The sequence below is a fragment of the Anabrus simplex genome, chromosome 3 (assembly GCF_040414725.1).
Source record: "Anabrus simplex isolate iqAnaSimp1 chromosome 3, ASM4041472v1, whole genome shotgun sequence".
NCBI classification, from domain to species: Eukaryota; Metazoa; Arthropoda; class Insecta; order Orthoptera; family Tettigoniidae; genus Anabrus; species Anabrus simplex.
The window spans coordinates 165889093-165961181 of NC_090267.1; positions in this window are offsets into that span (position 1 = coordinate 165889093).

The window sequence follows — 72089 nt, forward strand, 5'->3', positions numbered from 1 at the left end:
ACGTGATTTTTATAGTTATGTCATATCAATTTTTGCTTGATTTTGTTGCTATTCTGCTGTAAGCAATCATATTCATATGAATTTTTTTTAAACGGCGGATTCGTTAATATTAATAATAGTAATAACAATAATAGTATTAATAATAAACTTAATATTTGGACCTGATGTCCACAATATCTGTCAACCCCATTTTGTATAGCAACAAACACAACGTTGTGTATGTAATTCGATTGCGCAATTTTTCACAAATTATGGGAGGATAAAATCACTTTGTGATAAAATTATAATATTGTTTAAGTATGTTGTCCGAAATCTCATGATTTATAAAAACACTTCGCTGTGCGATAGACCTACTTCTGGGGAAGATTAATATTGAATATTTGCAGCAAAATATATGGTATAACTGAATGTGCGAATTTTAGATTGTAAAGCTGTGAAGAGTTAAATATGGTGTAAGAACACCTTGAAGCTGAATCTTAACACGAATGCGTTTCTACCTCGCTTTTCCACTCCGGACTTAACATTAAAATTGCTTAGAGATCTTTGTATGAAATCCCTGGTATTCCAGAACAATGGCGCACACTCAGCAGTAATTCCGAGTCTTCTTTCCTTGCTATTACAACGTTCACAATTGTTTTTAGCAAAAGATTTTGGACCGGAGCTGTAAGCCACGTTTAATATCCCATCTCAGTTCTGGCGTGGCTTACAGCCGGGAGTACAATTGGCACGTGGGGCTTGCAAGAGCGGTCTGACTAACAAGAATATTGTAGAAGTAATCTGCAAGACTCGATGTCTTTCCTGTCTCAGAAAATGAGCATTTTCTAGAACAAGCAGATAGAAAGGAGATGACCTCTTCAGAGTACTAATACCGCGTGTACACTCGCTACAGATAACAATGTAACACTGCAATGTCACCGTAAACAGGAGTATCCACACCATTTCTATGTATGTTCAGTCCGTCAGCGATGGCGCTGGGGGATCCTCAACAGCTCTACCATCAGCTGTCATAGATGGCCTAGGCATCGCTGAAGAGGCGTACTACGGAAATGAGGAGTGAGGTAGTTTCCCGTTGCTTTCCACACCGAGCCAGAGTTGCTATTACATATCAGTCTGCCAAGCCCACTGAAATGCATACACCAACTGACCCTATGAGCAACACTTTCACACCATTCATAGCAGGGACTGGCTGCATAAGGATTGGCATTACTAGCATCGCTCATACCTCAGTCACTTTCATATTGTCAAAACCAAGGATAAGACAGAGACAGATCTATGAAAGTAACAAAATTGCTCTAGCCTATACCAGAAGACATAGTGCATTGTAAACACCAGGTCCTGCCAGCAAAGGCATAAAACATTTCTGCTGACACGGTAATAAACCAGTAGTAATTTGACTCCTGGACTAAAAAGCTTAAAATACTGTGTTATTCAATGTTAACATTATTCTAATAATATTAAATGTATGCTCTTAACCAAACTTTAAATTATTTGGTGTCAGATTAATTATTAACCCATTTGTTCCCAGAATTTGTTTTTCCGAAGGATTGCCTTGATTTTCACAAAAGTTATTTAATAGGGGGTGTGGAACTGTAAGAAAAAATGGATTTTGAATTAACATCATTTTCAGGGTTATTTTTAGCCTGGCAGGATTTCCTGCCACTGGGATTAATCATCATCTGTTTCAACTTGTCACTTTGAACTTATTGTCAAAGTACTACAAAATAATGCTCAACAGGTTAAACATTTACAACTATGTGACAAAATATATCAACAATGATGACCGAGTCCACATTCTTACATAACTATAAAAACGTTTTGAAACAAACTTGTTAGAAAAACTTGCACTGTGTGGTTTTTTTACAGAGGTCTCACATGGTAGTGCTTGTGACATTCAGGATGAAGAGGTGTGTTACATTTTTCACACTTGTACGTTGTTCTACCTTTGCACTGCTTGCATCTCGAATTAGGTTGCTCACTTTTTATTATCCAATGATTTATTTCATCAAACCATGTTGCATTATAGGCGATGCCACTGGTTTGAAATCTTGGACCGGAGCATTTCGTTTCACTTCCATACTGTAGGAGCAGTTGCTGACTAATATCCTGCTGGAACATTACCAATGTTATATTATTACCAAGACTTTGGAAAAGGCGCCAAGCGTTCATAACAGCTGTGTTCAGCCTCCAAACAAACAATGGCCACCACCATTTTTTGGACCTGATATGAATCCTGTATGTAGCCACATATTGGTCATGTGAATCAATTCCTCCCGTGTATTTATTATAGACTGCTATTAGTTTAGGTTGAGGCACTTGGATAGATTTCTTCAGTTTGGCAGACCGTCTTTTAGCAGATGTAAGTGGATTGGATTTTACAGCATTACTAGCAACTGTTACAACACTATTGTGAAACCACCTTTCTAACATTATTATATCATCAGCAACTGTTTGGTCCATAGCTCCCCTTCCTTTCTTTTCTAAAGATTTCTTGTCAATGAGGGGTGCATCTTCAATCCTATTTTCTCTGATAGTCCCCGTAGCAGCTATTCCTTTTTGTGACAAATCTTCCAGAAGAGGAATGGAGGTGAAAAGATTGTCAAAAAATATATATGAACCAGCTTCAATGTTCCCTTTTTTGGCAAGTGTTGTAACAGAATCATATCCTTGGCATGATTCTGAAGGTGGAATACGAGTGCTGCTTCCGCAATATGGTTCGACATCAAGCATGTAGCCATCTGCTGAACAAATGGTCCAAAGTTTAAAACCAAACCTGATGGGTTTGCCACGAATGAACTGTTGTGTACTGGAACCTTTCCCACCGTCCCCCATGACTCATGGGACCATGTGACAACAAACCAACCCTTTCGGGTCACGAACACATGGGACCATGCGCCACGGAAGTCGATAGTCATGGGGGACGGTGGGAAAGGTTCCATATGGCGCCCTCCGTGTTGGCATTTTCGGCATTTTCGGCATTTTCGGCATTTGCGTGTAGGCATTTTCGGCATTTTTCGGTTGGTATTTTCGGATTTTAATGTTTTCTTTTATTGGGCGCATGGCACATATGCCTAAGTTAAAATGGATAGGAATGGCCAATTATGACAAGGAACTGATTTAGTTCATACTTGGATGCACGTAATTGGACCAGTAGTAAAATCTGAATGACTAAGTAAATAATAAATGTTTATTTGAGGAATTTTTTCGGTATGTCGTGGTTATTATTATTATTATTATCATGGCAATAACCATGACGGTCATTCAAAGCAATGGACGTACCCGGAAGGTAAATAAGGATTCAATCGAGTCCAGGAAACAATGAAATGATTTTCCAGAATCTGGGGAAAAATGAATATCGATACCCTTCAGGTAATCGTATTCGCGGGTATGAGTCGGAAGGTACTGTTTGATGTAGGCCTCATTGCTAGTAGGGAAGGTTATTTACGTATTAAGGTAGATTTCTCGTGATTTAGCAAGGGTAACCTCAGGCCCTTGAGCTGATTATGAAATGGCAATAAATTAGGTTTCAGACGGAAAGTCTTGGGACGGTATGACCTATTGTATCGGGTGTATCTGCCTCAATGCTTGACGGATGACCTGTTTCATTGGCATATACCACCTGTGTTGGTAATTTAATGCGCGCGTGATTAATTTATTCAAAATTGATTATTGATGAAAAGGGCTATGTTTTTAAAACTTGTTTATGCACTCGGTGAAATAGGGGTGTACATGTTAGGCAACTTCGAGTTAGCCGTATTTGAGGCTGTGTTTTGGAATTAATGTTTTGATTTTGAAAATTTTTCGAAGTTGAACGGGGGGAACACATTCTTGAATGAACATTGTTTTGTGTGTCTATCAACCCGAGGTCCAAGGTCCGAAGGTGAAGGGGGTCTCATTTTTAATGAAAACAGTGTATTACGATGGATATGGAAGTAGTCAGGGAACTCTTACGGGAGTTGCGCGAGGACATGCAGGGTATGAAGGAGATGCAGGAAAAATTGAATCAAAATAGTGAGGAGATGCAGGCAAAATTGAATCAAAATAGCGAGGAGATGCAGGCGAAATTGAATCAAAATAGCGAGGACATGCAGGCAAAATTGATTCAAACGAGTGAAAATATTCAGGGTAATTTAACGGAAAAACTGAATCAAACTAGTGAAGATATGCAGGAAAAACTGAATAAGAATAGTGAGGATATTCAGGAAAAGATGACGGAAAAACTGAGTCAGGCTATTGGAAACGTTCAGGAAAACATCAAAGAAATGATAGACCAGGTACAGACAGAGTGTAAGGTAGGAAGGGAGGAAATAAATAAGCGATTAGAGCGGATCGATGAGCGGCAGGACGAATTGGTCGAACAATTGAGAGTCGATCGGGAACGCTGCATTAAGATAACCGAACGTTTAGAAGAGCGAGTAGGGAGCGTTGAGGCAAAGCAGGAGGAGATCAGTAAGACCATGGATACGGCAATTGAACGCATTGACTGTGTTGAGGCTCAAAGCACAAGTGTCGCGGAGCAGTTAGACAAACATATGAAGGCGACAGTTGAATACCAAGAAAATCAGCGTAGGGAAACTGAGGCAATAACTCGGGAAATATCCCAAACCCAGATGAAGCTGAATGACGTACGCCATAAAGCCGAAGCGTTACGACAGGAGTTTACCGACGCGATCGAACAGCGTGTAGCAGAAGAAAGAGAGATAACGTCCGTAAACATTACCGCGATCCGGGAAGAAATCGAAAAGAGGGACGATAAACTTTCAGACAGGATCGAGGATTGGTCACATAGAACTCAGAAGGTCAAGCTCAAAGTAGACACCCACGACGCCATAATTCAGGAATTAAAGGAAGAGTTTGGGAAAATTAAAGTCGGGAAGAGTTTTCAGGAAGTTGGGAAGGAATTTAGCCCAATGAAACCAAGTCAATTTAATCCGTTCGATACAAAGCCCGAATCCGAAAGATCAGGACTCTTCCAGAACATGAATATGAGTCAAGACCAGATAGCGGGGACATCAGGGCATAACTCAACACTCCTTCCTGTCGAACCGATCCCCATCTATAACATGGTGAAGATGGCGGACGACAAACCAAAACGTTTCAAACCTGGCGGGAATATGACGCCAAAGAAATTTTTAATTGAAATGGACGGTTACATGAGCGATAACCGGATCTCGTCTGAACGAAAGTTACGGGTTGTCGAGAAATTTTTAGAGGACCAGGCCCTTGTGTGGTTCCAAGCATTTCGATACTGCTTCGACGGGTACGAAAGCTTTAAGAGGGCATTTCTCGACAAATATTGGGGAATGCAAACGCAGCAGGGTTTGCGCCTCGAACTGTACTCACGTCGGTATTCGATGACGGGACCGACGCGCTTCTGCGAGTACTTCACAGGACAGCTAGTGAAGATGAGGGAGTTGGACAACCCTCCGGCAGAAGGCGAACTATTGGCAGCGCTCACAAAACAATTTCCCGCTGACGTGCAGCGTATTTTGATAGCGGCAGATGTAAAAACAGCTGTTGAGATGGAGCAAGTGTTACGGCACCTAGACCAGACGTCAGGTGGCCAACACATGCGGACCAGGCAGACTGAGATGGTAAACATTGTGAACTGCCAAGGAAATCCTAATTCGGTCGGTCAAAAGGACCAAGGGACAAGTACGCGGGAGTTGTACGCTACAAATAACCATTCAAGGGATAGTAGTTGGAATCCTCGTCCGTGGAAGGAGGATAGGCGGAGTTACGGTCGGCAATCCTATACGAGAGATAATTACCGTAAGGACCGGCGACCCTATCCGAAATGGCAACCTAGAAACGATAGGAATCCGCAACCACGGGGAGATTATCGTCAGGGAGACCAGAACGACCGCAAGAAAGAATCTCAACGGTACGTTAAAGAACTGCGCGAGGCGCGAAGTAATGGAGACATATGGGAGCAGCCCATAAGGCAACTCTCCCAAACAAATGAGTGTCAAGGGGCAGAGAGTCTTGCGTTACAGCAGCATAACGCGAATCAAGGGAGGTTGAACCCCTGTGCGCCAGAGTATGAGGCCACAGAGGGGAATCGCCTTAAAAAAAGCCCAACTACTAAGCGGGGAGATAGCCGGATTTTCGGAAGCTATCGATCCTCAGGAGACGTCATGGACGGTCATTACGATAGACACCTGGGTGGTGCAAGCTGATGATTTACTGGAGGAACAGTTGAAAACAGACATTAAGGTCATAAGAGAACTACCCGTTATTTACATCAGGGTTAACGGGGTTCGAGTTCGTTGTCTTGTGGACACGGGAGCCAGCGTGAGCGTTGTCTCTAGAATTCTATTACAAGAACTTCAATCCGAAAATGATATCCCGGTCATCCCAATATCAAATGTCAAGGTTCGTGGAGTAATTCCGGACAGGACCACAATCTGCAATAGCCAAGCGTATCTGGACCTGGAGATTGGGAAGGACATTGTTTCCCATCCATTTATCGTTTTATCCAAAATTGAATATAATATTATCATCGGTTCAGATTTCCTAAGGGAATATAAAGCCCATATTAATATGGAAACAAACGAAATTTGTTTAAAATTTGATTCGGCCCAAACCGAGATGAAGTTAAATGATTTTGAGGACTTAGAAACTGAGGAGAGAATTTGGACGACACAGATCTGCTCAGGAAACCCGGAGGGAGAAGAAAGCGGGATAGGATTGGACGGAATCTGCCACAAAGTCTTTGAGGAATCTGGAATGACAATAGCAGCATTGGAGACAGAAGAGGAACCATCGTTGGATTCAACCATTCAAGGGAAAATTCATGAAGCCAAAATTGGGGAAAATGAAAAGGACCAATTACTCAAAATTTTAGAACAATGTAAAGAAGTTTTCGGTTCACGACCGGGGAAGATCCCAAACTTTCAATATACCTTGGTAGTCAACAGTTGGGAACCTTTTAGGCAACGCCCGTATCCGGTACCAGAAAAGTATCATGACAAAGTCAGTAAAATCATTGGCGAGATGGAGGCTAGTGGTTTAATTATGAAGTCCCCAACACCTTTCCTGAACCCACTCGTAATTGTTGAAAAAGCGAATGGGTCTCTTCGCGTTTGCCTTGACGCGAGGGCTATTAATAAACGCTTAGTCCCCGAGTATGATCAAGCCCCTTGTATCAAGGACATCCTGAAGAAATTTCGGCATATGAAGTTGTTTTCTGGGGTCGACTTAACTTCCTCCTTTCATCACGTAGAGTTAGACCCGAAGACCAAAATTTTGACTGGGTTTATGTTTGACCAGACGACATACGTCTTCAATCGGCTTCCGTTCGGCATTATGAACGCGGGATCTGCTCTTATCCGAGCTCTCGATAGAAACCTTAGTGACGAGGTAAAGGCATTTACGGTAAGGTACATCGATGACATTTTGGTGGCTTCTGAGACAGTCGAGGACCATCTCGAAAAGATCAAGAAGCTCTTGCTCGATCTGGATCGAAACAACTTTAAAGTCAACCTTCCAAAGTCACAGTTCTGTCAAAGGAGTATTTTGTTTTTGGGACACATGATTGACTCCGATGGCGTGATCCCAAACCCCGTCAAAATTCAAGCAATTCAAAACTTTCCAAGACCAACTAGGGTCAAGCACGTTCGGCAATTTTTAGGGATCTGTAATTTCTTCTCTGATCACTGTCCTGGGTATACCGAAGTCGTAGCACCCCTCCAAAATTTGCTAAAGAAAAATAACCGTTGGAAGTGGGACGAGGAATGCGAAGCCGCTTTCAATAAGACGAAGGAACTCCTCGCCAACAGCATCAAATTAGGTTACCCAGATTACTCTAAGAAATTCATTGTGCAGACCGACGCATCGAAAATTGGGGTCGGTGCTGTATTGTACCAAGAAGACCCGGAGGCACAACCAAAAATCACATATCTGGCATTTATGAGCCGCAAATTGAGAACTCACGAGCTCAAATACACAGTGACTGAACTCGAGATGTTGGCTATCGTCACAGCCCTAGGTCACTGGCGGAAGTATATCTATGGCTTCCCCATTGTCCTTCGGACAGACCATAAGGCCTTAACTTTCATGCTCAAGTCGACAATGACGAGCGAAGGGGTCAATCGTTGGTGTCTTTTCGTCCAACAATTTGCCTTAACGGTTGAGCATTGTGCTGGAAAACACAACATTATTGCAGATGCACTAAGTCGAAACCCGAATCCCAGCGAAACTTCTGTTTTTCACATCCAACTGGAAGACGAAGACCATGCCACTCTAGAGAAGTTGAAAACTATAGGGGAGGAGCAGGAAAGATATCCGGAAACAGGGAAATTGATCGAGTTCTTCAAGCGGAAATTACAACCGGGTACCGCCGAGCACTCAGAAATAGAGAAAAAGGCAGAACGGTACAATTACTTCAACGGGATTCTCCATAAGTTTGTCGATGATAATCACACTCGATACAGGATTGTAGTGCCGCCCGTTTTACAAGAGGACTTAATCTGGTTGGCACACCGAGCCATTGGTCACGCCGGGATCGACAAGGTTGTATCAACGTTAAAGGAAACCTTCATTTGGCCAAATATGAGGAAGATTGTCCGCCGTGTACTGATGACATGCGATATATGCCAGCGGGTGAAGCACAACACCTTTTTGCTTAAACAACTGCCGCGACCTTTGTTGCCGAAGCAGCCCAAAGAGCTCTTCGCGCTAGATTTTTACGGTCCCTTACCCAAGGCACGACGCGGGATGCAGCATATTTTGGTTTGCGTCGATGTCTTTTCGAAGTTTATCCAACTTTGCCCCGTACAAAAAGCGAATACCAGAGCTGTCATCAATCAGATAAAAAATAAAATCATTCCGAGGATGGGTAAACCGGAGTGTATTTTGACAGATCACGGTTCTCAATTCACGTCCGGAGCTTTTAAAAGGGATATTGAACGATTAGGGGTGAAGCATCACCTGAGTTCGATTCGCCACCCCGAATCAAATCCAGCCGAGCGAATCATGCGGGAGATAGGCAAATTTTGCCGGATCTACTGTTCCCGTCAACATTGGCGATGGGTGGACGTCCTTCCTATTATTGAGGAATGTGTGAATGGGACGGTCCACGAGTCGACAGGGATGATCCCAAGCGTCGTTCACTTCGACGAAATTCCAAAAAGACCCTGGGTGAATGCAATCCAATGCCCTCAAGACCCCCGCTTATCCGTGGAACTCTGCATACAGACAACGGCGGAATATTTGAAAGGACAGGCAGAGAAGCGATTACGGCGATTGCGAGGAAAAAGGTACCATCGTCCGCTGCGAGTTGGAGAACTTGTTCTTGTCAAACGACCAGCGATCTCCGACCCCGCAAATAAAATTTATCATAAGTTTGCGGAGTTATACATTGGGCCGTATCGGATCATCGAAAATTTGGATAATAATTCCTACAAGGTCCAGAGCATGGACGGCACGACTGAGACAGTGTACAATGCCGCCAATTTGAAATTGTACCATCCTCCAGGAAGCAGCAGAATAGACGCCAATCAGGTGGACGAGAACGCCGAAGAAGAGGAAGAGGATCTGGAGAGAGACGAAGATGAGGATCCAGGGGACGAAGAAGAAGATGGTGAAGAAGATCCAGCAGTCCATGTAATGACGGTGGAGGAACGAGATGATTTGAGTGACCAGAGTTGTGAGGAGTGCATAGAGCTGTACCAGAGACGCGACATTATGGCACGAGTATGTTTCTTGCTCCAGAGAGAAAATGCCCAGTTGAGGTTGGAATCACAGAAACTTAGAGCAGCTAAAGAAGATTGATCGTAGGACGGATTGAGTAGTAATTCTTCAAGAAATTCGCAACTCCGTTTCAAATTTCTTGAAACCAACGGAGGGGCAGATGTGACCGTACCGGCACAATTAGTATTTATTTCAAATGATATGCTTGGTAAGGAAGCTGGCAGCAAGCTTTCTTTGTGTGGATGCTGGGGGTATCGTCAGGTTGTGCAATACGAAGCCCGCCAGAGAGGCGCCTTCACCCGCCCACTGGGTGGCTTAAGGAATCCCCGAGCTAGGCACACGTCATAGAAGAAGCAGGAGAAGAACACTATTTAGCGACTCCATATTGGAAAACATCTGCAAGCGTACAGCGATGCCAGAGCGATCGGGCTAAATTTAATGCATTTTTGGCGTAAATAAGGCTTGATTAACAAAACTGCACCTGTTAGAGGAGTGTGCTGAATTTTGGTGGAATTATAAAGTCAAGAGTTCTGATAGAAAATACTCTCCAAGCGAAAGGCGTTGGTAAACAAGTTACATAAGACCCGTAGCGTACGGACGCCATGGCTGAAACCAGATGCTTTTGGGGATTCCCTATTTCCCCTCCAAGCTGATTAATTAATTACTGCAGATCCGCTGAACATATTCAACTCCGCATATCATACCGTCCTTGTGCATATCCAAGTCACACAGTCTAGCGTATTGCTAATTTCGACAGGCTGGTTTATCCAGGAAAGGCCAGAATCAGAGTGGGGAGAACACACGCTAGCCACCCCTATTCCCGGTTTGGCTATATAGTTGTTGCAGTTTCTCGGGGGAGGAGTAGTCGAGAACGAGCTTCAGAAGGTGGAACTACGTGCGGTCCGCGAGCGAGGTCCACCTCTTCTTTGTTGAATAACTGACACAAAGAAACGGGAGTGACGTTTTAAAAGTGTTTTCCAGTGTGCAGTGATAGTAGAAAATGTAACTATATGACAGAGGTATTTGTGCGACATCCGATCGCGAAGTAAACTCTGGATATTTGTCATTATGTCTTAGGTAGTGACTGTAAAAGGCTAATGTCTGTAGCAGTAAGGGAGCTCAGCTTCGAGGAGTCTAACTTTGGGAGTTGGTAAACTTTGTTTCAAAGAAAATCAGATCGTGTGAAGAAATACTATCAGTTAAATCCATGTAACATTGAGAGCAGGATTTCCGGAACAGATTATAACACCAAGTAAAGGGGAATGATAAGTACAGGATCTGATTTAATCGAGATAAGAAAGTAAGAAAAGGACGGTTGATATAAGTCACGGACGTAGGAGGCGATAGACTTGGGAAGGAGGAAACCACGAATCACAGCTTGCCTGATTTAACTAAATAGACTAGCTGAGATATCCATAATAATTAGCATCACGTAACTAGTATCGCTCTGGAACGATAGAGGGGAAGTTGGATGGTGTCGAGTGATCAACAAGTGTGCAAGATTGTGTGAATATAATTGCAGTGATTTGTTCACCAGGAAGATGGATTACTCCAGCAAGGTCATCACACGCTTAGAACCAAGGACTGCACGAGCCAGCGAAATGGAGTGAGCACCGATGGCAGGCCCCTGAAAACTTCGGACGGGGGCCAGAAAAACATCATAAACTGTTGAGTATTGAGCTAATTTCTTCCAATGTTAGTATTTCCCCTTGTAAATAAAGTTACTGTAAAGATAGGGTTAATGATGAGGTAATTGATAGGTTAATTACCTGGAGTGGTCGGATGACCCTTGTTTAATTTGTTTCTTGTAAGTAGATATGGGAAGGAAGTGAACCAGAAAGGATGTATAGAGTTTGGGACCCCTTTTAGAAGCCGCATGCTATCCTATATTTTTTTTTTTGTTGTTATGAGTGCTGAGAAGGATTTAAGGGGGAAAAATGAATAGAAATTTGGCCAGGTTAATGCCATATTTTCATCTGCGTGACTGCATAATGCGAGCATGGATTAGTCGGTGTCAGTATCATTAACATGTACCTATACAGAAGTTAATGTGGGATAGTGACAGCACTCAAGTCATAAAAGTAGAAACAGTAGTTAGTTTCTGCATGCTAGTGTATAAGTTTGGCTGTAACTGAAGACGTTCGAGAAAAGACGTGCGGAGGTTCAAACCTGGCCCACCCTACACATTAGCTAGGCTAATAAAGTAGAGATTTTCTAGTTGAGTTTGATCATGTCTGGATATTACTATTATTATTATTATTATTATTATTATTATTATTATTATTATTATTATTATTATTATTATTATTATTATTACTATTATCATTATTATTATTTTCTTAATGTAACTTGATCAGTGTTTTATACTGATACATTTCAAGCAACAGGTTAGTGGATTATTATTATTATTATTATTATTATTATTATTATTATATGTATTTTCTTAAAGTAATGTGATCGGTGATTTTTATATACCGATATATCTCGAGTAGAAGGGTAGTATATGACAGGTACACAATCTCGCCTCAAGGTGGAGAGATTAGGGGACATTGTTCTTTGGGTTAAAGGCTGACGTAACTGTGGTAAAAACGTACGACGGAAGAAACGTATGGTTGAACCCCAGACTCCTGGAGAGTTGACGGGATTTTTGGTATAAGATAGCGACTTAATTTGAGAAATGATTCAAGGACATAATGATAGTATGAGCTGGTTCGAGCAGGTGTACCCTGCATTAGCTCGATTATATGATTTTGATGACTCGGTGATTGCCGATATTAAGTGCGGTAAATGCTCTCTCGCCGCTGTGCAAAGGGAATGTTCACGATGAGTGATTTATGGCCCCAGAAAGGGAAGGTCCTTGTGAGAGGGCAGATGAGGGTAGTCGCTTGGCCGAGAAGTGTTTTTCTTTAAGACGGTGCAGTCTTCTGTGAGAATAAAGACAGAATATTTACGTAATTACCACACACGATCCACCAGCCATAATCTAAAGGCAATGTAGGAATTTATGACTGTTCTTGACATGATTAGGTTAATTAGGGTTTTTATTTCAGTGTCCCTGATGGAGACGACCAGAGTCTCAGGTTCGAACCTCAATAGAGCACAGAAGAGACCGATAGCTCGCTCAAGTAGCGGGTGCTACGAGATGATATACAGCCATTTATATTTTGTGTTGGTGTATAATATGTGTTTCTTTTTCAGAGTGTGATCTTGTTTTATGTTGTGTACTGTTCTGGGCGAATTTAGACTTCGTGAATTTTTCACTGGTAGTTGTTGAAGTGACGGGTTCGTTGTCGATGTTCGTGTGATTTTTATTTCATTTGTCTTCCAATTGGTGGAGACGCGCAATATTATTTCCTTTTCCATGGTTTACGTAAACATATGATTATTTCTGCAGTATATTTCTTTTTATTCACGTACAGATATTTGGTGGCGGTAGATATAAGATAGAATGACCACTCCGGGGTAGTTGAATTAGTGTAAGTAAATGTTTAACCTCATGACATGGGATTCGGTCCCAGGGAATACTGATATTTGGAGGAAAACGGTTCGAATTGTAACTGTAAATAGGTAATCTGTGTTATATTTTATTTGTGTATCACTCAACAGTTTTTGATATCCAACGGGAGATAGACAGACAAAACAAAATGATATGGACGTCGTATGTCAACGAGATTGGACATCCCTCGGGGATGTATATTTTTCTGGGTATGTCAAATCAGGTATCCATCAGCTTGTTTCGTTAGTTCGGATGGAAGTCTTCTTTCATTTGAAATATCCTTAGGAACTGTGGTCATCCACATAAATATTCTTATGGAATGTGGATGAAGTTTAACTGATGGATGGTAGCACGGATTTTACCGTTGCTAAATATTTGTATTCAACTTGTCAATTTATATTAATTTTCCAAGGATGTCATAGTGTATGTGTATATTTCAACGAGCGCCTTAGTAAATTTGGAAAACTTATTTGTGCTTATTCTTTGCCGAAAAACAAGCATCCAAAATCCTCTTCCGTTCATTGTAGGCCTTTAAGGTAGTTGATGTTTTATAGCCTTTATTTGCCGCGAACGTTCTTCGGCCCTGAGGAGTCCGTGTTCAGACCTCAGGAACGGGAGAGTAGCTCTGATCTAGCTAGGTCGAATGGTCGATAACCCTTCATGTGAGTGGATTAAGTATACAATCCCAATGAGGAGAAATCGGCACAGACCGAAAAGATCCCTTGACTATCGACTTCCGTGGCGCATGGTCCCATGTGTTCGTGACCCGAAAGGGTTGGTTTGTTGTCACATGGTCCCATGAGTCATGGGGGACGGTGGGAAAGGTTCCAGTACGGTGTCTTCCATAATAAGGTACTATAGTTTCATCAGTGCTTAGAAACTCTGGATTATCTATAACTTTGAGCGCTTCATTGAGCATGTCAAACATGGGCCTAACTTTGTAATAACAGTCTCCATCAATAGCTGTGTTATCTGCTAAGTGAATCCGTCTCATTATATCATCAAACGTATTTCTGCACATGGATTTACTTACAAGTTCGTTATGTGTGTCAGAGGACAAACTCCAGAGTATACGTCTGGTAGGCAAAGGTATGTAACCAGAAAGGAGTAATATTCCTAAGAAAACTAGAATATTTTCTATAGTCAAGCACTCTACTGAAAGATTCTTTTGTTCACTGTATATTTCACTTTGTTCTAAAATGTGATGAATGAGTTCATTTTGATAAAGTACCTGAAAGGCGTTCATAGGAGATTTCAAATGTTCCCTCCAATAATCTGTCAGATTTGGATGGTAAGGCTCTTTGTACGATGGTATGTTTAGTCCAACTCTTTTGTCACAAGCACCAAAACTTATTTTCTGATTTTTCTTCTTTCTTGGTGGCATTTGAGCTTCATCTGTTGTAACAGCTGATCCGGCTAATAATGTAACCGAAGTATGGCGCGCAGATCTCTGATGCAGGACATTGGAGGTCTCTCTGGACATAGGAGATTTAGGTGACATATTGGGTGCAAGGAAAGCCATTTTCTCTAGACCGCTTTCTTTGACTGGGACAATGGGTATTACTGCTGAGGATGGTGGTGAGCATAAAGTGTTAGAATTACTAAATACTGGCTGATCTTCGTCCGTTTCTATAAGTAGTTCAGCAGAACTTTTGAGTATTCGCCTAGATAAATTATGCAACTGAAAATCTACTTCATCACTTTTGTCGGAGTCAGCATCTGTCTCTGTGTCTGCATTTTCAACTGGCGGGAGTACAGAAATTCCAGTCACATTGACATCATCCAGGGCATCACATTCTAACAAGTCACATATTTCATTGACGCACAGCCTAAAATAAAAAGAACACGCATTTTAGGACTATAAGTATTATGGCTAACAATGATAGTGTTATATCCCAATGGCAGGAAATCCTGCCAGAGGATTTAAATGGTTCATTGTTGCCCTTTCAAGAATAATGAGCAAAATTCCAGTAGCAACACAGTCTTCCTGACTGTCTTGAGAACTTAAATACATAATACTACTCAAATTCAAGGTTAAGTAAAGGAATACTTACGATGTATGTCTGTTGCTGTATGCCATTTCATTCCACTCGATCTTTTGTTTAAACTAATACACCTGTGGTGATTAATAGCACAAAATTATGGTATGGATCCTTAAAACTGGCTTCTCTATGAAGGTCAGGGAATATGCTAACACAGCGAATAAACAAATTAACTTAATGCACTGCCATCTAGATAGAGAAAACTACACCGGTAGGAAATCCTGCCAGTGGGATGAAATGGGTTAATACCGGTACTAAGACTATCGCACATTTAAATCGCGTAAAATACCCAGGATGTCAAGATTACTATGCTATGTACTCATTATTTCTATGTTTTCGTATATTTAATTTCTTATGTAACAAATTAAGGATAGGTAGCTGTTAATCAAGCTTTACTTTAGATTGCAGGATTCTATCCCTGTATCGCAAATGATTTCCTTTTCTAACCATATCTCGCCTTGTAATTATTTTTTCAGTAAAATAATATTACTAGGAAATCTCGCGATTTTAATTTTGTTTTGGATTAATACAACTCTTTGTGTAGATGAACGAAAAAACCTTGGAGCTAAAATTGAAGAGGAGAAATTTGAAAACAACGGATTATACAGGAATATGAAAGCACTGGAGTGAAAATGTAAAACGAACAGTGCAGTAATTAAAAATTAAGATGCGAATATATTGCTAGGCAGTAACGACAGCAGAAAACGTTGAAATGAATGTGTGGAAGAACTTCCTCTAGGAGAATGAATAATCGATGAAATGAAATATATGTAACTCGTAAGTAATATAGATGATGATCATGATGATAATCATGATGACGATGATGATAATAACGATGATGACGAGCGAATCTGTATTCAATACTTGATATGAAAGGAAAGCTGCTGGACCTGATAAGATTCAAACAGAACTAGATATGAAGGAAGATATAACATAACAATCTCTACCTCGTAATATATAACTGTTTGATATTCATGTAACTTTATTAAGAGTAGGACTGCAGTGATACCAAAGACAATAATTATTTCGGGATAACTTAAGAATTCCCATGGTATAAAACAACAACAACTTTTGTAATTCAGCACCATCAAATAACTTAGAACTGAGCCGGTTTTGACTCAGAAGACCAGTGTACTACTGTCTGAGCAACACAGCCCAGACTGAAGAGAACATGAGTAAATTTTAACGAAACATCCCATGTTATCACCATTGCCTTCCAGAGCACATTATAGGTACGATACCTACTGATGTTTAAATGTCGAACCACTTGGTGGCAAACATCGTGTTCAAGTCACACCATGGGTTCAATGCTACAATAAATATGGCAGGATCATACTGGTATCAATGACTCTAACTTCAAAAACTCATTGTTTAGCGAAATATTATTCTCACACTTGACAAGTATGCCTCCGTAGCTCAGGCGGCAGCGCGCCGGACTCTCACTGCTGTAATCCATGTTTCAAATCCCGGTCACTCCATGTAAGATTTGTGCTGGACAAATCAGAGGCGGGACAGGTTTTTCTCCGGGTACTCCGGTTTTCCCTGTCATATTTCATTCCAGCATCAGTCTCTAATATCATTTCATTTCATCTGTCATTCATTAATCATTGCCCCAGAGGAATGCGACAGGCTTCGACAGTCGGCAGAATTCCTGTCCTCGCCGTTGGATGAGGCTTCATTCCATTCCTGACCCGGTCGAATGACTGAAAACAGGCTGTGGATTTTCATTTTCATTTCACAAATATAATATTTAGTATAGAAACTATCGTCGCCATAAGACATATCTGTGTCGGTGCGACGTAAAGCAAATGCCAAAAAAAAGTATAGAAACGTAACTTGTATTATTATTTGAGACACAGCGGTGCAGAAAAGGAAATCAAATAGGTAAATGTACAGAGAATATTTTATAATTCCGCAGTTTCTGATGTAATCGAATCAGGGTTTTTAAAACCTAATGGAATGTCTCGGCAAGTATTTTTGACTAAACTTGATTGTATGTGCAAATAATTGTTCAAGCTATATTAATGTTTAACCTGGTTTAACCAAAATATATCTGACCTTCTATATAAGCCAATTGATGTGCACAATTATAGAAATTGAATATTGTGAGGAAAAATGATTTGTAAATTTAGTTGTTGTTGTTGATGATGATGATGATGATGCTTGTTGTTTAAAGGGGCCTAACGTCGAAGGTCATCGGTCCTGTAAATTTAGTGGAGTTCTTTCGTATGTATAACGATGATAGCATTTTACGAGTACAGAGTACTCGCAATGAACATAATAATGCATATAATAAAAAATAGTAACAACCATGTGTTTGTACATTGACTATGTTGGCGACATTTTCTTACAGTTATCCGTTTCAGGTGTAATAATATCCATGTGCATTATTTTTAGCGTTGATATCTATTTGTCAGTCTGAGTTCTTACAACTTGCAAACTACTGGATATACAGGGTGTTAGGTGTATACGTGCAGATATTAAGCTAGTCGGCTAAGAAAAATACATCTCATAATATATGCTATGTACTGCACGTATACACCTAACACCCTGTATATCTACCAAACTTGATAATTAGAATCCACCTGTCCTTGGGTAGGTTTTAGGGCTAACATTATTTCTGAATACCTAAACTGACTGCGGATTTATACTAAACCGTGATCGTGATTTTTTGCACTTCCACAAAATATACACAAACATACTTCATGGAAATCTATGTGCCGTAAAGCAAATTAATGTCTAAAACTTTCCTCACGAGCAGGATTTTGATAGGAGGAATAATAAGGGAGATATTACTAACGGGCGGATTTTCGGTAGAAGTCCCAGCGGACTTGGCTCAAAAGCGGGTGCGTGTAAAGCATATTTCATATAAGTGGAAAACTACGGGAGATATGTTAACAATACTTCGTATTTAGCATCCAACTGTCCATGGGTAGGTGTTCTATAACATTTTAAATTCCAGGAACTGAATGGAGTTTTTACGAATCTGAAACCGTGACTTTGCGCTCCCACAAAATATACACACCCAAATTTAATGGAAATCTACCTTCCTTAATGGAAATCAATTTCTAAAACTTTTTTCTCAGGTGCTTTATTTCGGTAGGAGGATTAATAAGGAAGATACAATTAACGGACGGTTTTTCAGTACAAGTCACAGCGAACTTAACTGAAAAGCGGGTGCGTGTAAAACGTATTTATCATTTCTTGAAAACTACTTGAGAAATTTCAACTAAACTTCATATTTAGCATCCACCTGTCCAAAGGTATGTTTGAAGGTACATAGCAATTCAAATTCCCGGAAATGACTGGGGGTTTTACAGGGAAACGAAACCGTTATATTACTCTCCCACAAAATACACAAGGCAAATCTGAATGGAAATCTACGAACCTTAATGGAAATAATTTTCTAAGACCTTTTTCTCATGTGGACCTATTCAATAGGAGGATTACTGAGGAAGATATCATTAACGGACTGTTCTACAGGCTAAGTCAGAGTGGATATTGCCCGAAAGATGTTGCACGTTGAGTAGATTTCTTATCTATATAAATAAATCTTAACGAACGTGTATCTGTACATGGACTATGTTAGCGAAATTTTCGTACGTTTTTCCGTTTCATGTGTAATCATGTCCATCTGCATATGTTTTAGCTTTGGTGTATGTTTGTTTGTCTGTTTGTTTGTCTGAGTTCTTATAACTTGAAAACTACTGGATATTTTCGTAACAAACCTGATATTTAGAATCCACTTCTCCTTGGGCACCTTTCAGTGCCAACATTATTTCTGAATCTCTAAATTGACTGGTGGATCATACGAAATGAAACATCAATTTTGTACTCCAACAAACAAACTATACAATATCTACCTGCCTTAATGAAAATCAGTTTCTAAAACATTGTTCTCATGCGCATCATACTGGGAGCATTAATAAGGGAGATATCATTAACGGACAGTTCTGTAGTCTAAGTCCCAAAAGCGGGTGCAATTTGCAGTCTACTCACTCAGGATTGTGTTATCAGGTGCATATGAAGTCAAGTTATCACTTCGAGTTACCTTTTATAAAAAGATTTTTCCCAGTATATATTCGTTAAGTTACGTTTAAAAATATGTTAATCCCGTTGTTTTATATCGTATACGTATTTATTGTACGACGGTAAATAACGAAGATGTTTACGAAAAATGAATTTCTAGTCCAAGTCCCGTAGAATCCTTGGCGCACTTCACTTCAAGGTGGGTTAACGGGATGAACTAAAGAGCTATTCTACTCTTTTCGATAGAACGGATAACAAGGGAGGTTATAATCAACGGTGTGTTTCATGATTCTTCAGCCTCAGCACCTCTCCAGCGGTCAGAGAAACAACAATATCTATCCGAGAAGCAAAGAGATTGTCGCACAATTTTGCACCTGGAAATATACCGCACAATAAACTCTCTGAAAATGAAAACCTACAACCTGTTTTCCAGTCATTGACCGGGTCAGGGATGGAATGAATGAAGCAGATATAGGGTGTTAGTACTATGGGGTCGCCACTCCCAAAGTTATTTATTAATGAGTGATAGATGCTATGAAATGAGAATGGAGAGTGTTGCTGGAATGAAATATGACAGGGAAAACTGGAGTACCCGGAGAAAAACCTGTCCCGCCTCCGCTTTGTCCAGCACAAATCTCACATGGAGCGACCGGAATTTGAACCACGGTATCCAGAGGTGAGAGGCCGACGCGCTGCCGTCTGAGCCAAGGAGGCTCCTACAATAAACTCTCTAACCGTCCTAATTCGAACCTGACTTTGTTGATCTTTACTCCCACGTGCATTCGTAGAAAAATATATGAGTTAACATGCCGTATTGAACGTTTGAATACAGGCATGTACATTCGCTTATATTAATGAAGGAAATATGTAATCTATTACAAATTCCCGTGCGAATAACGGGTACATATGCTAGTTAAATATAAAATTAGCATGTGTTTCTCTTACATTTTGTTCGCTCACTCGGGATTGTAAACGAATAGTTTTCAGTGAGATGTAATTTACTCTGCGAAGCCTGTATTCAAAGATGAGACGATGAAACAGTGGATCTCAATGTCTTGGTAGTGTATTCTCACGTAAAATATAAGACGATTGCCATGTCGCTCAGAAAGTCTATCAAAATATCTGATACCTCCGAGGTAAGTATTTTATTCAGAAATCTATATATAAAATGCGTATTCTGTCCGTCATTCACAGCGATACTGAGAAATCAAGAAAGTTTCAGCAACTGAATTTTGTACCAGTTAACGATTTTATCTCTCCTTTACAAGAAAAAACAATGAATCTCTCACGATCACTAATTTTGTACTTAAAAAATACGTTTCTTTCAGCGAAGTGATTGTGTCATATTCACCATGATGACGCACACAGCTATATCTACCGGTATGACCAAAGGGGATATATAGGTATGACTTCGAATTTTGTATATTCTGAGTTATTTTGCCTTCCACAGCAGAAACGTGAACTTCTGGAAAGCTGAAATTGGCACAAGATATAGGTTACTAGAACAATGCAATTATCATCATCATACTTGAACTGTTTAATGAAGAATACCACATATCAGTGAAGAGATTCAATCATCTTCACTATTCTGGCTTATGCAACGACATTATCTTTATCTGCAACCACGACATAGAACACCTGTCACTGAGTCTGGGGAGTGACATTTAAGAAAATTTGTTCTAGGTGTATCCATGTTAGAGATAAAATTCGTGTGGGATGGAATTTCACATGCTTGGTCTATTCTCGACAAATTGCCTCTCATTTAGGAAGTTGTCATTTAGTTGTACGTAGCAACGATAACGTCATCTACTGGCATATGACTCAACCAAGTCCTGCAGCTAGCTTTGATGTTTTTTGCGTATATTACAACAAACAACCCTCTAATTCAGTGCAGCGAGGTTGTCGTTTTGTAGCAAGTAGTAACGTTTACATTATTTATTGGCATAAAACTGAACCAAGTTCTGCAAATCGTTAATGCCTGTTATTCAGTGCAGAGAGGTTGATATTTTGGAGCAAGTAGCAACATTAACATTATCTAATGGAATAAGACAGACCCAACTCTTACTGCTTCCTTTACAGTGTTCGCTTACAGAAAGAAATAGTAACAAATGAGTATCATTCCATATTCAATACATTCATATTTTTATTTTGAATACATGAAGAATTCAATGAAACTCCCACAACCGCGAATTGTGTACATTTTAATGAAAATTACATTTCACTGAGTGAAATGATTGGGCCATATTAACCATGTTGAAGTGCACATCGTCGCCTGTTGGACAATGTCTATTACCAGGTAGGTACGTGGCCTTCTCTTTGGTGCTCGTCGGACCTCATTTAAATGGACAAAGAGAGATGGCGATACATACTGAAGACGAGTTTTGTTGGCGTCACACACACATCACCGATGTGCTGCGAGAAGAAAACGGACACGCGTGGCCGCCATATTGCTTGAGCCAAAATATTATAATCGTTTGTTCTCTACCAATGATCAATTTACAACGTTCAAAGTAAATGATGCAGAAGTTGCGTATTACGACTTGAGTTTATGGAGACGTTGCAACAAAAGGGGGGCATGCACTTCGGAAAATAAATCTGAAATGTGTATATCAACGACAGGAAATTGGAAACGACAATCAAATTTAGCTGCAGTTTATATTTTTTTTTTTTGCTAGGGGCTTTACGTCGAGCAGATGTTTTGAACCACTTCGAAGGGCTACAGTTGTCGGTGCCGAATATGGTACACAGTCATATGACTTACTGTTTGAAAAAAAACTGTGGGTTAGACACCCCTACGGGCGAGAGTAAAAAGTGGGCAAAATATTAAAGTAATAGAAAACGATCAATATTAAAATAATGGAAAAATAATGTACGTTAATAAATATGTTTTCTTTTTCTTTTAAAGAAAAGGTTTAGAAACATCATTCGCGGTTGAATTAATAAACTCTAGAGAAGAAGAGGGTATCTGCTAGTTGCCAATAAAAACCACGGGGATAAACCTAAAAATGTTACTAAAAATTAAAATTAGTGTGTATATTAATTTTAATGCTTCCCAAAATTGATCAGTTTTGCATAGTAACCACAGACACCTCCGACTCCAACTAAAGGCACATATTCAGCAAGGGTGTCTTGAGAACATGGTGTATATCTACTTTTGTGGTCTTTTTTCCGCTGTAGACGTAATTCGTTGACGAGTAGAATGTTTTGTATTAGTGTTCAGAGCCAATATACGGAGCTTCTATTATTCAGACATGAATCAACAAGCAAGTTAGGCCCCACTCACTTTCTGTGAGGGGCAGCTAGGGTGGTTGGTTGTTACAAAGCGCACGATGACTCAGACCTCATTTTGGAATATTAAATTGAAGACTAACCAGTCTACACCGTCTTAGACTATAAGGTACTTCACAAGTTCGTATGTTTTCATTAACAACAATATCAATCTCAACCCGAGGTTAAAACCACCTAATTGTGTCTAGCGCAGTCAGTCTTGCGGCTAAATAATTCAATTATTAAAGAGTCTCCCCTTACTTCTACCTTATTTTGAACCCTTAACTCCTTCTCCCCTTCTAGTCTTAGACAATTAGAAACCCTCGACAAGGGATGGGAATAAGAATTTCATTAAGACGGAGAATAATTCAAGGGTTTTTCGATAACTGTGGATGAAAGCTCCGTACAATTTGAAGTTTATTTAATGACTAGCAGATCATATCGTTCACGGGCACGCAGTTGGCGATTTCACTGTTATCTGTTTGTAACTCTCCCTGCCGTGTAATATGAAAGGAACAAACTTCACAGACCATGGTGTCAGTCTGAATAAGCAGGACGTACCATCAACTGGCCAAATAACCAGATGAGCAGTGCTCGGTCGGCGAGTAATCTAGAATGCGTGCTTTAAAACGTAAACGACGTATTTTCTGAAGAACCATTACAGTTCTAAAATGCGTACGGCCTTTTCTCCGGAAAAGAATAAAATTTAAAAATCTATGCAACTAGGATTAATGTGCTAGTTCAGTAAATACCTACATGTTAATGATCGCCATTTAGAAATGGTTCTCTTCTGACATGATATCGTCACAGCTGAGGAGTCGTCGTCCTATGACAGTCCTATGACTATAACTCTCCATTTCACTCGAATTTCTGCTTCTCTGACAGAAGTACCTAAATATATTCTGGGGAAGCATTTAATCTGGTCCAACAATCTGATTGCTGTTTTACCTCTGGTCCTTTCACTGGACGAATAGTTGAGCTCCATCAAGGCGAATCATATGTCCAAAGAAAAATGTAACATCGGGCAAATTGTAGATCGCCTGTGCTGAATATCTAGTTCATTTTAAATGGAGGTGTTTGTCCTTATGAATTACAAAGGAATACGCAGCATTTGCTGCCAGCACCACATTTCAAAGACATATAACTTATTTATATCTGATACCATTATTTTCCCAGGCTCAAAACCGTACAGGAAAGTTCTGAATAAAGTCATTCTATAAGACTTTTTGTGTGTTTTGCAATATGATTGTTAGATTATTAGGTCACAAGGCTGAACACTGAGCTTCCGGCAATTGCTACACGCCACTTTATCTCTGCCTCTCAGCTGCCCTGCCCAGAAAGAAATAATGTAATGTAAAGTCATTCATTAGTGACTTCAGTTTGTGGGGGAAAGTATTGTAATTGGAGTGTATTAGCCCTATGAACAATTATTAGCTTTGTCTTTTCCACGTTTATCACAAGTCCAAAATTACCACTTTAAGTTGCGATCAGCTGGGGCATGCCGCAATGTTCAGCAGCATCCTTGGCCGATACAGTCGTATCGTCAGCATATTGCAGTTTAGTTAATTTCGGACTTCCTATCAACACGCCTCCTTCAAAATTCTCCAAAGCTCGTCTTATTACAAATTCGTCATATTTACTGAACAGTTTTCCTGGTAGAATGCAGCCTTATCGTAAGCTCTTTTCGATGGTGAAGGATTTCATTTCTTATTTTCTACCGGATGATTACATCTTGCGCACCATAAAGTTTTTCGTCAGGAATAAAAGACGCTTAGGGACTCCATTCTCAGTCAAAAAAATCCAAATGCTTTTCCATTGAACACATTTAAATGTCATTTACAATAAGTAAAGCACAGCAAAATCGAGGTGTTAAATTCTGGAGCTTTCACTGTGAGTTATCACAAATCAAATATGTGGTCTCTTGTCGCTCCGTCTTTTTGAAATCTTGCTTGTTCAGCAAGTATCTGGTAATCCAGACGGTTTTTCAGCCAGTGGTCTAGAATCTGTAGAAAAACTTTGCTCGTAAGTGATACAAGCGAGACTTTGCGGTAGTTTCGGACATTTCACTTTGGAGCCTCTTTTGTGGAGTGGAATTAAAATGGACTGTGTCCAAAGTTAAGTTGCAATTCTTAGGTTCACCACCAGTGTTTTGTGGTCCATTCGATCGAAGGTAATGGAATGGAATGGAATGGAATGGCGTATGGCTTTTAGTGCCGGAAGTGTCCGAGGACAAGTTCGGCTCTCCAGATGCAGGTGTTTTGATTTGATGCCCGTAAGCGACCTGCGCTTCGTAATGAGGATGAAATGATGATGAAGACGACACATACACCCAGCCCCGTGCCAGCTAAATTAACCTATTATGGTTAAAATTCCCGACTCTGCCGGGAATCGAACCCGGGACTCCTGTGACCAAAGTCCAGTATGTTAACCATTTAGCCATGGAGCCAGATATCGAAGATAATGTTGACATGCGACTCATTTATTTTATTTGAATAAGAATGATGGGGAATATTTATATGTATTGGAAACAATAATTTCGAGATTGGTATTGCTTGAAAAGTTTGCGTTTCATGTGAATCAGTCAAACCACTTCTTCACATCCTTTTAAATGGAGATAATTTCACTCCCTTAATTAACATGAAAGAATATGTATGTCGTATTTTCCAAATCCATCAATTGTATAATGAATACACCTCAGCACTACTCCTTGAAACTTATTTTTACAAAGGATTTTAGACTAAATGGCAGTGGATGCTGTTCTTATGCAATATAACTGAAGAAATTCAAAGGTACACTAGAAAATTTCTAACAGTTCGAGATTTGGAGTCAGATATTACAGTCTGGTTTGCAGCTGTATTGGCCTTTATGGCATCAGGTGCCGTCAGTGGTACTAGAGGGCTTAATTACTAGAATGTCGCCCCTTTTACCTAAGGGCATTTGCTCCATTAAGCGGACGGTCTAATTTGGTGACCCCATATTTGCGTACACCAATCATAACAAAGACAATATCTAAATTAATCCGATCCATGCTTGCCGTTAATACCTTCCGAATCACAAATTTACGCTCTGTGACTCACCGAAGGGGGAAATTAGTTCAAGATGTCACAATTATACTGTATTTCATATCAAAGTCTTACCTTCCTCCTTCACATCTTTCACTTAAACTGCAGAATTGATAAGCATTTGCAAATTGACCAATTTTAAATTCCTGGAGTGTACTGACGATCGAGTAAAGTTCTAACAGAAAACATCTTGGCGTTCTGGGAAATTGTACAATTACACAAAATAACTCCTAGGGTTTCCTACACTGAACATCCCGGAATCAACACTACATGATTTCAACAATCTGATCCACAGTCCTTTATTTCCCCCCGTTTCGCAAGACTTGAAACAGTCGATTAACACAAATTTTCGACACAATAGTAATATGGAATATCTCTCTTGGGTTACCCACAATTCTGTTACACAAACACTTCGTGACAAGTAATCATCTCTCCCCGCAGACCTGAGCTAATATTTCCCAACCAAAACTCACAACTTGACTTACAAATGAAATAACTTTCCTCACTGGGTCAGAAAGTGCTATTGCAGCACGACTGACCATATTAGCAACACCTTTCATAACACTCAAGATACACAGATTTCAACAAAGTTTGGAATTGCAATCCCTGTAACAAATTGTATCGATCTCACCTCGTAACTTCCCTTGATAAAAATTTACATCGCGTAACACAACGGTGTGTCTTCACGCCAGCTTTAACTGAATAACCACGGATTACGCTAACATGAATTTCACCTTTACATCGAACAGAATTTTACGATAAATTAATATCTTAACTAAAACAAACCACAAATATGGAAAATAAACGTATAGAAACGACACTTTAGTTTAGTCATTATATTCGTTTCTCAACCATCAAAATCTACTACTTTACAACATTTCACAAGCTAATTTCGTGACGTTCCCGATTATCCAAGAAACCTAAAACAAATGACCTTTTGTCATATTCCTCTGACATTTTTACGAAATAAAAGGGTGACCAAAATGCGTCACAGATACATGTCTGTCTGTTAGGTCATCATCCCAGAGGCTGGCTGGATCCTCAAAAAGCACCACCAAAGGTTATGTGGTTATAAGGAAACAGCAAAAACCAATGGCAGCACTAAAATGAGGCGTACTAGGCAAGACGAGGAGTGAGGTAGTTTGTCATTGCTTTCATCACTGGGTCAGAAAGTGCTATTGCAGCACGACTGACCCTATGAGCAACACCTTTCATAACACTCAAGATACACTAGTCGTGTTCTGAATGTCATTACTCAGAACCACTCATAGCCCAGCAGCTTCCATATTGTCACAGCCATGGATGAGACAGGGACTTCGGTGAAAGCTACACTTTTCTCTGGCCTGTGCCAAGGGATGGATACAAAAGTACTGTATCCATCAAGAAATGGCAGCAGGCAATCACAGATACATACACAAGAAAATCAGTGATATCATGAAATAAATAAAACCATTTCAGAAAGGTGGTAATTCACATACATGTGGTCGTATGTCGTCACCCATCTTTACAGATCCACCAGCCTCTCAGTATTTTTATTTAGCCATCTCGACATACAGTGGCTTTACAAAACATATATTTCATTTTGTTTTAATTTTTATTTCCATTCACCTGAAAATAATGACATAAACAAAAACTTCCCTGCACACGAGTTGGACAGACGGAACACATCTGTCAAACACCGACCCTCACACGCAATATTTTAGAATAACTAAATTACAGTATATTTACAACTTCAATTGCAGGAACTGCAGTCGGCATTAGAATGACCGTCTGTTGCCTGTCCCTGAAAATTACGTGATGATCCTTCACTTGGAATACTGTTGATTACTTTTATCGGAAGAATACTTTGACTGACTGATTTTATGTTATGCAACTTTCGGCAATTGCCGACCTAAATCCTACAACACAACAGTTTAAATTATTGTTCATCGAATGTTTACGATTCCGTACTTTTAAAACCTATCTCCACTTGAAGATGATGATACGACCACCTTCGGCCAGAACCTATCTTCCCTTGGACTTAGTCTTTCAAACGCTGGTTTATAAAGTTACTCTGAAATATGTGGACACACCTCGAATTTACTGGACACAATGCGAGTTTGGAAGATGGTGCATCGCTCTTTTATAGATTTACTCCCCACATTCACGCCATTTGCATTTACCGCCAAAATTTTTACACTTTTTCTACTCCATAAAAGTGTATTGAAGGTAGGTCGCGATGTAACATACACCGGTAGTTGTATAGTTTAGTAGCAGTGTTATTGATATGCATTCAAGGATTTCTCTTAACCCATTAAATTGTTAAATTACCTCATAAGATAGGCACTATATCTGGTCGATGTAACAGAGTTTGAACGAACAGGCGCGTCTTTTGACAAATTTCCTTCTCAAGCTATTTAGCGGTCTAAAAGTCTGTATCATTAATGACAACATTTTTTCACTTACAATTTCCTTACATTTACTAGGCAGTTTCGTCGCCACCTCTTCATAAAATATACAACAAATAGTCCAACATATCCATGCTCCCTTTACACGTGCGGGTGACGTAATTTCTTTAGCGTAAGAATGAGAACAAACACCTGTTCCTCCACGTGCCGTCTCTGGTCAGAGATAAAAAAAGTAGATAGAGCTCCTGACTTGTAATTTATATGGGACCTCATGTAATGGTTTTAGGACTCTGATTTCTAATGACACAAAGGTCATGGGTTCAATATATATTTTCTTCCATTATTATTAATTCGTGTGGCTTTTTCTAGCCGGGTGCAGCCCTTGTAAGGAAGACCCTCCGATGTGGATGGGCGGCTTCTGCCATGTGTGGGTAACTGCGTGTTGTTGTGGTAGAGGATAGTATTATGTGTGGTGTGTGAGTTTCAGGGATGTTGGTGACAGTACAATTCTAAGCCCCCGAGCCACTGGAATTAACCAATGCAGGTTAAAATCCTCGACCTGGCCGGGAATCGAACCCGCAACCCTCTGAACCGAAGACCAGCACGCTGACCATTCAGCCAACGAGTTGGACTTTTCTTTAACTGATAAGTACACAGAACCAATTACCTGCTTTTAATATATAACACTTTCTTTCCCATGTACTGTTGAAATCCGAAGTTCTAAAATTTGTCATGTCATACTCATTGGCCCGTTACGTTGATATGCGTGCCCTTACATAATATTATCAAATTTAGTCTCCTTTAGGTTTTATTGTTAAAATCCCTTCAATTACTATCCTTAATTCCTTGATGCTTCCATAATGTCAGAAATAGTAACCATTCCTACTAGATATTTCATTCCCTCTTTCTACTTTTTGTCCTTTCCAATTCTTCGTATGACTGTGCGCGGTAGAATACATTCACGCATTCTCTCTGAACGCTAGGAGCTTACATCTTGGGGCGTGGGTTTGTGAACACGTTTTCCCTGCGAGTTGAATATGTCTTTGCTTCTAATTATTTCTCTTAGGCTCCTTGCTTTCATCTTTCCCGTCCGACGTTTCTGGATCAACATTTGTTCTCGTCCGAACCGGACAGTATTAGTTTTCGAGGCTTAAAGAGGATTTTCGCGCCTTTGTGGCCCTTCGTTTTATTTTTCCCATACGTCTATCTTAGCCTTCACCTTCTCTTATGTGTGGTTGCGTATTTATTCATCCTCTTACAACAATAGTCACAACCACTAATTGTTCCTTCTACCGCTGTTCAATAACGACAACTTGTCCTGAATGATTGATAATATTTCTTCCTTTTTCATTCTTTATGATATTAATTTTACACTTAAGGGCCTTTTAAGAATCAATTCCATCTTCACTTTCCTTTCTTCTTCTTCTTTCATTATCTCTTTGGTACAAAACATTCATGAAAATTCCCAGAAATCTTCAATGAATATTGCTGTATTGAATGATTGCCAAGTTTGTGTTTAAGTACCATCGTAGCTGATGAAAAACGAACTTAGAAATTTTACGAAATTTTTAGCTAGCGAAAGATATTCTCACAATACCCCTTCTATGGAACCCTTCTAAATTTTCCTGGTTCAGAAACAAAGGGGATATATAGACATGAAGGTGTTTTTCATAAATAATATTTTTGAAACTGCTAAGTAATTTGTAGAAAGAAGCAGATTATTTATTTTGAACACAACTTTAAACCATTCCATGAATTTATATTTTTATCATATACATTTTAATGTAATTGTTGTATGGCCTTATGATGGGAATATCCGAGGATATGTTTGGCTCGCTTGGTGCAGGCATTTCTATTTCACTCCCATGGGCGTACTATGTGTTTGGACGTGAGATGATGATAATGAGGTAGGTAGAAAGTGAAACCCAGTGTCGGCACATTGCCTACTCTTGCCGAATAAAACCAAGGCGACCGCCCACGGCTTAATGTCTCCATCCGACGGACGAATCACCATCAACAATGTCATAATCCCTCACTCCATTTGAGAGGTTTGGAATCGAATACAGGCTTGTTGTATGCACTACCTGTCCTGTACTGCCACCAGCATTTTGATGGTGGCAATTTGTTTCCTTAAACGGAACTCGAACCGGCTAAACGCGACGTCAGACCATACAGACGTAACGCATTAACGAACATGGCTACCTGACAGGCAGTACAGTATATACTAAAAATAACTCACCGGATCACCCAAAGAAAAATATTATTCTAACTCTCAGAATCTGGAAGACATTTCAAGGAAAGAAGAAAAAAGTACAATCATACCTTTCTACGATATAGACCTTTACAGCAAAGAAGTGAACGAACATAAGTCTTCATACTTATTTTCTGACGAAAATAGAATGCAAATTATTCGGAATTTATGCTCATTAGAAACATATTTTGAAGATCAATATTCATTATTATCCGTTAAAATTCTGCATTTAATATTTCAAAAATAAATGATTACATATTATATTGAATTTACGGAAAATTTAAACATATTTTCAAAGTAAATAACTGTAAAATTTATAATAGGGCCTACTAGATTTATTCTCATTATCTTAATAAATTACATTAGCTCTTCTTTCTTTGAATACAGGAAAGACAAATTTACGCCATCTCTCCGCTGTCAGCTCGAAACATACCCCTCAGTCTAGCAGCTCATCACCTTACTCCCAAGACTTCCAATCAGAAGTTAAGCAATTTTTTAGTAACACTACTCCTTTGTCGTAAGTAACCCAGAACGAATCGTACTACCTTCCTTCGGATTTTTTCAGTTCTCGAATCAAATAACCATTGTGAGGTTCCCATACACTGGAAAGATCCTCTGTCAACAAAGAGAAATCCTTTAATTACAATTGTATACAAACTGAAACATTTATCCGTAACAAGTATCAGTCTGTCCGTTTAAATTTAGGCTTCGGCAATACGAATATAACTTACTGTAGCCTACGCTAGTAACACCATTTTTTTTTTATTTTATTTATTTATTAGCTGAGGCACCTGAGCTAAAGCTCGCTGTGGTGCAGTACATTCTAATATTATGGCTTCAGAGTATTTATAACGTAAATTAATACACTCCAGTAATACAAGTTTGATACATCAAATCAGTTAATAGTAATTTTGGTTACATGAATAGAGCTAAGTACTACATATCACACATAAGTTACGTTAGTTTCATAAAATATTAATATATCCTATAAAATAATCATATGTACCGGTATATGTTTTGTTTTATATAATTGAATTGTTTCATAATGACACACTGTAATAGTAAACAAGCAGTCACACCAACTAGTAAATATACAAGAAAGAAAATGTAAAAGTCAGTTTCAAAATTCGTTAAATTTACATTTTTTTCTACTTAAGATAATTATTTAACTTCTTTTTGAACATTTTTATTGAAGAGGCGTTCTTTATATCTTCCGGCAGTTTATTGTAGAGACTAACAGAATAATGCCATATGGAATTAATTCCATATTTATTTGAATGGATGACAGTGTAGTGGATATTATTAGCATTCCTTGTATTATAATTGTGAATTACTGAATTTGTTTTACATGATGTATTTAAGTGTGCCAAATTACGAATAATTTTATATATCATAACCAATGAAGATTTCTGTCGTAGGCTATCAAGTGAGAGAACATTACACAGTCTGTACAATTGTTCAGTAGGAGTTAACAGAGGCAATTTAAAAAGTATTTTCAATGCTCTTTTATGCAGCATAACAACTCTAGCGAATAATTCCTTAGTACAACATGCCCATACATGGATCATATAAGTAATATGGCTCTCAATTAGCGCTTGGAAAACACTTTTCAATAAATCGTGAGAAACTTTGTATTTCAGTCTATTTAAAATGCCAATAGCTGGGATCAGTTTGTCACAGATAGATTCAACATGATCCTTCCACGTTAGTGATTCGTCAATAATTAGTCCAAGAAATTTAGCAGCCTTTACTCTAGGCACTGATTGCCCAAAAAACGTCAAGTGTAAATCTAAAAATTTATTACTTTTAGGTTTATGAAATAAAATATAATTGGTTTTTGTCAGATTGATTGTTAATCGATTTTTACAGAACCACGTTTCAATTAAATTTGCATCATGCTGCATATTTTTTTCAAGTTCTTGAATGGTATCACCGGTATAGAATATATTGGTGTCATCTGCAAAAAGTGATAATCTACCTCTGAGATGTATGTTACCAATATCGTTAATAAAAATAAGAAATAGTAACGGTCCTAACACTGAGCCCTGTGGGACTCCGACTGAGATAGTTTGGTAATTACTGTTGGTATTCATACAATTCACAAATTGTTCCCTATCTGTGAGATAGTCTATAAACCAGTCTAGCGCAACACCCCTTACGCCAGCTGCTTCCAATTTATTGACTAAAATACCACAATCAACTGTATCAAAAGCTTTCTTGATATCTATAAATATGCCCGATGCTAATTGATCTAAATCTAAAGCTTCTTGTAATTTAATGACAATATCTTCAACAGCATTGTAAGTGCTTGAATTTTGTAAGAATCCGTATTGATATTTATAAAAGAAATTATTATTATCTAGAAATTTCAATAATCTCTCTTTAATTATATGCTCCAAAATTTTTAGCAGAATAGGAATGATAGAGATAGGCCTATAATTATTAAGTTCAGTTTTGTCCCCTCCTTTATAGATAGGTAAGACCTTAGCTATTTTAAGTCTTTTAGGGACTTTACCCTCTTGTATAGATTTATTGATTAATTTAGTTATATGAGGAATTAAATGATATGCCAGTTTCTTAATTGTATTGTTGCTAATACCATAGCAGTCTTCACTACGACTATTTTTTAATTTTTCTATTATATTAGCAACTTCATTTTCATTGGTTGGACTCAAAAACAAAGAATTACTCGATCCACTCCCTAAATTAGGAGGATCATTAAATTGGATATTGCTGGGCATATATTTCGCTATACTAGTAAAATATTCATTAAATGTTGTAGAAATTTCTTTTGGATTTGTAACTAGTTCATCATGTATTCTCAAATGAATATCCTTACTTTTGTTAGTATTTCCTGTCAATATCTCATTTATAACTTTCCACGGGTTCCTTGTGTTCCTTAAATTATTAACATAGTATGAGTTCTCTAATTCTCTCTTAAGTTTGGTAACCCTGTTACACACCAGTGAGTAATCTATCTTCAATTGTTGTGATACATAACCACATCCCATTTTTAATCTAACTTGTTGCCTCTTAATTTTACTGTACAATTTATTTTTCTGGTTAATAAGATTCATTTTGTAACCATTTCCTATGAGGAAAGATGTTTTATTATAGTTTGTAAAGTTCATTGGAAAGTATATTTCAGTGGGCTTTGCAGACCAGTATAAAGACTCAGGGAAGAAAGCAACAGGAAATCATCTCACTGCTCACTGCCCCTGTACACTCCTTCAGTGACGCCTAGGCTCTCTATAGAAATTCATGATAGAATTGGTAGGGATCCAGTCAGCCTTTAGACAGATCCCAACATTTACAAATAAGACATTTTTCATCGCTTTAGAATTTAGCATTAAGCCATATTGACTCTGAAACTAGGCCAGCGATTTTCTGCTTGTAGCGCACTAAGTTAAGGCATCATGCCATCCCCTTACTGATTTATTTCTTCAACAGAAATAATAAACCAAATTGTAATAGTGTTTACACTTCTGAAAGCTTCCAAGATGATACGTTATCGATGTACCATATGTTGCAACAGACAAAATAAAATCTTCACGACATGGTTGACACAAATTATGAAGTAGACCAAGTCAGATGTAATGAACCGTAAGCTAATAAATTGTGCAAATGTGAATTTTCTTCAGCCCTGAAAAGACAAATTCCTCATTTAATATCATCATTGTCACTTTACAGCTATGGCAATTGTGTCGCAGAGTGGTGTAATGATGACACGCAATGAAGTGGCTGGAATTTATCTTCTCGGTGGAGCCAGTTACGACCGACCACTCGGAGCCGAGATAACGGACAATTTAGCACGACTAGATAGCAAGCCGGCCAGTTATGGTAGGATCTGCTGCAATGGCTCTACTTCACTTCAGGGATGACCATCACTCACTTTGCAGACAAGATTTCTTAGCCTTTAATGAGTATTTATGTCACACCTCTCTGTATCTGTGTGCCGAGATGTTTTGTGTAATGAACGATAATGTCACATGTTGCTGAAAGCAGTCAATACTTCCTATTCGTTCATCGGGGAAATAGGCTGTGCGGTTACTGGTTTTGTAGCTGTAAGTTGGCTATCACGAAAGAGTGTGTTCAAACTTCACCCATCGGCATTCCCGTGTTTCCGTGTTTTCCTATGTTCCTTTCGTATAAGTGCCGGTATTGTTCCTTAAACTTGATGTCAATCAATCAATCAATCAATCAATCAATCAATCAATCAATCAATCAATCAATCAATCAATCAATCAATCAATCAATCAATCAATCAATCAATCAATCAATCAATCAATCAATCAATCAATCAATCAATCAATCAATCAATCAATCAATCAATCAATCAATCAATCAATCAATCAATCAATCAATCAATCAATCAATCAATCAATCAATCAATCAATCACTAGTGTTTTCCATCCTCGACTACTGTGACGTTATTCTTGTAGACGCAACAAAAGAACAGGCTTCGAAACTTGAGCGAGTCTGAGTTATGACACACATACCACCCCATAATATCACAATATTTCATGCCTGAAACCTGAAATATGACGAACGTATCACATACTGATACAATGATATCGACTGCCCACTGAAGGCAGACCACAATACATTTCATCCCAGCTTAAGTATTTGTCCTCCTTCCACAGCAGTAATACCCGTTCGGTTTCTTCCCTTTTCATTCCTGTTCATCGATCCTCTCTATATATAACAATTCTTTTGTTGTGACGGGTTCCAGACTTTGGAATTCCCCGCCTGTCAGTATAAGAAATACCACTTCATTACTTAAATTTAAGACTGCTCGCCGAGACTACCGGCTGAATGCAGCTGACTAATTCGTATGAGTGGATGAGTGAATGACTGTGAGTTAGAAAAGTGTAATGTATTAGTATGCAGATTATTTTTTAACATATTATTATGTACTCTTAAGCTCTGCTCACAATGATGAATCGCTACAGTGGTTAAGAGTAAGACAGGGCCAAGAGCCCTAACTTCGCCGCTTTCATAGGCATGATCTACACCGGCGGAAAAGTATATCAAAACACCGAGTAGGGGTTCTGCTAGATTAACTAAAGTCCATAGGCATGCTTATGCATCTGAAAGATGACTACGATTCAAATTTCTCACAGATCGTATTAGCGTGGTGCTAGTAGCGGCCTCCTGACGTTGCACATCAGGTTTGCTTTAAATACGGGCTGTACTGTGCGAGTGCGTTAGCTACCTATGATATTTGAACGGAGTGACTGTGAGTGGGTCAAGAATACCTTAACAACGACGAAGAGGCCAATATCAACAGCTCACTGCGGTTAAAAGAGGTTGAATAGAATAGAATAGAATAGAATAGAATAGAATAGAATAGAATAGAATAGAATAGAATAGAATAGAATAGAATACAATGCTCCCGTCCCCCAATTCCGGATCACCTGGAGCTGGGGAGAGAGCATTCGTTGATTGCAATTCCTTGAATTATGATACATGGCTTACAATACCCTCTTACAATTATTGGCTGTTACTAAACTGAATATGAATTATTTCGTCCTAGACATTAACAATATTATATAGTCTAGGACAACATGTATCTTCCCTACCTTATCTTACTAATTGAACGAATTTTTATTTATTACGTTATAACATTAAAAGAAAAGTTAGAATCAAAATGACAAATTTACATTAAATATATACTACATCTAACCTAAATCTCTCTGGTCGCGACATCCCTCCCCGCTGGTGAGGAACTCCTACCACCCTTCCCAGGGATGTCACGACCAGACCCGTCTCACGAGGCTCCGAAATCGAAAACGAGGTTGTATAATGGGGCTATGTGAAGGTAGACATTCCCTCCACGCTATTGCAGAACAGCTTGACAGGAATGTCTCCACTGTGCATGCATCCTGGCAGCAGTGACCACGAGAAGGTACGCTCGCAAGAAGACCAGTCGCCGGACGTCTCCGTGGCACGAACGAAAGGTGGGACCGCCGTATTCGGCGTATGGCTATGGCCCAGCGGACTGCGTCTGCAGCAGCAATTCGAGCGGCAGATGGCACAACAGCGACACAACGAACTGTTCGAAATCGTTTACTTGAAGGACTGCTCCAAGCCAGACGCGCTGGGGCATGCATTGCTCTTACCCCGAACGAAAGGTAATTGGAGGATAGGGTGGAGGTCCGTTGTTTTTTCCGATGAAAGCCGTTCTGACTTGGTGCCAGTGATGGCTGTGTGTTTTTTAGGAGACCATGTGAGCGCCTGCATTCCAACTGTCTGCGGCGTTGACACACTGGTCCTACACCGGGAGTTCTAGTCTGGAGAACAATATCCTATGAGAGCAGAGGCACTCTCGTGGTTATCTCACGCACCTTGACTGCAGATGTGTACGTTCGTCTGGTGATTCGACCTGTTGTGCTGCCATTCACGAACAGCATTCCAGGGGGAGTGTAACCCAACGTGCTCTACAGAGTGTCGACAAGTTGCCTTGACCTGCCCAATCCCCGATCTGTCCTCAATCCAGCGCCATCCAAGAATGCCTTAACGATGACGCCAGTATCAACACCTCACTGCGGTTGAACTAGGCCGTATAATAGGGCTTCGTGAAGGTGGATGTTCTTTCCGCGCTATTGCGGAAAAGCTTGGCAGGAATTTCTCCACTGTGCATGCATCCTGGCAGCAATGGCCACGAGAAGGTACGCTCGCAAGAAGACCGCCTGTCTGTTCTATCATCACTGTAAAATGGCTAGACCAGTCTTCATATGTATATACTCATCCAGGGGAAGTTTTGAATATGAGTATGAATTAAGAATCACTGTATATACTGGGAGTTTAAAGGAAAACAGAACAGTTTTCTTCAATTTTCTCTTATACTATTGATCTTCTGTAAAATCTGTGGACTACATGTGAAACGACCCTTCATTTTAAACAACTTTTGTTATGTACATAATTTCGCTGACTTTTCAAATGACGGAGAAAATTACTGTTACTGTATTGACCGACTAAGTGCAACAGGCATAGAACTCCAACCCACAAGCTGACATCTGGCACCAGCATGGCACTTTTCTAGCGCGGATATTAACCTGTAGTCTTGTATCTTTAATCAATTAAATACGTTACCTCTGAAACATATTGCCAAAATTTCCGTATTCTACATTCCTTATATCATGGTGATTGCATATTCTTTTTCAGCAGTGTATGTAAATAAAACTGTAGGTAGTCAGCTATGTAATTTCGTTTGTTTTGCCAATTATTACGATAGCTATCCGTTTCAGGTCAACTGAAGACCGTATCAGCGAATTTTGGCTTTTGTGTCTCCTTGTCTGTCTGTCTCTCCGTCTGTCTGTTCCATCATCACGGCGGAACGGCTGGACAGATCTCGACCAATGTTCATATTTACAGTATACTCATGCAGGTAAAGGTTTGGATATGCATATGATTTGAGAATCACTGAATAGACTGAGGATTTACAGGAGAAACACAAGAGTATTCTTCAATTTTACCTTATACTACTGATTTTCTGTAAGATCCGTGGAACATATGGGAAACGACCCTTCATTTTAAATAAATGTTCATAATTTCGCTTACTCTTCAAATGACGGAGAAAACGACTATTTACTGGGTCTTTCATGCTCAGCACTGAGTGACCAACAGACCGACAACGAATTTACCGGTTACCATGCCAACTTCTCTGGCACCTGTAAACTCGTGGTTGTTCCTTATGTAGAAGGAAAGGGATACGTCAAGCTGCCATTCTGTGGGATACTTGCTGAATACGTTTGAAGGCTATAGTCGTCTTCGAATAGCGCTAAGGGGGGATGTTAATATTTGAAGAGTACCGCGGATTGTAGCCCATTATTCACACCGTATGTTGTTTCTGATGTTTGGTGTAATTTTTTATGTATTACATTTCTACTTCCGTTTTCTGCTTTAATTTCTTGTCTTTGCCCTTCTCTGTAGGCTGAAGTAACAAGACCATATCTGTTTACCTAAGGCTCCCTGAACCTAATTATCTCTTCTGTTCCCACCTTAAATCCATAAGTGATATCATCACAATTTAGTGATGGACATTTCATGTTTCAATACATCCACGTGGTGTTTACATATTTGTGCCATTCGGTTGTCCTTATTTATAATCCTGCTTTCTATCAATGTTGACATTCATAACTGTATTACTTCCTGCGTTAGTTTCACCGTATGTGTGCGAATGCAAATTCCGAAATATGAACACGCTTTCCTTTGACAAAAAATTGCCAGATGTTGAAATGTATAATAATTTGACCCCGGAAAATATTGAAATATGGAGGCAATTTTAATGACGGTGCATACCTTCGTTTCAGGGTAACTGCTTTCTGGAAGTTAGGTCATGTCACAAATCAGATTACAGAATCGCTCCTCAGTTTGGAAAGATCTTCAAAATTGGTCACATGACCTTTTGTCGTATCTAAATTCCTTATACGTTAGATATTGCTGCATTGTTCGATTATAATGAAATATCTAACTCGATTGTGACAGGCATTAGGAAAGGTGGCCTCACTTTATAATGAAAATTCCCCATCTCGATTGTTAATATCAGTTGGCAAGTGAGCCTCTTATTATAGTAGAAACTCCCGAACTCGATTGTGAATTGCAGTAGGAAATGTGGCTTGCCATTATACTGTAATCAAAACTACCCAACACGTACCGTATATCAAGAACGTCGTATGGGGTACTCCCCGTTTTCTTTCTCGGATTGCGCGAAGAAACATACAATTTGACATAATTATACTCAGTGCGTGTACAGTAATTCGCGTAGAAATCTGTAAAGAGGACAGAACACGGTAATGAAGCATGGGTACATTAAATTGCTAGTAAATAAATAAATATAATCATTATAGCCTATCAATCAATCATCACTGATCTACATTCAGAGCTGTCACATTGGTGGCATATTTCATATCAGCTGTATATCCTGTATGTTCTAAATGATTCCAAATAATCTTAACGGAGATTTCCGTATTTGGAAGTCCTCTTTCTGTAATGGATATTTGCCCCAACTTTATCTTCATATCATGGTGTATTCACACTATAGTACATTGAAGCTTATTCGTTTACTAGTACCATTCCACGTCATCTCTCCACTGTCAGCACGAAACGGCAGCTCATATACTTACTTGCATGTCTTTCAAACCAAAAATGCAGATTTTTTAGTAACAGTACTCTTTTGGCGAACATAACCCAGAACTAACAATACTACCTTCCCTTGGAGGTTTTCAGTTCTCGAATCCAGTAATCTTAGTAAGGGTACCATACACTGGTGTCCGGCTCCATGGCTAAATGGTTAGCGTGCTGGCCTTTGGTCACAGGGGTCCCGGATTCGATTCCCGGCAGGGTCGGGAATTTTAACCAAAATTGGCTAATTTCGCTGGCACGGGGGCTGGGTGTATTTGTCGTCTTCATCATCATTTCATCCTCATCACGACGCACAGGTCGCCTACGGGAGGCAAATCAAAAGACCTGCATCTGGCGAGACGAACATGTCCTCGGACACTCCCGGCACTAAAAGCCATACCCCATTTCATTTCATGAACTGGAACGATACCCTAACAACAAAGAGAAATTATTTAGTTACAATTGTAAACCAATTGAAACATTTATCCGTACCTTCTCTATAAGTGAGTTAATTTATCCCATTTCGGGGTGCTAAATTCAGTGGAAAAGTCAGATTTTCGCAATAAAGTCCCGTTTCCCGCATACGCAGCACAAGTGCCAAAACGTTTAACCCATTAGCTGCCAAATTAGTTTCCTGTAGTACCCTATAAACTATTTCCTAAGTTTCTTAAATCATCTAACAACAAAGAAAAATTATACCAAGTACATATTTTTAACAAGTGCCATCCATCATAAACTCCAAATGGAGATCAATCTTATAGCATGGCACGCAGCAACACATATCATTTGTTGAAACGAATTGACATTATGTTTGATCTGTAGTCTATAAGAACAGTCTTTTATTAAGAAGGAGACGTAAGAACCTTGACAATCCTGTATTACTTAGAAGAAACACTCCACGAATGATACGTTTCAAGCAGTTGAGAAACAACTTCATGTACACGCTTGAACAAATTCTGGCCAACATTGGAAATAACAATTCAGGACTGCTAACCTGACGAATGGTTCAAAGTCCACAAAAAGAGTTCATGGCAGTTAATGGGTTGTTATTATTATATAGGATAATGTAAAATATTTTACTGAAAATACAAATACATAATGTGCACACAGAACTCACTACTGTGCTCGTAATAACGTTTAGGTGACTGAAACTGGTAAAACGATCAGGACTGTCCGGGTTAATTAGAGTAATACCATAGATAATACTTGCTCTGCCTTAGCCCCTCCCTATTTCAACGTCACTGAAACAAACCTACGTTAGTGGACGTCACGTTTGCGAGAACTATATTTCCACAGCGAAGTACAGAGAGTCAGAGTTCCTCTGTTCAGTAGAAGTAATGTTGTGGTTACTTCTTGAGCATTGTGTTATCCAGCACTACTCAAGACAACTGAAGCACGATATTACAGTAAATCCTATAATTAGGATCCATATGCTACGGATTTTATGGACAATACTCTATTTTATTCAATACGAAGAATGTCTGGGCCGAGAGGAAAAATTTCTGCAATATGTCAACGTCGGGTAGTTAAAATTTGTTGCCAAGGGTCTGAATGTCATCATGAACAAAAGTATATCTATCATCATACCGTCTCCATGGCTAAATGGAACGTTCTGGCCTTTATTCCAGAGGGTCCCGGGTTCGGTTCCCTGCCGGGTCGGGTATTTTAACCTTCATTAGTTAATTCCAGTGGCTAGGGGCCTGGGTGTTTGTGCTGTCCCCAACATCCCTGCAACTCACACACGACTATGACACTATCCTTCACCACAATAACACGCAGTTACCTACACATGACGGTTGCTGCCCACCCTCATCGGAGGGTCTTCCTTACAAGGGCTGCCCTCGGCTAGAAATAGCCACACGAAATTAATTAATCATACCGTCATCTATGTAATACAATTATACTTCACTCTTTGATGGGATATTTTTGACAACTATATTTGCTGAGTGCACAGACAATTCTTATTCATTATAATTCATTACCTAAGTAGCCTATATTATGAATTTCTACAAACCACTGTTTCCATCTCTACATACAATCGAATATTCTCACAATGTTCATGTCTTCTGTTTCCGATCATCAATATCTGATTATTACCCAGCTTTAAAATCCGAGAAGTTCACTATAGACTGCTATGCTCTTCAACGTTCAATCTGCAAGCCTCCGTGAAATGAAGAGTGTCTGTTCAAAAGGTGCTATTTCCACTTCCAGAAATTAAATCATTATTTCGTCCACATGCATTACGGTAGTTGAATATTATCGAATGGCATAAGCAGTATAGAGGAGGAATATGTAATTCCTTAAAAGTTGTACCATACCCTATCATTGGTACGTTTTATGTGCCTTTATTTTATGTTTCTTGCGACTTTCCCACAACTTTCGTACGCTGGAAATAGCACTTTTTGACCAGACACTTCTCAACTAACAAAGCATTTCCAGAATCCTCTCTTTTGCAACAAGTTGTATTGTCTCGTTTAGTTACTCATTAAACATAATTAAAAGGGCTAACCACTGTCACTTTTATCTCGCTCCATGTCTCCTTCCATCCATGGTGGAGCCTATTAACCTCCTAGGTAACCTATCCTCCTTCACTCACCTCATATGACCCCAACACCGAATAGGTTCATATGTACTGCTACATCCATCAAGTTCACTCCTGACTTAACCTGTATCTCCTCATTTCAAGTACATTCCTTCTATTGTTCCCATACGTATGTACCAGCAATCCTTCTCACTGTTTTCATGTAAGTTAGTTCTAACTTACGAATAAGATATCCTGAATCGACCCAGCCGTTACTGACGTACAGTAATGCCGGTCTGAAAACAGACCGATGTAAAGATGACTTCATTTTTACAGAATATCGTTAGTCGGAACTGCATGCTCACTTCATTAGCTTTGCTGCACATTGATTCAGTGTAACTTTTTCTGCTATCATCCCAGAAGCATATTCACTCTAAATACTTGAAATAATTCACTTTTTTCAGTTTCGTATTCCAACTTCACGCCTGTTAAGTTTATTCACTACTCTCATCACTTAATTCTTGGAAATGTTAATTTCCGTACCTATTAGCAGCACCTCCGGTGAACAAGTTGATCAGCCTAAAAAAATATTTAAGAACAACATTAACTCTAACCTTCTTGCATACAAAATAATATGAAGCCCAGTTACGAAGTTACTGACATAGATTCCTCTTGCAATATCTTCCTTTCATTATAATACAATATTTGGTGACAATAGCATCGAAGTACTTAGAATGGTCCTTTTCAATAATTTCACACTATCTACAGCAGTATTCAGTCTCCCCTAGATTGCACATTATGGACACGAATGAATGTCTGGAAATATTACTATTAAACTTGCTGTACATTTGTTCAAGCTCTAATCGAATCGCTTCATAATTAGAGAATGATCAGTATTGGTAAAACATTCCATTTTATGTATAAGGATACAGCATACCCTTTGTTAAGAAAGTGATCCTGCAAAAAACGAACATTTTGCGCGGAACGTTCTAACAAAAGAGGAACCTTCCTTGTTTCCTTGTTAGCGATGCTGCTGTCGGTACGGTAATATTTCGTAACGAAGCGTCTGTCCTTCTTGTATGAAACCTCCATATGTGCACAAGGTTTATCGATCATGTTAAAGCTAATAATAATAATAATAATAATAATAATAATAATAATAATAATAATAATAATAATAATAATAATAATAATAATAATAATAGATCTGGCACCTTTGCTGAATGGACAGCGTAGTGACCTTCGGGTTCGAATCCCGGCCAGGTCGGTTATTTTAACTCCATATGGTTAATTTCTGTTGCTTGGAGACAGGGTAGTTGTGATCGCCTTAATGCATATCCCCACTTACACGCGACATATCACACTACCATCCACCAAAGGACTTAATTAATACAACGTGCCGACAGAAGTTAATTGAGCACAGTTCAATGAGAAGATAATAATAATAATAATAATAATAATAATAATAATAATAATAATAATAATAATAATAATAATAATTGTTACCGTATTTTTGTGGTAGTTAAGCATGAAAGAAGGTGCTGGGTGGTGAATAGGTCTCAAGCTACTAAAGAGAAATTAAATTTAAAATTTTAACAAGGTTATATTTTCTTTTCAAAATTAGGTAACAACAAATAGAACAGGTACTTAGTAGCCGAAATACAACTTGAAATGTACAATTACAGGGATTAAAGAATTTGGGCTTCGAGCCCTGAAAACACAATTCTTGAGCAACTAGCTCAACTTTACGATATACCAATTTCAACAAAAGGGGCAGAAGACCCCAATCAAACCCTGGAGCCCTTGCTCCAAATTACACAGCAAAGCCTCCTCGAGGCATACAACTCTCAGTTTTAGAAAAGAGCCACTCGCTCTTAAAGTTAAGCCTCTCCCAGGCCACACCAAACTCAACTTTCAAGTTGTCCTCAAAGGACATATACACAGGGGTAAAATACCCAACCTACTGAGGTCTATTAGGTGAGAAAAGATTAATACGTGACCTCTAAAATACAACTTGAGAGGAGGCGAACTTGCACTCCTAATACACTTTGCTTAAGACCTACTTGGCACTAGGCCGTTACTACAAGGGCTAATCCCATACTACGGAGGTGACTTAATGGCAATTTACATTACATTACGGGAGAATTGGTTGAGAAAAATAAGTTCACCTCAAGACGATGTGAGTGGGAACTCGAGAGGGTTAGCACTCTCTATCCCATAATGTAGCTTTACAAGAGAATAGAAGAAAAGAGTAGTTACATTTTAGGAAAAGGTTACATGATGGAAAACGCTTCGAACCCGCCGCGAGAGTTAAACTGCCGACCTAGCAAGAAAAGAAGATATTAATAGGCCATTACCTGGTAGTAGATCGCTGCCGAGGAAAGAGGCGCTTCCCGCCTCCTGCTATGTACTTAATACACTGAAAGATGGAACAGAAGTGGCCTGGAGACCCTAAAATCAGCAGTTTATATCCTCTCGCGGAAGATTCTAGGCGTTAGGGGAAAGAAAACACCCTCCCACAAAATCTTTATTGGTTCGGGAAAAGAAACCCCTACATAGAGGAAAAAGAAACACATTATTGGTGGAAAATTAATTAAAGAAATTCGGGATTGGCTAGATCCAAACTAAGGGGAAAAAGAGGGGTATACAGCCAACTTAAACAATGACAGAAGGAAATTTAACAAAGAACAAACTCTTGAAATAAAAATTTCTCCAACAAAATAGTTCTTTGACTCCGCACTAGGTCGCACTATTGTTGATCTTCAGTAGTGTCCTCTAGAAGAAAAAGTTCACACTTCTCAATACAAGCAAAACAAAAGTACGTCGAAAATGACACAGTTCACAAACTCAAAATTTTCCAGGTAGTGACATCTTCTGAGAAATTTGGAAATTAAGACCGTAGATAAAGTTCAGACTTCCTCCAGAAGAGGAGTTTTAACTGGCGCAACTTTTAAATAAACGGTGTGGAGGTGTACCGCCCGGTACAATAATAATAATAATAATAATAATAATCATTTTATCAGTAAATTTCCTACAGCCCAACAGTACATGTAAATTTCGCCTCCATATATCTCTCTCTGCTGCGTCTTCCTCACCTAAGCCACTTCTGACCATGTTCTTTTGTGTTCCATAAGTTTTCTCTCCCTTCTCCTGTTGCCCTGGACTTCTTTAATTTAGACCAAGCTCGATAGCTGCAGTCGCTTAAGAGCGGCCAGTATCCAGTATTCGGGAGATAGTAGGTTCGAACCCCACTGTCGGCAGCCCTGAAAATGGTTTTCCGTGGTTTCCCATTTTCACACTAGGCAAATGCTGGGGCTGTACCTTAATTAAGGCCACGGCCGCTTCCTTCCCACTCCCAGCCCTTTCCTGTCCCATCATCGCCACAAGACCTATCTGTGTCGGTGTGACGTTAAGCAACTAGCAAAAAAAAAAAAAAAAATCTTTAATTTAGCATAATAACTCAACCAGTTAATCTAAGTATTTTCTCTGGGGGCCGAAGACCTTCGATGTTAGGCCCCTTAAAACAACAAGCATCATTATCAAGCATCATTTTCTCTGGAATTCTGTCATTTGTTACTCTTTCAACGTCCCCGAGCAATTTTAATCTTAACTAGCTGTAGTACCCGGCGTTGCCCGGATAGTTTTTGAATGTTTACTTTTAATATTTGTATTACCAGTTAGTTGAGTGTGAAGTGAATGCTTATAGAATTATTTTTGAGATGTTGATTTTACGACTTATCACGTAGTTTTATAGTTATTTAGATGTATCTGACTTCAAGTTTTAGATTATTTAATTATCGAGTAAACACTAATCTCGGTCATTTTATACTATTTACTTTTAAGCCCTTCTCAGCTCCTGCCTCGATGGAGGCTGAACGTGGACTTAAACGCTATCCACAGCGTCACAGGTCGTATCAGCAACACATAAACAATGGATTTCGACATTAATATTGGTTATTTTCCTTATTTTTCCACGTCAGCCCCTCTCATTCCCCAACACCAGCGGGGGCTAGGTGTATCTGACCTCCACAGTAATGTTTTCTATATAGTAAGTCATGTGTATACCAAGTTTGATTGAGAGAAATGCTAAAACATACACACATCCTTAAAATCTGTCCCTTTGGAAGTTTTCAATTTTTTGCCAGTTCTCATCCGCCTGCCGAGTAGGACTGAGCTTTATCTTAAACGGCATCCAGAGTGTTACAGTTCATCTCAGCGACCCCGAAAACTATGGATTAGACACAAATTTCGGTCATTTTGGTTAATATTTACATTTCGCCCCTACTTTAGAGGCTAGGAGTCTCTTACCCCTAGGGTAGGTCCAGTATACACACATGCGTCCATTCTCTCGGTCATTTTCGAAATTTTGTTTTTCACTTTTTCTCACCGCTATGCGAAAGGAGGCAGAATTTTGACTTCTAAAATAATTGGAGCGTTACTATTCATCTCAGCGACCCCGAAAAGAATGGATTCGACACTATTTTCGATTATTTCTACATCTCATCCCGTCGTAGGTGTGCTAGGGTTGTCATACCTCCACGCACTTTGTCTCCTGATAATAAGTCATAAGTGACCAAGTTTGTTTGAAATTGTTCCCATAGTCCCGAAACGTATGGATTCAACACTAATATCGGGCATTTTCAGTCTTAATTACATTTCGTACCCTTATCTAAGGCTTCAAGGGGTGTCTTTCCCCCTTAGTATTTTTTCAGGTATTAGGTAATATTTGCATTAAGTTCTGCTGACAGTTATACTGGAACGTACAAAAACATCCTTAATCTCGGTCATTTGGATATTTTCTGTTCTTGACTCCTTCTCACCCGCCTGGCAACTGGGGATCAACTTGGACTTAAACGACAACCGGAGTGTCACTCCTCATTTAATCGACACCTAAAACCATGGAATTTGACATTATTTTCGATTATTTTATATCTAACTCCCTTCCTAACCACTCACTACAAAAGGGGCCTTAATTTGGACTTTAAAAGTCCAGAGTGCCACTATTCACCTCAGCGACCCTAAAAACTGTGGATTCGACACTAATTACGATTATTTTTATATATCACCCCCCTTGCCCCCCACCCTAAAGGGGGCTGAACTTGAAATTAAGAATTTCCCGGGATGTCACTGTTCATCTAAGCGACCCTGAAAAGTATGAATTCGACTCTATTTTCGTTTATTTTTATATATGACCCCCCTTGCCCCTAATGGTTCCTGGGGTGTCTTATCCCCACGTGGTTTGTCTCCTGATACTAAAAATCCGGAGTGTCGCTATTCACTTTGGCGACCCCGAAAACTACGTATTCGACACAATTTTCGATTACATGTAGGCTATATATCACTTCCCCCTCGCCCCAACGCCAAAGGGTCTGAACTTGGACTTTAAAAAATTGGAGTGTCACTATTCATCTCAGCAACCCCAAAAAGTATGTATTCCACACTACTTTGATGATTTTCATATCTCAAGCCCCCCGCCCCCACCCCTAACGGTTCCTGGGGTGTCTTATTCCCACGTGGTTTGTCTCCCGATATTAAAATTCCGGAGTGTTACTATTCACCTCGGCGACCCCGAAAACTGTATATTTGACACTAAATACTATTATTTTTATATCTCACCCCCTTGCTCCCCGCCCCAAAGGGGGATGAACTTGGACTAAAAAAATCCCGGGGTGTCACTATTCATCTAACCGACCCCAAAGGTATGCATTCGACACTACTTTCGATGATTTTTATATCTCACCCCTTCGCCCCCCGCCCCTATGGGTTCCTGGGGTGCCCTAACCAAAGTGGCTTGTCTCCTGATAGTAAAAATCCGGAGTGTCAGTATTCATCTCAGCGACCCCGAAGAGTACTCGACATTCTTTTCGATTATTTTTATACACCACTCCCCCCTTGTCCCCCACCCTAAAGGGGGCTGAACTTGGAATTTAAAAATTCCCGGGTTGTCACTATTCACCTAAGCGACCACGAAAAGTATGGACTCGACACTATTTTCGATTATGTGTATATATCACTCCCCCCTCGCCCCCACCACAAAGGGCTGAACTTGGACTTTTAAAAAAATCGGAGTGTCACTATTCATCTCAGCGACCCCGAAAAGTGTGGATTCGACACTATTTTCGTTTATATTTATTTATGACCCCCTCGCCCCCCGCCCATAAGGGTTCCTGGCGTGTCTTACCCCACGTGGTTTGTCTCCTGATACTGAAAATACGGATTGTCGCTATTCACTTTGGCGACCCGGAAAACTATGTATTCGACACTATTTCCGATTATTTATATATATCGCTCCCCCCTCGCCCCCACCCCAAAGGGGCTGAACTTGGACTTTAAAAAAAAATGGAGTGTCACTATTCATCTCAGCGACCCCGAAAAGTATGGATTCGACGCTATTTTCATTTATTTTTTTATATGACCCCTCTCGCCCCCCGCCGCTAAGGGTTCCTGGTGTGTCTTACCCCCACGTGGTTTGTCTCCTGATACTGAAAATCCTGAGTGTCGCTATTCACTTTGGCGACCGCAAAAACTATGTATTCGACATTATTTTCGATTATTTGTATATATCACTCCCACCTCGCCCCCACCCCAAAGGGGGCTGAACTTGGAACTTTTAAAAATATCGGAGTGTCACTCTTCATGTCAGCGACCCCGAAAAGTATGGATTCGACACTATTTTCGTTTATTTTTATTTATGACCCCTCCTTGCCCCCCGCCCCTAAGGTTTCCTGGCGTGTCTTACCCCTACGTGGTTTGTCTCCTGATACTGAAAATCCGGAGTGTCGCTATTCACTTTGGCGGCCCCGAAAACTATGTATTCGACAGTATTTTCGATTAATTATATATATCACTCCCCCCTCGCCCCCACCCCAAAGGAGCTGAACTTGGACTTTAAAAAAATTGGAGTGTCACTATTCATCTCAGCAACCCCGAAAAGTATGGATTCGACACTATTTTCATTTATTTTTATATATGATCCCCCTCGCCCCCCCCCCGCCGCTAAGGTTTCCTGGGGTGTCTTACCCCCACGTGGTTTGTCTCCTGATACTGAAAATCCGGAGTGTCGCTATTCACTTTGGCGACCCCGAAAACTATGTATTTGACACTATTTTCGATTATTTGTATATATCACTCCCCCCTCGCCCCCACCCCAAAGGGGCTGTACTTGGACTTAAAAAAATTGAAGTGTCACTATTCATCTCAGTAAAAAAAAAAATTGAAGTGTCACTATTCATCTCAGTGACCGCGAAAATTATGGATTCGACACTATTTTCATTTATTTTTATTTATGATCCCCCTCGCCCCCCCCGCCCCCAGGGGTGTTTGGGATGTCTTACCCCCACGCGGTTTGTCTCCTGATACCAAAAATCCGGAGTGTCGCTATTCACTTTGGCGGCCCCGAAACCTATGTATTCGACATTATTTTCGATTATTTATATATATCACTCCCCCCTCGCCCCCACCCCAAAGGGGCTGAACTTGGACTTTAAAAAAATTGGAGTGTCACTATTCATCTCAACGACCCCGAAAAGTATGGATTCGACACTATTTTCATTTATTTTTATATATGACCCCCCTCGCCCCCCCCCGCCGCTAAGGTTTCCTGGGGTGTCTTACCCCCACGTGGTTTGTCTCCTGATACTGAAAATCCGGAGTGTCGCTATTCACTTTGGCGACCCCGAAAACTATGTATTTGACATTATTTTCGATTATTTGTATATATCACTCCCCCCTCGCCCCCACCACAAAGGGGGGCTGAACTTGGACTTTAAAAAAATTGGAGTGTCACTATTCATCTCAGCGACCCCGAAAAGTATGGATTCGACACTATTTTCATTTATTTTTATATATGACCCCCCTCGCCCCCCAGGGGTGTTTGGGATGTCTTACCCCTACGCGGTTTGTCTCCTGATACCAAGTCATAAGTGTATCAAATTTGGTTGAAATCGCTCCAATGTTTTGGGAGGAGATGTGGTTCAAACCCACCCATCCACCCACCCACCCACATACATACAATGACTTTTATATATATATAGATTCATCAAACGTGTGTTTCTATTTTATCCAACCTTGTCTTTCTGGGCTCTATTCTCCTAAAAAACAATCACTGCGGGTAATATAATTTCATCGCTTCTTATCTTTTCCTTTCCCGACTCGTTGGCTGAATGGTCAGCGTACTGGTCTTCGGTTCAGAGGGTCCCGGGTTCGATTCCCGGCTGGGTCTGGGATTTTAACCTTCATTGGTTAATTCCATTGATCCGGAGGCTGGGTGTTTGTGCTGTCCTCAACATCCCTGCAACTCACACACCACGCATAACACTAGCCTCCACCACAATAACACGCAGTTACCTACACATGGCAGATGACGCCCACCCTCATCGGAGGGTCGGTCTTACAAGGGCTGCACTCGGCTAGAAATAGCCACACGAAATTATTCTTATATTTTTCTTATTCATGTTCCTGTTCTATGCAGCAGGATATTATAGTTAAATCTCTTTGTTTAATTTAAAGAGATCTTCTCCATCACACCATATTACAGTAAGTTGTATCATTTATTATTCTCTAAAATTCAGATGAACGTGAGCGATCGGCCTCAAATATTGACCCCAAATGCTATAATTTAGAAACATTATTCATTAATCCATATTCTATTTATAACCCTTTATCAGCATTTGTCCTCAAAGAGAGATACTCGTTTTAATTCAACTCAAATTCAGTCTACACATTTTGTATACTTCAATTAATTCCTCAATCATAAATGATGTGCCTACAATATCTAGAGATACAATCACTAGGTAACCTGCAAATAGTAAGTGCTTCAGGAAGTAGTTTTGATTCATCGAAATTCTCATGGGCCACATTTCCTAGACTCTTAACGTAATCGTTAATAATAATAATAATAATAATAATAATAATAATAATAATAATAATAATAATAATAATAATAATAATAATAATAATAATAATAATAATAATAATAATAGTTCATGGTTATGGGTTACTGTAATCACGTCCTAGTTCGTGAACCATGGGCAACGGACGAGTGGCCTGGTAAGTGGTCCTGAGAGTCGGGATACCAGTTGCTACGGAATAGGAGTGGCATCTCGGACATATTCGGAGTAATAGTCTTACTTGTGCTCAGGTGGCTTGGGCTATACAATCCAACGGTGGTCCCAAACCCGTTAGAGGAAAGATCCTCAGTTGGACTGTGCGTAAGTAAGGTAGCGTCCTGCTTCATGAATTTACCAAACTCAGAACATTTTAAGCAAGCCTCGGACCTGTGGCCTTAACGGTGTCCCACTCCCACTTGATAGGCGAGGGACTCCTTGCAAAAAACTTGGTGAACGAGAGCTATCAATATTAATGGGGCTTATGGAGAAAAGAAAGTAGAAGTGGCTGAATCAACAAAGAGGATGCATCTGGATGTGCTAGGGGTAAGTGATATTCGGGTAAGGGGAGATAATAAGGAAAGGAGATTATAAAGCGTATTTGATGGGTGGTAAAAAGGGAAGAGCAGAGTCTGGGGTAGGGATATTCATCAGGAATACTATTGCACGCAACGTAGTTTCTGTTAGGCACGTAAATGAGTGAATGATGTGAGTAGATTTGGCAGTTGGAGGAATTAGGATGAGGATGAAATTGACAAGTTTTATGAAGCATTGAGTGGCATCGTAGTCAGGGTCACCAGCAAGTATAGGATAGTGCCAATGGGTGTTTTTAATGGTAGAGTTGGAAATTGACCTGAAGGATACAAAAGGGTGATAGGTAAATGTGGGAAAGGTACGGAAGCAAATAGGAATTGGAAGCGTCTGCTGGACTATGGATTTAGCAGTTACGAATACATTCATCAAGTATAAGGCTATTCACCGCTACACATGGGAGGCTACGAGTACCAGATCCATAGTAGGCTACATTTTAACCGAATTCGAATCCAAGAAGTCTGTTAGGAATGTACGTTTTTTAAATATTTTTCGATGAAACAGACCACTATCTTATCGGCAATGAACTAAGCATCTCTAGGCCTACCATAGAGAAAGTGAAATCTGTCTGCAAACAAATAAGGGTAGAAAGTCTCCAGGACGAGGAAGTTAGACAGAAGTACATGGATGTAATTAGTGAGAAGTTCCGAACAGTGAACAGTAAGCAGGTTCAGGATAATGAAAGAGAATGGGTGGCATACAGGAATACTATAGTATCAACAGCAAGGGAATGTCTAGGAACAACTGTGTGTAAAGATGGGAAAAAGCGAATATCTTGGTGGAATGATGAAGTGAGAGCAAATTGCAAACGTAAAAAGAAGGCTTATCATAAATGGCTCCAAACAAGGGCTGATGCAGGCAGGGAATTGCACGTAGATGAAAGAAACAAAGCAAGACAAGTAGCTGTTGAATCCGAAAAGAAGTCGTGGGAAGATTTTGCTAATAACCTGGAAAGGCTAGGTCAAGCAGCATGGAAACCTTTTTGAACACTAATAAATAATCTCAGGAAGGGAGGGGGGAAAAAGAAATGAACAATGTTTTGGGTGAAATAATAGATCTCACGGAATCACTGGACAGGTGGAGGGAATATTTTGAAAACCTTCTCAACGTAAAAGTAAATCTTCATGGTGATGTCGCGAACAAAGGAGCTCATGAAGAGGAGGAAAATGATGCAGGTAAAATTACGCTTCAAGAAGTAGAAAGAATGGTAAATAAACTCGATTGTCATAAAGCAGCAGGAATAGATGAAATTAGACCTGGAATGGTGAAGTATAGTGGGAAGGCAGGGATGAAATGGCTTCATAGAATAATAAGATTAGCACGAAGGTTGATATGGTACCTTCAGATTGGACAAAGCAGTAATTGCACCTATCTATAAGCAAAGGAGCAAGAAAGTTTGCAACAGCTATTGAGGTATCTCATTGATTAGTATACCAAACAAAGTATTCCCTGGCATCTTGGAAGGGAGGGTGCGATCAGTGTTTGGGTTGGTGGGGGGGAGTTGGATGAAAACCAGTGTGGTTTCAGACCACAGAGGGATTGTTAGGATCAGTTGTTCAGTATGCGTCAGGTAATTGACAAATTCTACGAGAGGATTGAACCGTTATGTTTAAGTTCCGTAGGTCTAGAGAGAGCATACAAGAGGGTACCGAGGGAAAAGATGTTCAATTCACCATACTGGGGGACTATGGGATCAAGTGTAGATTATTCAAATCAATCAAAAGCACATATGTTGACAATTGGGCTGCTGTGAGAGTTGGTGGTAGAATGAGCTCTTGCTTCAGGGTACTTACAGTGGTTAGAGGAGAGTGTAATCTTTCACCTTTGTTGTTCGTGGTTTACATGGTTCATCTGCTGAAAGCTATAAAGTGACAGGGAGGGATTCAGTTAGGTGGAACTGTAGTAAGCAGCCTGGCCTATGCTGACAGTAGTATAATTGGATGGTTCGGCGGCCTCCTCCTCCTCCGGCTCTCGGAAGAGGCCTCCTCCTCAGCCAGTGGCCTCCTCCTCCTCCTCAGCCAGTGGCCTCCCAGTGGCCACCTCCTCCTCCTCCTCAGCCAGTGGCCTCCCAGTGGCCTCCTCCACCTCAGCCAGAGGCCTCTTCCAGTGCTGCCAACTTAACCTAACTAGCGCGAGATAAACAAAGCCACGTGCTTTTTGACAGATAACAACGCACCGCTAACCTCAGTACTGCCATCTTGACGGGCCTAAACCTCAGTAGTGCCAACTTAACCTCACAAGCGCGAGGTAAACAAAGCCACGTGCTTTTTGACAGCCACGTGCTTTTTGACAGATTTGTAAACAAAGCCACGTGCTTTTTGACAGCTGTCATCGACAACAACGCATCGCAAACCTCAGTACTACCATCTTGACGGGCCTAAACCCCAGTAGTGCTAACTTAACCTAACTAGCATGAGGTAAACAAAGCCACGTGTTTTTTGACAGCCACGTGCTTTTTGACCGATTTGTAAACAAAGCCACGTGCTTTTTGACAGACAACAACGCATCGCAAACCTCAGTACTGCCATCTTGACGGGAATAAACCTTAGTGGTACCAACTTAACCTAACTAGCGAGAGGTAAACAAAGCCACGTGCTTTTTGACAGCTGTCATCCGCCATCTTTAAACCACAAAGCACTGTGCTGCCCTCTTTATCGCAGTAGCTGCAAAATTCGTCACCTGTCATCCGCAGTGCTGCCATCTTGACGGGTCTAAACCTTAGTGCTACCAACTTAACCTAACTAGCGTGAGGTAAACAAAGCCACGTGTATTTTGACAGCTGTCATCCGCCATCTTTAATCTATAGAGCACAGTGCTGCCCTCTTTAGCTACTTACCTTTGAAATGTGGTGGCGGATAATTTGAAAAATGCTTTTTGACAGCAGCCATATTTGTACACCGTGCTGCCCTCTTTAGCTAGATACCTGTGGTGGCAGACAATTTCACGTGACAGCAGCCATCTTTAATCAAGAGAGCACCGTGCTGCCCTCTATGTGGTGGCGGCAATTTGAAAAATTCTACATTCTCTTGTTTGGAAACAAACCCATGCGCTTTTTTTTGACAGCTGTCATCCGCCATCTTGCATCACAAACCTCTGTGCTGCGCTCTTTAGCTAGATACCTTTGAAATGTGGTGGCGGCAATTTGAAAAAATCTATGTGCTCTTGTTTAGTAAACAAAGCCACGTGCTTTTTTTTGACAGCTGTCATCCACCATCTTTAATCAATAGAGCACTGTGCTGCTATCATGCGGGTAATTTCATCACCTGTCATCCACCATCTTTAAGCTACAGAGCACCGTGCTGCTCTCTGTAGTAGCGGGCAATTTGAAAAGTTATGTTAGCTGTCATCCGCCATCTTTGAGCACCGTGCTGCCATCTATGTGGTGGCGGTAAATTCCACGTGCTCTTGTTTAGTAAACAAACTCACGCGCTTTTTTGTCAGCTGTCATCCGCCATCTTACATCGCAAACCTCAGTGCTACACTCTTTAGTTGAAATATGGTAGCGGATAATTTAAAAAGAAAAATTCTACAGCAGCCATTTCTCGGCGCTAATTGCACAAGATGGTGGCTATACATGACTCCTTAAAGGTGCTTATGCAAGATGGCCGCTATACATAGACTCCCTTGGGATGCTTGCGCAAGATGGCGGTTATACATGGCTCCTTTTGAAATATGGTGGCGGATAATTTAAAAAGAAAAATTCTACATCAGCTATCTCTCGACGCTAATTGCACAAGATGGTGGCTATACATGACTCCTTAAAGGTGCTTATGCAAGATAACCGCTATACATAGACTCCCTTGGGATGCTTGCGCAAGATGGCGGTTATACATGGCTCCTTATGAGACGCCCTAGAGATGCTTGCGGATGACAGCTGTCAAAAAAAGCACGTAGATTTGTTTATCTCACGCTAGTGAGGTTAAGTTGGTAGCACTAAGGTTTAGGCCCGTTAAGATGGCAGCACTGCGGATGACAGCTGTGACGAATTTACATCTACTACGATAAAGAGGGCAGCACTGTGCTCTATAGATTAAAGATGGCGGATGTCAGCTGTCAAGAAAGCACATGGCTTTGTTTCCAAACAAGAGCACGTAGAATTTGCCGCCACCACATTTCAAAGGTAAGTAGCTAAAGAGGGCAGCACGGTGCTCTCTGGATTAAAGATGGCGGATGACAGCTGTCAAAAAAAAGCGCATGGGTTTGTTTCCAAACAAGAGAATGTAGAATTTTTCAAATTGCCGCCACCACATAGAGGGCAGCACGGTGCTCTCTTGATTAAAGATGGCTGCTGTCACGTGAAATTGTCTGCCACCACAGGTATCTAGCTAAAGAGGGCAGCACGGTGTACAAATATGGCTGCTGTCAAAAAGCATTTTTCAAATTATCCGCCACCACATTTCAAAGGTAAGTAGCTAAAGAGGGCAGCACTGTGCTCTATAGATTAAAGATGGCGGATGACAGCTGTCAAAATACACGTGGCTTTGTTTACCTCACGCTAGTTAGGTTAAGTTGGTAGCACTAAGGTTTAGACCCGTCAAGATGGCAGCACTGCGGATGACAGGTGACGAATTTTGCAGCTACTGCGATAAAGAGGGCAGCACAGTGCTTTGTGGTTTAAAGATGGCGGATGACAGCTGTCAAAAAGCACGTGGCTTTGTTTACCTCTCGCTAGTTAGGTTAAGTTGGTACCACTAAGGTTTATTCCCGTCAAGATGGCAGTACTGAGGTTTGCGATGCGTTGTTGTCTGTCAAAAAGCACGTGGCTTTGTTTACAAATCGGTCAAAAAGCACGTGGCTGTCAAAAAACACGTGGCTTTGTTTACCTCATGCTAGTTAGGTTAAGTTAGCACTACTGGGGTTTAGGCCCGTCAAGATGGTAGTACTGAGGTTTGCGATGCGTTGTTGTCGATGACAGCTGTCAAAAAGCACGTGGCTTTGTTTACAAATCTGTCAAAAAGCACGTGGCTGTCAAAAAGCACGTGACTTTGTTTACCTCGCGCTTGTGAGGTTAAGTTGGCACTACTGAGGTTTAGGCCCGTCAAGATGGCAGTACTGAGGTTAGCGGTGCGTTGTTATCTGTCAAAAAGCACGTGGCTTTGTTTATCTCGCGCTAGTTAGGTTAAGTTGGCAGCACTGGAAGAGGCCTCTGGCTGAGGTGGAGGAGGCCACTGGGAGGCCACTGGCTGAGGAGGAGGAGGAGGTGGCCACTGGGAGGCCACTGGCTGAGGAGGAGGAGGAGGCCACTGGCTGAGGAGGAGGCCTCTTCCGAGAGCCGGAGGAGGAGGAGGCCGCCGAACCATCCAATTATACTACTGCTGACGACTTGGTCTTTTTAGCAGATTGTGCTGAAAGCGTTCAGTCCAATATCTTCCAACTTGAAAATAGGTGCCGGGACAGTTCGTAGTGTAATCCACGGCCGCCCACTCCCTCACCTTCTCCGCACATCTCCTTCACCGTAACAAATCTCCCGGCCTGAGAGACGGCGTCACCGTCTAAGAGGACCGCCTCTCCCTTCAGGGGAAGAATAAAAACGTTTAGTAGTAGTAGTAGTAGCACGAAATTAACCAGTCCCTACGCTACATAATCAAAAAATCAGATAAATATTTGCATCATATAAACACACAACAATGAGCAAAACTCCCTGGACTGCTCGTAAACCTGACACCAAGACAGACAACGATGAATATCGGTTCTGTTTGAACTGAAAGGAATGAAACATACACTGAACAAAATCATATGTACACTTGATGTCCAAATGGGGCCATTCCGGTAAGAGAAACATAGACTTCTGTCCTCAGTTCAGCAGACAGACACTCCGCAGATTGCACTGCTCAACTCAGGCTGTCCCACACTCGGCCATACTATCTGGCTACTCAACAGTCATAATGCTCACTGGCCGAGCTCACACTGAACTCATTCGTACTGAACCGTGACTGTAACTCTCCGCTTTCCTTCACTAGCTGAGCTACAACTGACCTCCTCGCTAACAGAACTCGCCTCGCAGATCGCTTCTCACCGAGTCCACACACTGAACTCCGCAGGTTGCTCCTGCCTGATATACATCTGAGCCAAATTTCGGGATACGTGATCACTCGAAACCCGTAGAACTCTCCAGATATAGAAAGCTCTCGACCTGCGGCCTAGTCGTTTCTGCACCCTCCAGGCCTAAGTGACGTAGCGGATAATGGAGGCACTTGGAGAAGCATCTGACCTATGAGCAAACAGCCTCTCCCATGAGGCTCCGTACCGGGGACGTCACACGGCTTATGCTCGCTGACCTACACCATCGGAGGTAGAAATGGTGGTCGTAGAGGCCAAGCGCGCTTCAGTATCAATGAAATACACAATCATGCAAAGTTTTATTCAAACATTTTCTAAAAATGTTTATTTATAATGAAGGTCATGTGTAAACAGTGAGGTTACGGAAATAAACACCTACTGAAGATCATATGACAGAATGGTAATACAAGTAATCACATGGACATTTACAAATATATATTTAGGTCGCGTGGATGAAATTTCACAGATTAAAACTGCGTATGTTCTATGAAATAATAAAATTGAAATATATTTTAATCGATGAAAGTGTCCTTCCCTCTTAAGTGGTCTTTTGACATTAATGGTATTTTAGCCAACAACATGACTGCTTTGTTAAGTCTGAATGTTTTCTAGGCTATGAAACTTGATTATGGCAAGGGTGAAAAATACATACTCGCGTTCACTTTCATTTCCAAGTGAAAGATCAAATGAATGCCCACGCCCAAGTAAGTGTCCCACGCAGTTAGGAAATAAGGAGTGCAGATCTACAAGTGAATAAACGCTTCTGTTTGAAGGTATGATGTCCTTGAAGGCCTTCACGGGCACGCTGCTCACCCCTACATCCTTATAATCCGAGGAGATGAGGAAACAGTGAAAGTCCAGAATATGGCTATGGCATGCACTGAAGGTACTGTCAACTTTAAATCAATTTTTCTCAAAAGCTTACCATGGTAATATATTATTGCATTTTTTCAGGAATTTATTTACCAAGATGTGTGAAATTTTGTATGGTATTCTATACTTAGCTATGGTGATACTGACTTGTTATTGTTTTGTTCCTAATGTAATTATGGAAGTTACCCAAAAGTTTTATGGTAAAATATGGGGAAAATTCAGTGTACTTTAAGCAATATATAGAAATTAAAGTTTTCACTCGACATTAAAACAAAAACGTTACTGTATTGGCAAAGCATGTATCCAGCACTGCTCATAAATTCAACCTCATAAGTGTATTAGTTTCTGAAATAACTGCGGTCAAAGTTCGCCAGTTTAACATGGCCAGTATAGGGAATACAACCTCGCCTGAAGGCAATCATGAACTTCCAGTCCCCGGGCCAGAGGAGTGAAATAGACGTTTCTAAAATCTCTAGCCCAGTCGATAAAAGGACATAAACCCTCTTGGCAGAAGGTCACTGCGTTAATCATTTAGCTTGTTGTTGTTGTTGTTGTTGTGTAATTATGTTTTAACTTTATTTCACTTTATTATCACTTGTAATGTTTAGCTAGTAGTAAGCTCAACTTATAGTATTATAGGCCGCAGTGTTAAGCACTGGAAATATTTAAGTTGTGTGCGAAATTGTACATGATAATGCTAGATTTAGAATGTTAAACTAGTCGTATTTCTTGTCGTATTCTATTTCCATGGAATTGCGTGTTGCACTCAAGTTGTTGTAGTGGTGTTGTTGGGTAGTCAGGGTTTTACATTATTATTACATGTAGGGTTAAGCTACTAGTAAGCTCAACATAATTATGATATTGTAAGCCGTAATGTTAAGCACAGAATATACTTAAGTTTTGCGTGAATTTGTATATGATGATGCTGGATTTAGAATGTTAAACTAGTAGTATTTATTGCAATATTTTCTTTCTAAGGAATTACTTGTTGTACTTTTGTCATTGCAGTTTTGTTATTGTTGGTTAATTATGTTTTAACTTTACATTATTATCACACTACTGTAAATGATCGTTGCCACCGGGCTATTTTGAAACTGCCAGGTATTTGTTATTAATTAATAATCTTACTATATATAAAAATGAATGTATGTGTGTAAATGAAACATCTCCCAAACCACTGGAGCAATTTCAGCCAAACTTGGTACACTTTTGACTTAGGGGTGGGTGATCAGGGAGGTTAGGTATAAACATAATCGAAAATAGTGTCGAATCCACAGCTTCCGGGGTAGCTGAGATGAATAATGACACTCCGAAGGTTTTCAAAGTCTAAGTTCAGCCTCGTTTTGAGTGGGGGCAACGGGGGATGTGAGAGATAAATATAATCGAAAATAGTGTCAAATCCATAGTTTTCGGGGTCGCTGTGCTGAACAGAAACACTCCGGATATTCTAAAGCCCAAGTTTAACCCCCTGATTGTGTGAGGGCTCAGGGAAGTTATGTATAAAATAATAGAAAATAGTGTTGAACCCGTTGTTTTCTGGGTCGCTGAGATGAATAGTGACACTCCGGAATTTTTTAAAGTCCAAGTTCAGCCCAGTTTTGGGTGGGAGCGAGGGGGGAGTGAGATATAAAACTAATCGAAAATAGTGTCGAATCTATAGTTTTCGGGGTCGCTGAGATGAACAAAATTTTTCCGGATATTTTAAAGCCCATCAACAGCCCCATTTTAGGTGGGGGTGAGGTGGAAGTGAGATGTAAACATAATCGAAAATAAGATCGAGTCCATAGATTTCGGGGTTGCTGAGATGAATAGTAACACTCCGGACATTTTAAAGTCCAAGTTCAGCCCCCTTTGGCATAGGAGTGAGAAATGGTGAAGAAATAATATGACAAAAATGGCCGAGATTGATGTATGTGTGTATTTTCTAGCATAACTGTCAAATACATTTGGTTCTTACCACCTGTAGAAAATGCCGTTGGGAGACACCCCTAGAATCCTCAGGGGAGGGGTGAAATATTAACACAACTAAAATCGACAGACATTAGAGTCAAATGCATAGTTATGAGGACTACTGATAAGATCTCAACCCAACTCGGCACACACATATGACTTAATGTCAGAGGACTAAACGCGTGGGGGTAAGAAACCCCTAGCAACCCTAGTGATAGGGGGTGAGATACAAAAATAATCGAAAATAGTGTCGAATCCATAATCTTCCTGTTCGCTTAGATGAATAGTGACACTTCGGATTTGTTAACGTTCAAATTCAGCCCCTTTAGCATCGTGGGTGAGAAAGGGTGAAAAAAATAAAATTAAGAAAATGACCGAGAATATGGATCTATGTGTGTATTTCGCAGCATGCCTATCAACTAAATTTAGTACAAATATTACTTACTATCCGTGAAAATTCTGTGGGAGCAAGATGCTCCTAAAATCCCCAGTGGGGGGGGGGGGGGGTGAAATATACATACACGTAACTAAAAGTGTCCAGTAATAGTGTTGAATCCATAGTTTCCAGGACTACTGGAGTGATTGGAACCAAATTTGTTATACTTATGACTTACTATCAGGAGACTAACCGCATGCGGGGGGGTGTGTGTGTGAAATACATACACATAAATAAAAGCATCTAGTAATAGTGTTGAATCCATAGTTTCCAAGACTGCTGGAGTGATTTGAACCAAATTTGTTATACTTATGACTTACTATCAGGAGACTAACCGCATGCGGGGTGTGTGTGTGTGTGTGTGTGTGAAATACATACACATAAATAAAAGCGTCTAGTAATAGTGTTGAATCCATAGTTTCCAGGACTGCTGGAGTGATTTGAACCAAATTTGTTATACTTATGACTTACTATCAGGAGAATAACCGCGTGGGGGTTAAGATACCCCTATCCGCCTAGGGGTAGGGGTTGGAGGGGGTTAGATACAAACATTTTCGAAAATAGTGTCGAATTTATAGTTTTCATGGTCTCTGAATGACTATTCACTCTCCGGATGTCGTTTAAGCCCCAGTTGAGCCCCGAACGGCAGGGGGGTGAGAAGGGATGAAGTAAAGAAAATGTCTAAAGTGACCGAGATTATGGATGTTTGTGTGTATGTTCCATCAAAGCAGTCACCTATCGTACAAATATTACCTACTATCTGGAAAAAATACTGTGGGGTCAAGACACCCCTAGAAACCATAGAGAAGGGGGTGAAATATAACTAAAATCGACTTATAAAATAGCGTTGAATTCATAGAGACTACGGGAGTAATTTCAACCAAGCTTGGTACACTTAATACTTGCTATCAGAAGACAAACTGCATTGCGGTATGACAAACATAGCACTCATGGGGTAGGAGGGGTGAGATGAAAAAATAATCGAAAATAGTGTCTAATCCATACTTTGTAGGGTCGCTGAGATGAATAGTGACTTTCCGGATTTTTTAAAGTCCAAGTTCAGAATCCTTTTACATAGGGGGCGAGAAGAGGTGAAAAAGAAAATTTCCAAACTGACCAAGAAAATGGACATCTAATTATATGTATTTATGTTCCAGCATAGATCTCAACCAAAATTGATACAAGTATGACATACTAACTGGAAAAAGTACTCTGGGATTAAGAGACACCTAGTACCGTAGGGTAGAGGTGAAGTATAAAAAATATATATAAATAGAATATGACCAATATTTGAGCCAAATGCATAGTTTCTGGGGTCACTGAGATGAACCGTGACACTCTGGGTGCCGTTTAAAACAAAGTTCAGTCCCAATCGGCAGCGGAGTGAGAACAAGCGAAGAAAAGAAAGTGTCCAAAATGACTGAGTTTATGGACGTATGTGTGCATGTTCTAATATACTTCTTAACCAAACTGGAAGAAATTACTGTGGGGTAAGATACCGCTAACACCCTCCTAAGGGTGAGGTTGAATTATAGAAAATACGGAAAGAGGGGTGAAATATGAAAATAATTGACAACGACAAATATTAATGTACAGTACATAGTTTTCGGGGTCGCTGTGGTGAACAATGACTATCCGGATATCGTTGACGTCCATGTTCAGCCCACATCGGCATGAGGGTGAGAACGGGTGAAATGGATAAAGTCCAAAATGATCGAAATTACGCGTGTATATGTGTTTCTTCCAGCATAACCCTCCTACGGTATTGGCACACATATGACTTATTACCTGAAGAAAATAATGTTGGAGGAAATCTCCCCTAGCACTCCTAGGGGAGGGAGGGAAATATAAAAATTAACTAAAATGATTGATATCAATGTTGAATCCAGTTTTAAGAGGTTGCTCAGTTGAACTGTGACACTCTGGATGCTGGTTAACTCATTCTTCAGCCGCAATGAGAATGAAGGTTGAGAAGGGGTGAAAATTACCGAGATTACGGATGTATGTAGGTATATTCCAGAATAGCTCTCAACGAAACTACCGGGCGAGTTGGCCGTGCGCGTAGAGGCGCGCGGCTGTGAGCTTGCATCCGGGAGATAGTAGGTTCGAATCCCACTATCGGCAGCCCTGAAGATGGTTTTCCGTGGTTTCCCATTTTCACACCAGGCAAATGCTGGGGCTGTACCTTAATTAAGGCCACGGCCGCTTCCTTCCAACTCCTAGGCCTTTCCTATCCCATCGTCGCCATAAGACCTATCTGTGTCGGTGCGACGTAAAGCCCCTAGCAAAAAAAAAAAAAAAATCAACGAAACTTGGTACACATATGACTTACCATCTGAAAATAAAAATACTATGGAGATTAAACATCCCAACCCCCGCTAAGTTTGGGGTGTGGGAGGTGTTGATACGTAAAAGTAATGGAAAATAACCTATATTAATGTCGAATCCATTATTTACGTTTCCTTGAGATGAATAATGATGGCCTGGATACGATTTAAGTCTACGTTCAGCCTCCAGTGAAATGGCGGGCTTAGGTGGACTTAACATTAATAGTCTAAAATAACGGAGATTAGTGTTGAACCCAATGCATTTGGCGTGGCAAGGCCTATTGGTGACAGTCTCAATGAGAGTTCAAATCGTGCACATCGCATCTATAGTGCGATAGATAAATACATATAGTTATCATTTCTTATTCTTTTGACGGGATCGAATACTTTACACCAGGAGAAAGTTTTACTTGAAAATTAAATAACCTAGAACTTGAAATCAAACACATCTAAATTACTCTAAAACTATATAATAGATCATAAAATATCAATCAACATGTCCAAACGGAATTCTATAAAAATTCAATTCACACATAACTAACTGGTAATGCAAATCTTAAAGGTAAACATTCAAAAACTATCCGGGCAACACCGGGTACTACAGCTAGTTAATTAATAAAAATACTAAGGAACCAAGTTCCTAGATCATACTCTCTTTTGTAATGATATAGGTTTCTCTTCAGCTTATCCCAGGTATTTCTACGGTCGCTGGAGACACCGAGGCTCGTCTTGATTTTGGCCGTGGTTTAAGGTCAGATGCGCTTTCTCACGCCACGTGATATTTCAGGTGGAAATTCTAACCCAGAATAAACCGGTATTTGACTGTCGGATGTCCATGCGGAAAGCTAGCGACTAAGCCATTGAGCTTATAACACTCCAATGAAGATAATGGTTAGAGAAAAATATAAAGAAGAGATGGACGAAGAGGAGGAGCGGAAGACATCGACAACAGACCTATTATAAACGCGAAGATGTTGGGAACGGCACATATACCCAGTCCCCGAGCTAAGGGAATCAACCGGGCGAGTTGGCCATGCGTGTAGAGGCGCGCGGCTGTGAGCTTGCATCCGGGAGATAGTAGGTTCGAATCCCACTATCGGCAGCCCTGAAAATGGTTTTCCGTGGTTTCCCATTTTCACACCAGGCAAATGCTGGGGCTGTACCTTAATTAAGGCCACGGCCGCTTCCTTCCAACTCCTAGGCCTTTCCTATCCCATCGTCGCCATAAGACCTACCTGTGTCGGTGCGACGTAAAGCCCCTAGCAAAAAAAAAAGAATAAAACCATCGACCCAACCGGGAGTGGAACCCGAGCCTGTATACACCGAAGGCCACTAAGCTAACCATTATGCCAAATATCCGTACAGGTGTATGATTGAACAAATTAATTGAATCATACATAAATCTCCGGAAGTATTTTTAAGTCTCTTAATACACACCAGAGCATAGCGTTTCCGGAAAGGTCTGTAGAATGTTGAATAGCCTCTGCGTCAACTCGGAGCGTTTGAAAAGAAGAGTAACTTGCTTTTAATTTAACGGTGCCGTAAATTAGAGAATCGATTTCTTACTATCGACTGGTCTATATAGTAACGTTTAATGTGTTAGCCCTTGGGGGTTGGACCTTTATTGGAATTAAGGAAGGGCTGTGTGGAGGGGAAAACTCCACTATCTCTTCTCTCGTTTTCTTCGATTTCTTCTTAACTTGGAAGGATGCTTGAGTCTTTTCGAAGTCTCCAATACTAATTTAGGTAGCCCCAAGGCTTCATTGGACCCCTCTGTCGAGAATATGGGAAACTTTTGAGCTAAACTGTACGAGAGTTCAGATAAGCCACGTGCTGCCTCGCGCTTTCCTCCTCATTAAAGAATTTAAAGTTGCTGGAACAAATGAATTATAAAATCAAAGATATCTAGAATGGTTTGTAATCGCAATTTACTCCTTGAAGCGGAATGAGTGTAATGAGTGTAAAAATAAAAAAATCTTCGATTTTGTGTTTATGGAAATAATATTTTTGCTGGTGTTTTAATGTCGGACTGACACATCGAATGCTACCAGTGGTGTAAAGATGGGAAAGGGTTAAGACCAGGTAATTATCAAACGTAACCTTAATTAAGGTACAGTGCCGGTATTTTCCTGATGGAAAATTGGAAACGTCGGAAAACTATCTTCAGTGCTGTCGATGGTGGTACTCGAACGTACCATGTACCAAATACAAGCTCACAGCTAGGGGGTCATCTCACTCAGTTGTTTATGGTTGAAGAATGTAGAAACAGTCCATGAGTTTAATGGTTACTCCAGTACCATCTACCTAACCAGGTAACGAGCAAGGCAATTTTCCACTGTAAAGGAGAAAATATTGTAGTTTTTCCTTTGCCAGAGGCTGAAGGTCACACTAACAATGGGGTGGGTGAAGGTTAGAAGTGGGAAGTAGTGCCCTAGCCTTAACCCTTTCAGACCTAAATAAATATCTCACAATAGTAAAGAATAAAGCAGTCCCTTGGAGGGACACGACGTTGGTATCACACTTCCAGACATTTAACTTTATATATGTATACTTTCTTTTTTACTTTTGTGACATGTCAACGTTTATATACACGTTTTACCAAACTGTATCATTGCCTTCTCTCACCCTTTAAAAATATATTATATTGTAAAAAAGGACCATGAATCCACGATAAATATACCGCTAAATAACTGATCTAATCATAAAATTGGCCAGAATCGTCTTGTCTCAATTTTCATATGTTCGGTCATGATTGCACGCCGTTTTTCATTTGCTTTTTCTACTTTTTCTAAGTACCTAGAAAGGTCCACCTACATGAACAAATTACTTTAAAAGTTGTAAACTGAGACGTGTTGTGTGTGTATTTAGTACTCATCCCAAAGGCTGGTTGATTCTCAACAGAAGGACGATCAGCTTTCAGAGTTTGTCTAGGTACTACTCAAAGGGCGTTCCAGGGAAATGAGGAGCGAGACAGTTTCCGCTTGCTTGCCTCACCGAGCAAGACGATACTGTCGCATGTCAGTTTGTCAAGCCCACTGAAACTCATACACCAACAGACCCTGAGCGACACTTTCGAACCATTCATGACATTCACGACGCGCAGGTCGCCTACGGGAGTCAAATAGAAAGACCTGCACCTGGCGAGCCGAACTTGTCCTCGGACACTCCCGGCACTAAAAGCCATACGCCATTTCATTTCATTTCATTCTATCATATTGAAATTTTAACCACACTACTGCCGTAAACGCACATATATTTAACTATTCATGAAATGATTGTATCAAACTCCATCGTCCACAGTCCTGAGATATTCCTCCGTTGTTTCTCATTCTCATATAAGACAAGCAGTCCAATAGAGTAAACCAAATTTCAAAAGTCTACACTAGAGTCATGAAATTAACGAATTTGAATTCATTGCACCAGATTATATATCTCCACTTCTAGTTTGGTCAGGGAACGAGCCTGCTACTAGAACGAACAGAGAGAGACTCACATATGAACGATTCAGAATGGAACCAGACTCGTTGCTGCTCAGTCGAAGTGGGCGATGTTTATACAGTTTTGTGCGTTTGTTAAAACTAAACTCGCTCAGTAAACCAGTCCACTCATTTGTTCAGATACTCAGTATGTGATCAAGTTGAGAGATATGTTCTTTTTCTGCTTCACATATGTGCGTTAGCAGTGCTACATGCAGTGATGGCGCAAATTGGAACACTGTACAATCGAGATGTGCCGAGGACTAGTGCACTGATGCACTTGAACCTCCGAGTTTTCGAGCTGCTCGATTCTCCCCAGACTCATTCTGTTCATTGTGTTCAGACGGGTTCATAGTTTCAGCAACAGTGTCAAGAGTACTTCGAACGAGTCCAGACTTCGAAATATTGAGCGAGAACCACTTCTCATAAATGGCTTTGAACGAGTGTAAATGTCGTTTTGCGCAGCTCTAGTTATTAAAATTTTTCTGATAAAAATTAAAATGTAAAATATTGTGATTACTTGCGTATATGCTCATACATATGCAACATTGTTTGCATTGCGTGAACTTGTCATACACGTGGTGTATTGTTTTAGACGAGCGTGTGTTATTATTTCCTCCTCTCTCTATCGAGAGGATTGTATGCAATGAGGACAGCTGCTGGAGTGTCAGAAGTATCAAAGGAAATTAAATCAATTATTTTCTTCAACATTATTATGAAATAATATTTTCACTAAAAATTATCTGCCTGCCATCGATTAAATGGACGTAATGAATTTTCATCCTGGATGCGTACCTTCAGGTCGTTTCTTGATATCTCACAGTCTAAAACCTGGGTTTGTTGTGATTGCTTTGCAGCAAATAGAACGGGCTGTGTCGGTTTCAGTGCTTGCCCGAGCCACCTGTTCGATCCCGTAAAATCGGCAGCATTTCAGGATCTTTAAAAGGTGAAAGATCTATGACACTGGTTACTCTAACGTTGACTGATTTCTGCGGCTCTGAAGTCCCATAAACGAACACCCGATTTTTTTTTTGTTTTTGTTTTTTTTTCAACTTGGCTTACATCGCACCGACACAATGTCTTACAGTGACGATGGGACGGCAAAGGGCTATTGATGGGAAGGAAGCAACCGTGGCCTTAATTAAGGTACATCCCCAGCATTTGCCTGATGTGAAAATGAGAAACGATGGAAAACCATCTTCTGGGCTGGCGACATTGCGGTTCGAACCCATTATCTCCCAAATGCAATTTTAGGAGCGTTAAAGAAAGAGCTTTAATAACAAGCACTGCATTGCATTTAATGATTGGAAACTCGTAGATACTGGCGTAAGTGGAGCAACTATGATATCGGTATTACGTTGAATAGCACTTCACGGCTATCAGGGCCTTTACCCTTATAGGAAGTCTCTCCACTAAATTTCAGTAACTTTCTACAGGTATTTTTATCCACTCCTTCCACAATAGTTCGGGAACCGTTTTGCGGCGGCCTGATCTGGCTTTCAAACGGCACTGTATATACACAAAACAAAATTGCTCAATTGGGTTCAGATCAGGCCTTTTTGTCGGCCATTCGTCCAATTCATTGACATTTCGACAAACCACTCGGTCGTCTTCGGTTTAAGAAATTCTAGACTGTCCTGTTGAAACTTGGAATTGCATTGAACAGACTCCTTGGCGGTATTCGACAACAGTAGGCTACGGGACGACACGGGATTTCCCACACTTCCAAACATATTTTCATCATCATCATCATCACCCTCAGAGAAGTAGATCGCTCAACGGCGTCAGCTAAATAAACCTACTGAAACCGCACAGTGTCCTGTACAGCTCATTTACCGCATCTGCATCTTTCCATCCCAATAAAATCATTTCATAAATCGCTTTATTTTGTAGCATGTTGGGCAAAAGGAACATCCCGGGACTCGATCAGCGTGGGGTCAGAACAGGACCAGCGAAAGATAGACAGGAAAACAATGGAAAGGTGTGGCTGAGGCCGACCCCCTCGAAGAAAAGCGCTCTCAAGTGTAAGACAGAAGAAGAGATAAGACGCGACGCAACGACAGTCTAATACGTCCAGAGGTATGGTCTATATCACAGGGTTCCACACTAACAGTCCAGCCTTCCTCAAACAACACCTCGTTAAAATCGATAGGCTATCATAGACATTCAGAAAATTAGAGATGGGAAACCATCCCAAAAAAGGTCTCACGCGACCTCCAGGTAGGACTTACAGACTACTTATGTACAGCAGGATTAATTCCTCATCATTAATTATATGTATATTAAGAGGAAAATCGTTCTAGGAAACTATCAGGTATTTATGTATTAAAGTTACTTTATAGAATCCAGGCATATTTATCAGACACAATTTTGTTTTAACATTTTTAGTTACTTAATTTTACTAATAATTCAAGATAACGAAAGATGGACCTCACCTATTAAAGTAACTAACAAATTCTTCCAGTATTTATCCTTACAAATTTATATATTCGTTACCCTATTTCTCTCTTATTTATTTTTCATTGTCATTGTCATTATTATTACTACCATCATATTAACATCTGAATGAGGCCCAGTGTGTGCAGCTACAAGCCATATTCTCCACTGTGCCCTACACCTTACTCTCTTCCGACAGTCGTTCCCAAAGCCAATCTCTCTCCGGTGGACTCTCATGCGCCTTAAAATGTTCGGATCTTCATACATTTGAGCCCGTTCGCGTTTCACTACTCTCCAGTCGTCGCATCCTTTATCGATACAAATATCTTCCGTAAAACTTTCCTTAGAAAATCAGGACGCTGTTGCAACCCTCTTTCCGTAATGTTCGTGCCTCATACCTGTAGAGCATAATGAACAGGATAAATGTAGCTTGACTGTCAACCCTTACCCGCAAAAAACAACTCGGAGACGAGAGGCAATGGGAATATTCTTCATAGGAGGTGAAGATGAAGGTCGAAGACCCTAGGAGATGTTCAATATCGTGATGGATGGGATATATCAAGAAATTGACTGAGATGAGCCTATAGCAAGCAAGACATCATGCTAAAATCAGAGGCTCCTGAAATCAGGCCGTCAACAGGATTACATCATAATGCCACAACATCCTTCAATAGGACTAGAATGAGAGAAAGAGACAGGGGAATAGCTATGTGCATACTCGAAAATAATGGTGTCGTTACCATGCAGTATATCACAGATGCAGAATTGAATAATGATCAAGGAATATGCAGAACCTAAAAAACATAATTTCATAATATATTGGTAAGAAAACCACTTAATACTTGTGTCCCCAACTCACATACTTATTTGATCTTCTCCTTCTCGAAAATTAGAAGGGCCTACTCTACGTCCAACTGCGTTTGTTTATGGGAGTCTAAAATTGCAAAAGTCTGATTAAACCAAGGCGGGCGTGCTGAAGGTTGTCCTACCTCAGTAAAATGAAAGGAGGGGGCTCAAAAAAGTTTTTGATATTGAAGGTAATTCCCCCCTGTAGTACAAGTGTTGAAATGGGCACTGAGCGACGGAACGCAGGCGACAGCTGTTGACGTCGATACTTCTCAGGGGAGGAGGTTCCTACTCAGACGGCGCTGAGAGCAAGCAGTAGCAGAGCACGCTACGTGATGTCGTCTCCAAGTGGATAATTTACCTGCTAGCATGCCTTCATGAATCTCGTCTCTCGCTCTCTCTCTAACACTGCATTTCATCGTAATTCTCTCTCACTTCACCATAACTTCTGTCTGTCAACGCTGGTGTATATTAACGTTGTATATTTGAATGAAGCAGTATCTGAAAACATTATAAATAGTAAAACAGAGTTCTGAAGATATTGCAAGTAAACATGAAGTTATTTAAAATGCTACTTTGGAATTTATTTTGAATATGATAGGAAAACTATAAGACATATTTATTTAAAAATGCAGTGAATAACCTATTTGCTAATTGGTTTCTGTAATCAAGGTATTGCCGGGTTGAGTGGCTCAGACGGTTGAGGCGCTGGCCTTCTCACCCCAACCTGGCAGGTTCGATCCTGGTTCAGTCCGGTGGTATTTGAAGGTGCTAAAATACGCCAGCCTCGTGTCGGTAGATTTACTGGCACGTACAAGAACTCCTGCGGGACTAAATTCCGGCACCTCGGCGTCTCCGAAAACCGTAAAAGAGTAGTTAGTGGGACGTAAAACAAATAGTATTATTATTAATCAAGGTATTCGTAAGTTAGAGCACAATAAATGACTTTCAAGTTTTCCCAACAGGAATGTCCTATTAAAATCACACGCATGTTAGCAGAAAGTCTTGCTATTCGGCTGAATGGACAGCGCAGTAGCTTCCGGTTCAGAGGGTCGTAGGTTTGATTTCCGGCCGAGCGGGGATATTAATCTTCTCTTGGCTAGCGGACCAGTTGTTTTTATTGACCACAAAATTGCTGCAACTCATACACCAAAAACAACAATATCGCCCTCCACACAGACACGCAGTTTCCGATACATCGCAGACGTCACCCACTTTTCATTGTAGGGTCTATACTACAAGGTTTACAGCAGGCTGTCAACAGTCACATGAAATTATTATTATTATTATTATTATTATTATTATTATTATTATTATTATTATTATTATTATTATTATTATTATTATTACAAGGACCGGGTTTACTGTTATTTGGAAACTAATGAAAGCAGACAAAGTATAAATATGATTATAATACGAAGGCCATCCGGAAAGTGGTACCCGTTTGCTCAATAAAGACACAGGAGTAAATATTAACAAATATACACATTGTTATTGGAAAGAGCATACTTTACACTACTTCTCCACATAATCTCCAAGCAAATTTAGGCATTTGCCATAACGTGGGACGAGTTTTTATATTCCAGCGTCATAGACAGCCGCCGCCAGCGTATTGAGATACGTAGTCACGGGTCGTTTAAGTTCTTCATCGCTGTCAAATCTTTTTCCCGCCAGAAAGTCTTTAAGCTTCGTAAAGAGATGAAAATCCGAAGGGGCCAAACCAAACCAAACGAAACCCCATGGCACTACAGCCCTTGCAGGGCCTGGGCCTACCAAGCGACCGCTGCTCAGCCCGAAGGCCTCCAGATTACGAGGTGTCGTGTGGTCTGCACGACGAATCCTCTCGGCCGTAATTCTTGGCTTTCTAGACCGGGGCCGCTATCTCACCGTCAGATAGTTTATCAATTATAATCACGTAGGCTTAGTGGACCTCGAACCAGCCTTCAGGTCCAGGTTAAAATCCCTGACCTGGCCGGAAATCGAGCCCGGGGCCTCCGGGTAAGAGGCAGGCATGCTACCCCTACACCACGGGGCCAGCGTTCCGAAGGCGCCAAGTCCGGGCTAAACGGGAGATGGTCGAAGGTTTCCCACTTGAATTGCTGCAAAAGTTGTTGTGTTATCGCAGCTGCATGAGGCCTGGCATTGTCATGAAGGAGAATGACGCCTGTAGACAATAGACCTCGCCGTCGATTTTGTATTGCCCGCCGTAATTTCTTTAATGTTTCACAATACGCATTAGCATGAATTGTGTCTCCACGGGCCATGAAATCAATGAGCAGTACACCTCGGCGATCCCGGAAAACGGTTGCCACGAGTTTCCTGGTGGACAGAACTGTCT